The sequence below is a fragment of the Bos javanicus genome, chromosome 10 (assembly GCF_032452875.1).
Source record: "Bos javanicus breed banteng chromosome 10, ARS-OSU_banteng_1.0, whole genome shotgun sequence".
NCBI classification, from domain to species: Eukaryota; Metazoa; Chordata; class Mammalia; order Artiodactyla; family Bovidae; genus Bos; species Bos javanicus.
In genome coordinates, this window is record NC_083877.1 from 6,319,722 (window position 1) to 6,391,810 (window position 72,089).

Consider the following 72,089-nt stretch of genomic DNA (forward strand, 5'->3'; position numbering starts at 1 on the left):
GGAGAAAGCTGAGCACCAAAGAATTGATGCTTTTGAACTGTGGTGTTGGAGAAGACTCTTGAGAGTCCCTTGGACTGCAAGGAGATCCAAGCAGTCCATCCTAAAGGAGATCAGTCCTGGGTGTTCATTGGAAGGACTGATGCTAAAGCTGAAACTCCAATACTTTGGCCACCTGATGCAAAGAGCTGACTCATTGGAAACGACTCTGATGCTGGGAGGGATTGGAGGCAGGAGGAGAAGGGGACGACAGAGGATGAGATGGCTGGATGGCATCACCAACTCGATGGACATGAGTTTAGGTAAACTCCGGGAGTTGGTGATGGACAGGGAGGCCTGGCGTGCTGTGATTCATGGGGTCGCAAAGAGTCAGACGTGACTGACTGACTGAACTGAACTGAACTGGGTGACCTCTGACATGATGCTTCTAATCCTGGGAAGAGAAAGCAAATAAGTCAATGCCAGGCTAGACATGCCCTGAAGCTTGTTCAAGGAACTGGCCAAAGGGCTATGATGAAATAAAGAGCTGGAAGCAATGCCACCAATGAGGTGTCTCCAGGGCTGTGACTCCACTCAGAAGGAAACCTCCAGTCAGTGGGGCATGAATGCACAGTGAGTCCACATCAGTTGGATCCCTTGTACCGAAAATCATCATGGGGTAGGTTGTTTTGTATTCAACCACCGATTATTCAACTTTCATTAACAACCTACTATGTTCTCCCTGAATAATCAGGCACCTAATACTCAACAGCTATTCTGGGCACAGAAGAAACCTAATAAAAAGGCAGACATAAATATCAGACTCTAAGTGACGTACTCTCTAGTTAAGAATTTAGTGATAAATTAATAAATGGCAACCCACTCCAGTGTTCTTGCCTGGAGAATCCCAGGGACGGGGGAGCCTTGGTGGGCTGCCGTCTATGGGGTCGCACAGAGTCGGACATGACTGAAGCGACTTAGCAGCAGCAATAAATATGTAGTAGAGGTTTTCCTGAGGTGGTCCCTTTTTATACAAGTTATAAAAAATACTGATATCAAATAGCACCATGTCACTTTGAAAAGTATTGTTTTGGAAGGTAAATTAGTATATGATCACTCTACTGATAAGTAAAGGAGGATAAAAATTGAATTTATCAATCTGACAACTGTAACAGTTGCAGTTTAAGCAGAATGCTGGGGGAAAAAATCTGACTGGAGTAGGTTTAAAAAAAAAAAAAAGAATGGGTAAAGAAGCAATGGAGACTGTGAATCCAGACACTTTTTTGAAGAGTTTTGCTCTGAAGGAGAGTAAAACATTAGAACAAATATTGGTGGAGGTTGAGAGAGCTTATTGTTAGTATAGGAGAAATGGGCTTCCCTGATAGGTCAGTTGGCAAAGAATCTGCCTGCAATGCAGGAGACCCCAGTTCGATTCCTGGGTTGGGAAGATCCCCTGTAGAAGGAAAAGGCTACCCACTCCAGTATTCTGGCCTGGAGAATTCCATGGACTGTATTGTCCATGGAGTCGCAAAGTCAGACACGACTGAGCGACTTTCACTCACTCACTCAGTCACTCACTCACAGGAGAAACAGCAGCGTGTCTACTTGTTGAAGGATTGATCCAAGAAGGGAAATTCTGATGATGCAATGGGGAGTGAAGAGTGGAGCCAACTGCTGGAAAGCCATCATTGAGTGGAAGAGAGAAGTGGAGAGCTAGCATGGAATGTGGAGAGAATGCCAGGGATAAGAGAGAGGACAATTCATCTGTTGTACCAGGAAGAAAAAGAACAGATGATGGATAAAAGGATGGATGGATGGATAGGTGGATAGATAGAAGGTAGGTTGGTAGATGTACAGATAGACAGATGAGGTAGGTAAAAAGTCACATGGTTAAGTAGATGTGGTGAATGTTGTTAGAAATTTTCTTTGCATTGCTTCAATTTTCTCAACAAAATAAAAATCAGGCCCTTCTTTGGTGAGGAAGCTCATTAGAGGCTTAAGGAGAGAGAAGAAGATGCAACGTGGTATTGGGAGAGCAGGAGAATGAATAGACCCGAAAAGGACACAAAGATTGCTTGGTATCCCACAAAGCTGCTCGGGGTTTGTGGTCATCCCTGAATGAGAGGGCTGGCATGGTTAGCGGTATAATCTTCAGCCACATTTGCTGCTGGAGTGCAGACTTGAAATGGTGGAGAGCTGGATGCGACCAACTTTGCATTCTTGTCGTACAGCTACATTGCAATTGCAAGGGACTGAAGGTATGTGCAACACAGTGCTTAGACTGTCAGACCATGGAATATAAACTGGGCAGGGAGAAAAGCAAGGGACATGAGGAGGGATTGGACTGAAGGTTCTGGGGGGTCCAGATGTTGGACTTGAAGTACTCAAGCTAGAGAGACAGGAAGTAGCATTCAGAGAGTGGGCTAGCAGGAAATAGACGTATGGGTGAGAGCATAGTCACTGGTGATGACAACAGGGCATGCCCATGACAATAAGAAAATGAGGCAGCACAGGGGACAAGAGCATGGACGATGAGCAGGTGATACACGGAGGGGCCAGTGTATCGGAAGGATTGTCTGACTGACTGTCTAGTAGTTCATACCATGTACCAAGCACTTAAGGGACAAATTTCCTGTTTGGGAGTAGATCACAATCTTATGGGAAAGTGAGAGACGTAAAGAAGAATTTTTAACAAAGAAAATGTGATATCACATTATATATATCAGATTAGATCAGATCAGATCAGTCGCTCAGTCGTGTCCGACTCTTTGCGACCCCATGAATCACAGCACGCCAGGCCTCCCTGTCCATCACCAACTCCTGAAGTTCACTGAGACTCACGTCCATTGAGTCAGCGATGCCATCCAGCCATCTCATCCTCTGTCGTCCCCTTCTCCTCCTGCCCCCAATCCCTCCCAGCATCAGAGTCTTTTCCAATGAGTCAACTCTTCGCATGAGGTGGCCAAAGTACTGGAGTTTCAGCTTTAGCATCATTCCTTCCAAAGAAATCCCAGGGTTGATCTCCTTCAGAATGGACTGGTTGGATCTCCTTGCAGTCCAAGGGACTCTCAAGAGTCTTCTCCAACACCACAGTTCAAAAGCATCAATTCTTTGGCGCTCAGCCTTCTTCACAGTCCAACTCTCACATCCATACATGACCACAGGAAAAACCATAGCCTTGACTAGACGAACCTTTGTTGGCAAAGTAATGTCTCTGCTTTAACTATATATAATATCATGTTGTTATATATGTCAGCCAGAGAAAGACACATGCTGTATGATCTCACTTATATGTAGATTCTAAAACTCCCTGAACTCATAGCTACAGGGAGCAGAATGGTGGCTTCCAGAGGCAGGGGGTATAGAGTGGGTGAAATAGGTGAAATTGGTCAAAAGGTAAAGAAAAAAAGATAATAAAGTGATATGTTCTGGGTTCTCTTGGAAAAGTGGAAGATCCGGCAATAAGATCCGGCAGACCTCAGGCTGGGATAAGAAAACACAAGCAGAAAAGATCTTATCCCAAAGAATTCACTCAGTAAATGCTTGTCAAAGACAGAGAAAGGAGGAGGAAGAGAAGATGTTTCCTTGGCAGAACTACCAGAGTTTGATAACAAACAGAATTTAGGGAGCAGAAAATAAGTTAAAATGCTTCTGAGATATCATGCCTGGGCACTTGAATGGAATTGAGTTCAGTAAATGCTGAATGGAGACTGTTAGTTATGCTGATGTAATTCAGACATTTAGAGTGTTGAAATATCAAAGCTCAGTGTGTGAATTAATGGCTTTGTTGATGGATCCCATAGCTGGAAAATCCATTTCAAAATGCCTGGGCTGAGAGATACATTCAGAGTCTACTTAATATTCATTTCCACAAATGAATATTTGTGGTAGGAAAAGGTTGTACCCTAGAAAACCTTAAGTTTTCAAACTGGTTCACAAACATACAGAAAGTGTTAAGAGTTTGTTGGAAAATAATAAGAGAATTTCCTGGCATCCCTTCCAATCATCCTTACTTTGAATCTCTAGAGAAGGATATTTCTGTCTGAAAAAAGCAGGCTTTTCTGTTATTTCTCAGATACTAGGTGCTCAGAGAGAAACAGAGGAGTTAATTAACTTCAGTTTTATCAGGTGAAGACTGCCCCAGTGTCTTAGACTGAGGGATAAGAGGAAAAGCAAATTGCTTCAAAAAGTAAGCTCAGGTCAGAAGCAGAAGCATGCAGAGATTTGGGGGTTTGAAGTGAACACGAGGAATTCAATGTTTCCTGAGACCTTCACTCTGCAGAGAGTACTTGTAATTTAATGCAAGAGTGACAGTGAGTGGAACTGATGGGAAGAGCCATAGTATCTTATGACACCATCAGATGAAGTTAGCATGAATAGACTAAAGCTGAAGGCCAAGTTCAAATGCCAGTCCCTCATAACAATTCACCTATCATTTTCTAAACTGGTATTCCATTTCAAGTTTCTATTCTTTGTACCAGCTTGTTCCTTCTGCTTAGGAAGACCTTTCTGCTCTTCTTTAATTAATAAAGGAACTTCTTATGTTAAGGCTCATTTGCCCCCTAGCAGGATTAAAATTAGGAGCTACTTCTTTTGTGTACATCTCTATTCTAGAATCCATTTCACTCCGTGGGAATTATTTATTTGTGGATGTTTTCCTTACTCTAACTCAAGTATTTATTGAAAAAATAATTGAATGTTTACATTATACTAAATACTTTGGGAAGAAGTGAAAAATTCTGTCAATTTCCCAAATGATTTAGTAAGCACAATTTGGAGCAACTACCTACCTGACAAGAACTAATCAGATTTTCCAGTGAATTTTTCACTTTTAAAGCATCTGATTGACAAATGATAGCTATGGCTCCATGGAGCATTTTTCTTCTCTTTCCACATAGCTCAGTTGGAAAAGAATCCACCTGTAATGGGGAGACCTGGGTTTGATCTCTAGGTTGGGAAGATCCCCTGGAGGAGGGAAAGGCCACCCACTTCAGTATGCTGGCCTGGAGAATTTCATGGACTGTACAGTCCATGGGGTCACAAAGAGTAGGACACAACTAAGCAACTTAGACTTTCACTTTTCTTTCTCTTAAAAAAAAAAAAAATATATATATATATATATAGGCTTTTTAATAGATGTACACAAAACCTAAAGGACCCAGCTCTTTCTTGACCCTTAGGCCATGGTGAAGAGTCACCAATGAAAACTCCAAAGGATGCTTTCTTCTTATTCATTTCTGCAACTATACATCACTGCATTTGTAATGGGAAGAAGGATTTCAGCCAAGCTACTCAAATGGGGGGCTGCCTCTACCCATTCTTTTTGTCACTTCACAATTTATCAGGAAGGAGGACCCACTAACTTGATTGTTCAGAGTATGAAATATTAAGGGGCTGTGATTGCTAGTAATCAGACTTACATTTTCCTTCTTAACTATTTCAGGATAGTTAAGAAAACTCACACCCCTCTCTTCTGAGAAATGTTCTTGCTTTATTTTTTTTTATAAAATTCTAACACTTTGTTGAGACTAGTGTTTTGTTTTGTTTTGTTTTTGGCTGTACCATGCAGCATGTGTGATCTTAGTTCCTTGACCAGGAATCAAACCTGCACCCCCTGCAGTGGAAGCATGGAATCTTACCCACTGGACCATCAGGGAAGCCTGAGACTCTAATTTTATGTAGCACAGACCTCTATTTTGGGGAAAGAGTGATGATTTCTTTATCAAAAACTGGTAGCTTGCCTCTACTATTCTTCTACCATACTAAAGGATTTATCCAATGCAATTAGATAAGAAAAATCAATGCAAAGCACAAGAATGGGGAAATAAGTAAAACTATCCTTATTTTCAGATGATATAATAGTACACCTGGAAAATTCCAGATAACCAATGATTTATAAAAGCTAACTCAAGCAATAAAATAATTCAGTGAAATAGCAAAATAGAGTTGACATACAAAACTCAATAGCCTTTACTGAGAGGATTCTGAGAAGCTGGTACAGGAGGAAGCACCAAGCATCTGTCTGAATCACATTAACTGAATGTGATTGATAGAACTATTTTGGAACTCAGGAGCCTATTAAAGATTTGAAACTTCCAGGGAAATTTTTGAGCAGTAAATTGCAGTTAATTTCAGTCAATTTCAGCTCATAGCACAGTTCATACCTTCATGAACTACCCAGTTCATAGCCTTCAGCCCCATGGCAGGTAGCTATGACTGTGGGAGCCAGTGTGGGCAAAAGGACCCTGTCCTCCTAATAATATGGGGAATCCATGCTCTGATTGCTGATTGCTACTTTGGCACAGACATGCAGACAGAAAGGCAAGTGGCCATTGTTCCTGCCCCTTCCTCCTTGTTTCAAGCCCCTCTTCCTCTGCTTAAAGTGACTTCGAAGGTATATAAAGGGAAAGTGCTTTCCTCCCCTCCCCTCCCCACCTACTCCATTTTTCTCTATGTCCTCCTCTGGGGACCAGACAATGAATCCAGGGCATTCAAAAGTAACCACATATACGAAGGGTATTAGAAAATCACTGCATGCCCAGGAAAGGTGCAAGCTCAGAAAATAAGCTTAAGTCTATACCTAACACTTAATCTTGGCCCAGTGGCAGTTTACATCAATCACAAAAACAAAAGCACAACCAACCTTGGGGAGAGGTCAGAGGAAGGAACCTAATTCCCAGAGTTATTGCATTTATTTCAAATGGCCAGTTTTCAACAACACAAAACAAAAACAGACAAAAAAAACAAAAATCAAGCCAACAGAAATTGTCCCTGAAAAATACCTGATGGCAGATCTATAAATACAGTTATTTTAAAGAAGCTCAAAGAACTAAAGGAAGACACAGAGAAAATCAAGAAAAAGATGCATGACCAAAACAGAAGTATCAGTAAAGACATAGGAAACCTGACCTCCGCCCCAATAGAATGAAAATTGGAGCTGAAAAATACAATAACTGAAATGAAATATTCACTGATAGGACTCAAAAGCAGATTTTAGGAGATGGAAAAAAGAATCAGCAAAAAGTGAAGAAAGGACAATAAGAATTACCAAATCTGAGGAACAGAAAGTAAACAAGATTAAAAAAAAAAAAAAAAAAAAACAGGCAAAATCTAAAGGAACTATAAGGCAATATCAACCAGAATAACATGCGCATTGTGGGAGTCCCAGAAAAAGAAGAGAATATTTGAAGAAATAAGGGTCAACATGTCCCAAATTTAAGATATGAATATAAACATTTAAGAAACTAAAAACAAAAGCTCAGAGTAGGATGAACTCAAAGAGACCCAAAACAAAGATAAATTATAGACAATTAAAAGATAAAGACAAAGAGAGAATCTTGAAAGCAACAAGAAACAACTCATTATATACAAGGAATTCTCAATAAGATTGACAGCAGATTTCTCACCAGAAACTTTGAAGGCCAGAAAGACATATTCAAAGTGCTAAAAGAAATAAGAATCCTGTATCTATAGCAAAATTGTCCTTCAAAAGTTGGGAAGGAATTAAAATATTAATATTTTCTGATAAATACAAGCTGAGAGAGTTCATAACCAATAGATCTGCCCTGCAAAAAATGCTAAGGGGAGTCTTGCAAGTGGAAATGAAAACTAGCCAGTATCTTTGTTTCTTCTTATATGAAGAAAAAAATATTTTAATAAAAGTGAACACATGAGCAATTATAATTGCTATTATTATAACAAGTGTTTATAACTCTATCTTTTGTCTTCTACATAATTTAATACTGATACACTAAAAATTAATATTTTTAAAATTAATAGTATTAATGTACACAAACAATAAATAAGGTGACATGTAGTCAGAGAAAGCCCCATTTGAAATGTAACTAAGATTAAGTACTTGGGATCTAAATATAACAAGAAATTTATTACACACATACATACAGATTTAAAACTCCTGAAAAACACAATAGTCTTTACAGTGGGGCAGCAAATCCATGTGCAGAGTAACTATCCACTGCCTTTTATGATGGAATCTGTCCAATGTAATCAATCTTCCATAAGGTAAGGGACCCTAGGGAATGGTGACATAGCAAAGGCTCAGTTGACTTCTTCTGTGGGTAGATTTGGCGTTCTGTAGTATCTACAGCCAGATAAGCCTTGATAAGTGGAAGTCTTTGTCTTTGCCAAGCACATATGTCATCCCCATCACTGCCACCTTGACCATTTGGTGCATGAGTCCATTGGCCAATGACAGAGGTGGCTAGGGTAGGAGGCTGACTGATGTCCACAGAGCCTTCTCCTGAGGTCACCCTTTGGTAAGCATTCACACAACTTACAACTATCTTTGCATTCTGTGCCCATTAGAAGTTCATCCACATACTTCTCCATACTTGCCACTAACTTTCTAATCATGTCCCTTCCACGTTACCAACCATGTCACCAAACTTTTAGCCACAGCACCCAAGACAACATAGACCTAGATCTCCTGCCATGTCTCCTTTTATACAAAATTAACTATCAGACGCATTGTTCACATTTCTGTAAGATATTAAGACAATATCTCATGTTTCATAAAGGGGATTGCTCTTTACCACTGTTCCTCAAATCCACCCCAGAACAGAGCTATACCACCGTTCCTGTCTACTTTTGGGTGGTATCTTCACATCATGTTAGTCAATCATTTGTTTTCTTCTTTCTCAGAAAACTGGAACTCGCCATAGGGAACTTGCCATACGTTCTTAGGTAAAGACTGGTGATGAAGAGAAGGCAATGTAGCAAGAATAGAGGCTATGGGCATCTGAGCCTCTTTCTCGTGTACTTTATTTTTATTTGAACTTGGTCCCATATATATCATTTCACTTGATGTTGGATGTGAACACTGACAGTTTGATGATGCTCTGAACCCCAACTTTATGGCTTTATGAGTTAGATAATACTCGGTTCATAATGAGCACCTCAGTCCACATGGTGACATGGTCAAATATTCAGTCTCTGATAAGGCCTAGCAACAAGCCTGAAGCTGTTTCTCAAAAGAATAGTTATTCATGGAAGATACTGAGTCTTGGCTCAAAAATACTCAGGTCTGCATTATTCACCTATAGGGGTTTTCCAAAGGCTACCCTAACAGTATTTCTAATTGGACACTTTAAGGACCCTTGTGAGTCCCTTGGACTGCAAGGAGATCCCACCAGTCCATTCTGAAGGAGATCAGCCCTGGGATTTCTTTGGAAGGAATGATGCTAAAGCTGAAACTCCAGTACTTTGGCGACCTCATGTGAAGAGCTGACTCATTGGAAAAGACTCTGATGCTGGGAGGGACTGGGGGCAAGAGGAGAAGGGGACGACAGAGGATGAGATGGCTGGATGGCATCACTGACTCAATGGACGTGGGTCTCAGTGAACTTCAGGAGTTGGTGATGGACAGGGAGGCCTGGCGTGCTGTGATTCATGGGGTCGCAAAGAGTCGGACACGACTGAGCGACTGATCTGATCTGATCTGAAGGACCCTTATTTACACCAGGTCATATAGTTCAAGAGGCAGAGCAGCTTGTATGGCAGCTCATGCCAGCTGCAGAATTTTCTTTTGTTGGGATCCCTTTCAAGGCACTCAGTAAAGGGACTCAAATTACATACATGTTGCCTCCAAAATCCAAAGTATCCCCTTGGGCTTTGTATCGTTTGCTTGGTAGTAGGAAGGACCAGGTCAGCAACTTGTTCTTTAGAAGATGTATATTGACAGGTCCTGGACCACTAGAAACTTCACCAAGGTGGGAAGACTCTGAAGCTTCGTGGAATGTCTGTCCTATCCTCTTAGGTACAGGTGTCTCACTAATGCCTTTAAAGAAGCTGCTACTTCCAGCTCACCAGATCCAATCTGTGTAATGTTTTCACAATGTCCTGTAGAAGGAAAAGGTGATCAAAGTCTCTGAAGACTCCATTATAATTTAGGACTAGAGAGTTGATATATCCCTGAGTTAGGACAGTGAAGGTGTATTGCTGGCTTTGCTAAATGAAAGTAAACTGCCTCTGATGGTCTTTACCAACAGCTAATGAGGAAAAAACATTTGCCAATCAATAACTGTATACAAGGTGCCAGAAGAGGTAATGATTTGCTTCAGCAACAAAACCATATTTGGAACAGCAGCTGCAATTGGAGTCACCACTTAATTAATTTTGTAACGATTATCTGCCATTCTCTGATCTGTCTTCTATACTGAAGGTGAGTTGAATGAGGATATGGCAGGAATCCAGTCCTGCATCTTTCATGACCTCAATGGAGGCACTAATCTCTGTAATCCTTCCAGGATTTTGATAAATGTATCAATGAAGTTAGATATTTTCATTGGTAGACAGTCCTGTTGGCTTCCACTTGGCCTTTCCTACCACAACAGCCCTTGCTCTGTGGGTTGCATGACCCATGTAGGGATTCTACAAGTTACTCAGTGTGTATATGGCAACTCTGCACTTCAGAACAGGAAGTGAAGTGACCACATGGTGAGTGCTGGGGCTGGAATAGATCTGAGCCAAAACACCGTTGATCACCGATCTCTGGACTGGTGAAATACAGCTATGCTTGAGGTCTTCAACAATGTCAGTTCAGAGGAAATTTCAAATCATCATTGAAAAGCATAATTATTTCCCCTTCCTCAATTTAGAGTCACCCTGGTAAAGACTCACAGATTCCTTTGGGGAAGACCGGGGAGGAAGGTTAGGAATATACATTTTTGGTGGTGAAGCAGAGGCCTCTTCAAGGGGATTCAGGTTCCTCTTCATCCAAAGAGTTCTGTGTTTATACGTTGGCTCAAGTCTGGGAACTGACTGAAGGTTCATAATTTTCTGTTTTGATTCCTCAGAGTAGAGTCTCAGTCATTAAATCCAGAGCTTTTCTGCTTGTTCAGATCAAGTAAGACTTGGGTAGGCTGCCCATCTACTTTAGTTTCAGAGGTGCCATGGTCAACTAGTTGATATAGAAAATCTGTGATTCAGACTGCTCTGATTAGTGTTTTGGTTCTTCTGTCCGTAACTCTAGCCACGTCCAGTTGTCTATGGTGATTAAGTGCCACTTCTTGGTCCCTACCACGACCTGAGATCCTGTTATCCCTACTGCATTGGAGACCCCATTCTGTGGCAGTACCTCCTGTGGTAATTTCTGGCTTTCAGAAAAAGAGCAATCACAGAGAACTTCAAGGTTTCCAGGGTTCCCCTACATGAATCTTTTTCTCACATGGTGAGAAGTGTGTCCTCTGAACTCTCCTGGTGAGTATGAGTAAGTCTTCAGTGATAAACACATTCTTGTATTCCAATATTCCTAAGTTTTGGGGTAACTTCCTGTATAGTATAGCAAGGAAGTTCTCTCATTTTCAACTTCATTTAATCCATTTTCAACTTCATTTACTTAATATATTAAATAAATATTTAATCTATTTGGGAATCTATAGTTCAGTCAACCCACCAAGAAAAATATCAGAGCTGTTCCTAATCCCTCAAACTAAACACTGAATTTGTTATTAATGCCTAATATTGACTGACTCAACCTGATCCAATTTCATGTTCCTTCCACTTTGATCTTACACCCTCAAGATCTCACATGTTCCCCGGGTTTCCATCCATATAACTTGGCAAAGTCATAGCAATTATTTGGTATGAATCATACCTCATCATAGATCATACATTGTACCTCGCCCTTTGGGGGTCTGCTGGAACTTAAGCTTGGTTATAGATCTAGATACAAGGAGAGGTTGGGGGTGGGGATAGGTCCTGAGGAAAATCAGCTGTGCCCTACAAGATAACTACCTCAGATGTGGGGGAAGGTTGATCCTAACAATAAAGATGGTTCAACAGAATTTAGACGTTCAGGTTCCAGCTTCATTGGAATAAGTCCCCTGACTTTAATAAAAGAGCCCCTGTGAAATTGAGAATTTAATTTACATTGTAAATGAGCTGCTTACAGGACTAAATGTTAGATCTGGTTTTCAGAAATCCTGGCCAAGAGGGTTCAGGACAAAACTACATTCAGGACAGTCACAGAAACTTTGCACTTAGATATTAAACACTTGCCCATCCATTCTTACTCTATGCTTAGGGCTCAGTTGGGAATCCTGTTTGCAATAAAGAAGGTTGACAGGCAAGCTGTTGGCACTCCTATTTCCCAATAACTCACATTTACTTCTCACAAGTCTGGTATCATAGTCGATTCTCAGTATAGACAAATTCAACCCACTTACGGGATTCAGCCTGTAGATGATTCATCAGAGCCTGTAGGTGATGACTCACAGGACAGTCTCTGGGAGAGATGACAGGAAGTGGCTGTGAACTGCCCTTTCCATATGCTTGCGACATTTTCTGCTTTTGAAAATATTTTTGCATCAGTTGTATCTCTTGAATTTGATTCAAGAGAATCAAAACCCCACTAAAATCAAGTGTCCCTAAATTGAAAATTGAGACACAGCAGTTAAAAGGTGATGCCTGTTCTAAGTCACTGCATTTGGAGGTAGAGAAAACCATTTCAGAGTCTATTGTTATAGAATCCTTTGTGTCCAGGGAATACAGAAGGATTAGAAAGGTAAGGCTGTGCAGCTTGTACAAGGTTATAAAGCAAATGGGATTCGAGCCCTGGCCCCCAAATCCTGCCCCTGTGCCCTATGAACCACTTCATACATTGCACATACATCATACATTACACATTATACACTCCCACTCTGTCCCATCTGACCGTCGACCTTCACCCGAGTCACCAGTCTCCTAAAAGATGGGGCTCCACAAAAATTTCAGAAATAAGCAATGTAAGTAAATCCCAGGATAAGCTGCTGAGGATAGCCATTATAATACAGGCTAAGTCAGAGCAAGTGAAATAGCTTTCTTAAAAAAAAAATCCACATGCCCCTGGGAGAGATTTATTTGGGTAAAGTACAGTAATTGAGAATGTTAAATCTCTCTGTCTTAATAAATACAATATTTGTACATTAAAGATATCTCTGTATTAAATACCCGTGTTTCAAAGCATTCCATTATTTAGATGCTCTTTGATATTTATGAAGAGCTGATGTTCTAGAGGTCTGTCATTATTTCTGATTAGGTAAGACTCATAGTGTTCATTGGGCATTTTGACATTCGATAAGCCTGGTTGAGACTCGGTGACCAATCAGTTTGTTTAAAGATAATTTGGCCTGATTAGCATGTAACTGGCCAAGTGTTGAGTGAGAAAGAATTGTTTGGCTCTCATGAGAATGAGGTAAGTGTTCATCCAGAAGTTTTTGGTTAGAGGTGTTGGTCTCAGGCATGCACACCTATCTGATGCCAGAAAGGGCAACAGGATTCTTTTATGCCACAGTGATCAGTGTCTCCATTGAAAGCTCCATTTAAGATGAAAATGTGCAAGTCATGGGAGATTAAGGAGAAAAAAATATGAATATAAGCCCCAAGAACCTAAAATTATGCCAATAATGTCTTTCATTATCATCATTCTACATTATATGCCTTCAGTGCTTCAGGTAATAGTGTTTCTCTCTGGGGTCAACAGGGCCGGGGTTTCCATGGGGACTCACCTACTTTGTATAGAAACATGACTCTACCAGAGGAGAGGAAGGCTCTTGTTTTGACAGGATGATCAGCAACACCTACGAGATGTAGGCTTTTCAGAGCAGAGAATCCTGCGGGCCCTCATTTGGATGTTTCCTCCCTTGCCCATCCTGTTATGGAAAGAGGGCTGGTGAGACTTCACTGAGTCTCATCTGACAGACACAGAGTGAGTGTTTGTCTCCTCTGTACAGATGGCCTCGTTTGTCTGGTATATATTCCATGGAGAAAGAGACACTTTGGGGGTTGGGAGTACCACTTAGCATCATTTCTTTGATAGGCAATTTGCCAAACCGTAACAAAATTAAAAAGCAGAAGATTAAATTAAACCCAGGGGTTCCACTTTTAGTAACTGATCCTAGCTGGATAAGCAGACTTGTAAACAAACACACAGGCGATACAAATACTGTAGCATTGACTGAAATATAAGAAGTCTGGACCTAAATGTTCAACTTCAGAGACTGGTTAGGTAAAATCAATTCATTCATACTTTGGAATCCTATGAATTATAATTTATGTGTGAAATAGAATGATCTCCAAAGGATATTGCTTTGTTAAAAAAAAAAAAAAGAAGAAGGAAAAGAAAAACTGTATCACACTGTATTATACCTTCCAATTGGTAGAAGGTCACAGGTATGTATAGGACATCAACTAACAGAAAATGAGTATTCCTTATTTTATTGAAGTATAGGTGATTTACAATGTTCTGTTAGTTTCTGGTGTACAACAAAGTGACTCTGTTGTACTGAATATACTTTCCTGTGCTATACAGTAAGACCTTGTGTTTATCTATTTTATATATAGTATTTTGTTACCTGTATTATGTCTCATCACTTATTTTACCTTCAAAACGTAAGTATCAGTTCAGTCAGTTCTGTCGCTCAGTCATGTCCGACTCTTTGCGACCCCATGAATCGCAGCACGCCAGGCCTCCCTGTCCGTCACCAACTCCAGGAGTTCACTGACTCGTGTCCATTGAGTCGGTGGTGCCATCCTGCCATCTCATCCTCTGTCGTCCCCTTCTCCTCCTGCCCCCAATCCCTCCCAGCATCAGAGTCTTTTCCAATGAGTCAACTCTTCGCATGAGGTGGCCAAAGTACTGGAGTTTCAGCTTTAGCATCATTCCTTCCAAAGAAATCCCAGGGCTGATCTCCTTCAGAATGGACTGGTTGGATCTCCTTGCACTCCAAGGGATTCTCAAGAGTCTTCTCCAACACCACAGTTTAAAAGCATCAATTCTTTAGCGCTCAGCCTTCTTCACAGTCCAACTCTCACATTCATACATGACCACTGGAAAAATCATAGGCTTGACTAGACGGACCTTTGTTATCAAAGTAATGTCTCTGCTTTTGAATATGCTATCTAGGTTGGTCATAACTTTCCTTCCAAGGAGTAAGCGTCTTTTAACTTAATGGCTGCAGTCACCATCTGCAGTGATTTTGGAGCCCCCCAAAATTAAGTCTGACACTGTTTCCACTGTTTCCCCATCTATTTCACATGAAGTTATGGGACCAGATGCCATGATCTTCATTTTCTAAATGTTGAGCTTTAAGCCAGCTTTTTCACTCTCCTCTTTCACTTTCATCAAGAGGCTTTTTAGTTCCTCTTCACTTTCTGTCATAAGGGTGGTGTCATCTGCATATCTGAGGTTATTGATATTTCTCCCAGCAATCTTGATTCCAGCCTGTGCTTCTTCCAGCCCAGCGTTTCTCATGATGTACTCTGCATATAAGTTAAATAAGCAGGGTGACAATATACAGCCTTGACGTACTCCTTTTCCTATTTGGAACCAGTCTGTTGTTCCATGTCCAGTTCTAACTGTTGCTTCCTGACCTGCATACAGGTTTCTCAAGAGGCAGGTCAGGTGGTCTGGTATTCCCATCTCTTTCAGAATTTTCCACAGTTTATTGTGATCCACACAGTCAAAGGCTTTGGCATAGTCAATAAAGCAGAAATAGATGTTTTTCTGGAACTCTCTTGCTTTATCCATGATCCAGCAGATGTTGGCAATTTGATCTCTGGTTCCTCTGCCTTTTCTAAAACCAGCTTGAACATCTGGAAGTTCATGGTTCATGTATTGCTGAAGCCTTGCTTGGAGTATTTTGAGCATTACTTTACTAGAGTGTGAGATGAGTACAATTGTGCGGTATTTTGAGCATTCTTTAGCATTGCCTTTCTTTGGGATTGGAATGAAAACTGACCTTTTCCAGTCCTGTGGCCACTGCTCAGTTTTCCAAATTTGCTGGCATCTTGAGTGCAACACTTTCACAGCATCCTCTTTCAGGATTTGAAATAGCTCAATGGGAATTCCATCACCTCCACTAGCTTTGTTCATAGTGATGCTTTCTAAGGCCCACTTGACTTCACATTCCAGGATGTCTGGCTCTAGGTCAGTGATCACACCATCGTGATTATCTTGGTTGTGAAGATCTTTTTTGTACAGTTCTTCTGTGTATTCCTGCCACCTCTTCTTAATATCTTCTGCTTCTGTTAGGTCCATACCATTTCTGTCCTTTATCGAGCCCATCTTTGCATGAAATATTCCCTTGGTATCTCTAATTTTCTTGAAGAGATCTCTAGTCTTTCCCATTCTGTTGTTTTCCTCTATTTCTTTATTGGTCTCTGAGGAAGGCTTTCTTATCTCTTCTTGCTATTCTTTGGCACTCTGCATTCAGATGCTTATATCTTTCCTTTTCTCCTTTGCTTTTTGTTTCTCTTCTATTCACAGCTATTTGTAAGGCCTCCTCAGACAGCCAGTTTGCTTTTTTGCATTTATTTTCCATAAGGATGGTCTTGATCCCTGTCTCCTGTACAATGTCACGAACCTCTGTCCGTAGTTCATCAGGCACTCTATCTATCAGATCTAGTCCCTTAAATCTATTTCTCACTTCCACTGTATAATCATAAGGGATTGGATTTAGGTCATACCTGAATGGTCTAGTGGTTTTCCCTACTTTCTTCAATTTAAGTCTGAATTTGGCAATAAGGAGTTCATGATCTGAGCCACAGTCAGCTCCTGGTCTTGTTTTTGTTGGCTGTATAGAGCTTCTCCATCTTTGGCTGCAAAGAATATAATCAATCTGATTTCGGTGTTGACCATCTGGTGATGTCCATGTGTAGAGTCTTCTCTTGTGTTGTTGGAAGAGGGTGTTTGCTATGACCAGTGCATTCTCTTGACAAAACTCTATTAGTCTTTGCCCTGCTTCATTCTGTATTCCAAGGCCAAATTTGCCTGTTACTCCAGGTGTTTCTTGACTTCCTACTTTTGCATTCCAGTCCCCTATAATGAAAAGGACATCTTTTTTGGGTGTTAGTTCTAAAAGGTCTTGTAGGTCTTCATAGAACCGTTCAACTTCAGCTTCTTCAGTGTTACTGGTTGGGGCATAGACTTGGATTACTGTGATACTGAATGGTTTGCCTTGGAAACAAACAGAGATCATTCTGTCGTTTTTGAGATTGCATCCAAGTACTGCATTTCGGACTCTCTTATTGATCATGATGGCTACTCCATTTCTTCTAAGGGATTCCTGCCCACAGTAGTAGATATAATGGTCATCTGAGTTAAATTCATCCATTCTAGTCCATTTTAATTCACTGATTCCTAGAATGTCGACATCCTTTTTGACCACTTCCAATTTGCCTTGATTCATGGACTTGACATTCCAGGTTCCTATGCAATATTGCTCTTTACAGCATCAGACCTTGCTTCTATCACCAGTCACATCCACAACTGGGTATTGTTTTTGCTTTGGCTTCATCCCTTCATTCTTTTTGGAGTTATTTCTGCACTGATCTCCAGTAGCATATTGGGCCCCTATTATAGGGGAGTTATAGGGGAGTTCCTCTTTCAGTATCCTATCATTTTGCCTTTTCATACTGTTCATGGGGTTCTCAAGGCAAGAATACTGAAGTGGATTGCCATTCCCTTCTCCAGTGGACCACATTCTGTCAGACCTCTCCATCATGACCCACCCGTCTTGGGTGGCCCCATGGGCATGGCTTAGTTTCATTGAGTTAGACAAGGCTGTGGTCCCAGTGTGATTATATTGACTAGTTTTCTGTGATTATGGTTTCAGTGTGTCTGCCCTCTGATGCCCTCTTGCAACACCTACCATCTTACTTGGGTTTCTCTTACCTTGGACGTGGGGTATCTCTTCACGGCTGCTCCAGCAAAGCACAGCTGATGCTCCTTACCTTGGACGAGGGGTATCTCCTCACCACCACCCTCCTGACCTTGAACGTGGAATATATGTGTATAAGAATATACACGTGGAGTCTTGTGCATGTGTAGAATCTCGTTGGCAGAGCAACCCAAAACCTGAAGAAGGGAGTCAGGAGGAGAAACACTTTTGACTGGGTATGAAGCAGGGAGAAGCTGGGCTACAAGGCAACTGCAGCTGAGGCCAGAACTGATGGATCGTGGCAGAGATCAGGACCTACCATGGTCCATTCAGTTTATCTCAGAGTGAAGCAACTAGGGAGGCCTTTATATTCCAGTGTCAGCCAGTCATTTGGCATGAGTGTTCCTGCAGGGACCACCAGCCCACAGCCAAGGGCCACTCCACTGACAGATGAGGTCTGAATGGTCAACATCCACTCCAGCAGCTGCAGCCAGGCCACTGCCACCATCATTTAATTTGGCCTTGTCTTTCAGTGGATTATATGAATCCCAAACTAGTTTGTTTTTCTGCCGAGTTTGAGGGGTGGACAGGTCTAAACACCATAATATTGTTCCAGGAAGGCTAACAAGCTAGGCATGAGGGAGCAGAACATGGTTCCAACTCCAGTTCTGGTCACACCCAGCTGTGTGGCCTGAGTCACACAGCTGAACGTCTTTGGCCTCAGTGCTGTGACTAGAGCACAGAGAGACTGTGCTGGTTTACTGCCAGTTCCCAGCCCTCCCCGTTCACTGTGCTTCCCTAGAACAGTGCGTTATTCTGGGACAGTACACCACACTGACATCTATTGTGTTTTCAGAATGGTATCCATACATCTCTGCCCAAATAAATAAAAATCCTAATGCAACTGAGCCATTTATCAGAGCAACAAAGTCAGCTGTCAAGAGCATGGCCATGGGCTGTAATGTCATCTCAGCTGGCTGCTTTACCTGTCTGTTGGGTTCCTGGGAAATCTGGAAACTTCTAAGAAGTATCCCAATTGGTGGAGTGTTCATGAATAGCAGGACATCAACTAATAGAAAGTAAATATTTCTTTTTTGGGAATCAATGAAGTAAAATTTTATTTATTTTTAAATATTTTATATTGGACTACAGTTGATTTGATAACTCAGTTGGTAAAGAATTCACCTGCAACGCAGGAGACCCTGGTTTGATTCCTGGGTCAAGAAGATCCCCTGGAAAAATAAAATTTAAAAATTAAAAATAAATGAAAAAAAAAAAAGAAGAAGATCCCCTGGAGAAGGCATAGGCTACCCACTCCAGTATTCTGGCCTGGAGCATTCCATGGACTATTCCATGGGGTCGCAAAGAGTCAGACATGACTGAGCGACTTTCACTCTTTCACACATGTATCTGCTCTTTTTCAAATTCTTTTCCTACATAGCTTATTATAAAGGATTGAGCATAGTTCCCTGTGCTATATAGCAGGTCCTTATTGGTTATCTATTTTGTAAGTGACAGTGATTGCATGCCAATCCAAACCTCCTAATTTATCCCTCCTTCCACCTTTCCCCTTTGGTAACTATAAGTTTACTTTCTAAGTCTGTGTGCCTGTTTCTATCTTGTAAGTAAGTTCATTTGAATCATTTTTTAGATGCCATATATAGGTGATATAATATGATATTTGTCTCTGTCTGACTTACTTCACCTAGTATGATAATCTCTATGTCCTCCATGAATAGGACATCAACTAATGGAAAATAAATATTCCTTATTTTATTGAAGCATAGTTGCTTTATTATGTTGTGTTAGTTTATGGAGTGCAGCAAAGTGCTTCAGTTAAAAGTATATTTTTCATATATATATATATATATATATATATATATATATTCTCTTTCAATTCTTTTCCACTTTGATATAAGATACTGACTATAGTTCCCTTGCTATACAGTAGGATCTTGTTGTTTATTGATTTTCTAGATAGTAGTTTTTATCTACTAATCCCAACCTCCTAATTTCCCCCCTCCTGCCACTTTCCCCCTTTTGTAACTACAAATTTATTTTCTATTCCTCTTTAAGTAAGTTCATTTGATTTTGGAGCCAAATTGATTGTGTTGGCCAAATTATCTGTTTCTGGTCCAGTTAAAAGCAAGGATTTTCATCTCTTGCTGGTGAGTGAGGGTCAAGAGAAAATGGCACTAGCTTCAACTTGTCATTTTAGCCATTTTGGAAGGGGGAGAATATTTAGGGAGGGGGCAGGGAAGTCTCTGATGTAGACTGCAGCACAAAAGAGCATCAAGTTCACCTACCTCATTAAAAGTGACTCAAATGCATTCCATTTATGGCTGAGTAATATAAAGTAATATGGCTGAGTATATATGTATATATATCACAGCTTAGTTACCATTCACCTGACGATGGACATCTAGGTTACTTCCATGTCCCGGAAGTGAAAGTGAAGTTGCTCAGTCGTGTTCAACTCTTTGCTCTTCTGTCCATGGGACTTTCCAGGCAAGAGTACTAGAGTGGGTTGCCATTTCCTTCTCCAGGGGATCTTCCCAATCCAGGGATTGAACCTGGGTCTCCTGCATTGTAGGCAGATGCTTTACCATCTGAGCCACCAGGGAAGTCACATGAAAGTGACTTCCATGTCCTAGTTATTGTAAATAGTGTTGCTGTGAACACTGGGGTACATGTATCTTTTTCAATTATGGTTTCCTCAGGGTATATGTCCAGCAGTGGCATTGCTGGGTTATAAGACAGCTTTATTTTTAGTTCTTTAAGGAATTGCCACACTGTTCTCCATAGTGGCTGTATTAATTTACATTCCCACCAACAGTGAAAGAGGGTTGCCTTTTCTCCACCCCCTCTCCAGCATTTGTTGTTTGTACATTGTTTAATGATGGCCATTCTGACCGGTGTGAGACGATACCTCATTGTAGTTTGGATTTGCAGCCTTGAAATTAAAAGACGCTTACTCCTTGGAAGGAAAGTTATGACCAACCTAGATAGCATATTCAAAAGCAGAGACATTACTTTGCCAACAAAGGTCTGTCTAGTCAAGGCTCTGGTTTTTCCAGTGGTCATGTATGGATGTGAGAGTTGGACTGTGAAGAAAGCTGAGCACTGAAGAATTGATGCTTTTGAACTGTGGTGTTGGAGAAGACTCTTGAGAGTCCCTTGGACTGCAAGGAGATCCAACCAGTCCATTCCAAAGGAGATCAGTCCTGGGTGTTCTTTGAAAGGACTGATGCTAAAGCTGAAACTCCAATACTTTGGCCACCTCATGCAAAGAGTTGACTCACTGGAAAAGACTCTGATGCTGGGAGGGATTGGGGGCAGGAGGAGAATGGGATGTGTGACCCCATAGACGGCAGCCCACCAGGCTCCCCAGTCCCTGGGATTCTCCAGGCAAGAACACTGGAGTGGGGTGCCATCGCCTTCTCCGATGACAGGCTCTAGGTTCATCCACACCTTGACTCTACTGCTCCTGCTCCCAGGGCCTCTCTCCTTGTTGCCTCTGTAAGTAAAATAGACCAAAGGTCTTCTCTGCCTTGAGGCTGGCTTGGAGCAAGCAGAAACCCAGGCCTCGGCCACAGCAGACACCCGCTCAGTGACACTTTGTCTTTGCCACTGATGTCTATTTCTTTTGAAAGGCCCCAAGGCTGATGGGTCCTCTTTCTGGACCCACTAAGCTATGATTTCATAGCCCTGAGCTCCTGTGATTCCTTTGTGTCAAGGGTTTGCCTCAGCTGTCTTATTAAATATGGAAAACATCTGGCTTTTAGCAAAAATCCCCCCATCTGGAAAATACTGGTCAAGAGTCTAATTAAGTATGTCAATGACAAATTGTTCTCACAGAAGTATTTAGGACAAGTAGATAATTGGGATGTCTTGCGCTCTGCCTTGCCTTCTTGTTTACTTATCCCAGCAAGGATGGGGAGGCAGGCTTCCAAGCTGCCCCTGCCCCAGCCCAGCTAACCCCAGGCCACACTGCAGCAGGAATGTCAGCCCCTGGAGCAAGAAACTGCCCCCAGGTTGAGAAATGAGGGTGGACACTGCATTTGAAATCTCCTCTCTTAAAGCCACACAAACACACTCCACTATTGGAATCTCGACCTTGATGTTTTCTGTCAGGTCCACATCTTAATTGAAGATGAGGCTCAAAGGAGACTATTTCATTTCTTTCTTGGACTTTGCTCCTTCATTCTTCACAGAGCCCCAGACATCAGAGGAAATGCAGTCCCTGACCATCCCCTAGGTGATATTTCCAACTTCTAAAACATGAAGCTTAAAGCGCTTTCAATACTATACACCTCCCCTCAAGGGAGGGATTTTCTCCCTCCTTTATTAAGAAATTAATAAAGGGCTTTGAGAACCTTTCATCCCCATGAAGCTTCAGGAAGCCCGGCATCTCCTCATCCCGGATCCTGTCAACCACCTGAACCCAGATGGCTCCCATGCCATTAACATGAAGACGATGACAATGCGGAAGCCTGGGTTTGATGCCCCACCTTCTTGCTCCTTGGAAGAAAGCTATGACCAACCTAGACAGCATATTAAAAAGCAGAGACGTTACTTGGCCAACCAAGGTCCATCTAGTCAAAGCTATGGTTTTTCCAGTGGTCATGTATGGATATGAGAGTTGGACCACACAGAAGGCTGAGCACTGAAGAATTGATGCTTTTGAACTGTGGTGTTGGAGAAGACTCTTGAGAGTCCCTTGGACTACAAGGAGATCCAACCAGGTAATCCTAAAGGAAATCAGTCCTGAATATTCACTGGAAGTATTGATGCTGAAGCTGAAACTCCAATACATTGGCCACGTGATGCAAAGAGCCGACTCATTGGAGAAGACCCTGATGCTGGGAAAGATTGAGGGCAGGAAGAGAAGAGGGCGACAGAGGATGAAATGTTTGGATTGCATCACGGACTCAATGGACATGACTTCAGCAAATTCCAGGAGATGATGAAGAACAGGGAAGCATGGTGTGCTGCAGTCCATGGGGTCACAAAGAGTCAAACACAACTGATTGCCTGAACAACAACAAATCTATTGAAAATTGTACAAGCCCATATTCATTGTGAGCTGCTCTTATGTCTAAATTAAAATGTTCCTACTGGATAGCATGCATTTTCACTTGTTCTTTTTTGGATGAAGAATAATGCCTGTCCACTGCCTCCCAAAGATGGAGCCAAAGATGGAGAAGCTCTATACAGTCAGCAAAAACAACCAGGAGCTGACTGTGGCTCAGATCATGAACTCCTTATTGCCAAATTCAGATTTAAATTGAAGAAAGTAGGGAAAACGACTAGATCATTCAGGTATGACCTAAATCAAATCCCTTACAATTATACAGTAGAAGTGACAAATAGATTTCAGGGATTAGACCTCATAGACAGAATTGCTGAAGAACTATGGATGGAGGTTCGTGACATTGTACAGGAGGTAGGGATCAAGACCATCTCCAAGAAAAAGAAATGCAAAAAGGCAAAATGGTTGTCAAAGGAGGGCTTACAAATAGTTGAGAAAAGAAGAGAAACTAAAGGCAAAGGAGAAAGGAAAAGATATATGCATCTGAATGAAGATCTCCATAGAAGAGCAAGGATAGATAAAAAAGCCTTCCTCAGTGATCAGTGCAAAGAAATATAGGAAAACAATAGAATGGGAAAGACTAGAGATCTCTTTAAGAAAATTAGAAATACCAAGGGAACATCTCATGCAAAGATGGGCACAATAAAGGACAGAAATGATATGGATGTAACAGAAGCAAAAAATATTAAGAAGAGGCGGCAAGAATACACAGAAGAACTATACAAAAAAGATCTTCATGTCCCAGATAACTACGATGGTGTGGTCACTCAGCTAGAGCGAGACATCCTGGAATGCAAAGTCAAGTGAGTCTTAGGAAGCATCACTATGAACAAAGCTAGTGGAGGTGATGGAATTCCAGTTGAGCTATTTCACATCCTAAAAGATGATGCTATGAAAGTGCTGCACTCAATATGCCAGGAAATTTGAAAAACTCAGCAGTGGCCACAGAACTGGAAAAGGTCAATTTTCATTCCAATCCTGAGGAAAGGCAATGCCAAAGAACACATGTATACCTGTGGTGGATTCATTTTGATATTTGGCAAAACTAATACAATTTTGTAAAGTTTAAAAATAAAATAAAATTTAAAAATAAATAACTAAATAAAACCAAAAAAAAAAAAAAAAGAATGTTCAAACTATTACACAATTGCATTCATCTCACACGCTAGCAAAGTAATGCTCAAAATTCTCCAAGCCAGGCTCCAACAGTATGTGAACCATGAACTTCCAGATGTTCAAGATGGATTTAGAAAAGGCAAAGGAACCAGAGATCAAATTGCCAACATCCGCTGGATCATCAAAAAAGCAAGAGAGTTCCAGAAAAACATCTAATTCTACTTTATTGACTATGCCAAAGCCTTTGACTGTGTGGATCACAACAAACTGTGGAAAATTCTGAAAGAGATGGGAATACCAGACCACCTGACCTGCCTCCTGAGAAATCGGCATGCAAGTTAAGAAGCAACAGTTAGAATTGGACATAGAATAACAAACTGGTTCCAAATCAGGAAGAAGTACATCAAGACTGTATATTGTCACCCTGCTTATTTAACTTCTATGCAGAGTACATCATGAGAAACGCTGGGCTGGAAGAAGCACAAGCTGGAATCAAGACTGCCGGGAGAAATATCAATAACCTCAGATATGTAGATGACACCACCCTTATGGCAGAAAGTGAAGAGGAACTAAAAAGCCTCTTGAAGAAGGTGAAAGAGGAAAGTGAAAAAGCTGGCTTAAAACTCAGCATTCAGAAAACGAAGATCATGCCATCTGGTCCCATCACTTCATGGGAAATAGATGGTGAAACAATGGAAACAGTGAGAGACTATTTTGGGGGGCTCCAAAATCACTGTAGATGGTGATTGCAGCCATGAAATTAAAAGATGCTTCCTACTTGGAAGAAAAGCTATGCTCAACTTAGACAGCATATTAAAAAGCAGAGACATTACTTTGCCAACAAAGGTCCATCTAGTCAAGGCTATGGTTTTTCCAGTGGTCATGTATGGATGTGAGAGTTGGACTATAAAGAAAGCTGAGCACCAAAGAATTAATGCTTTTGAACTGTGGTGTTGGAGAAGACTCTTGAGAGTCCCTTGGACTGCAAGGAGATCCAACCAGTTAATCCTAAAGGAAATCAGTCCTGAATATTCATTGGAAGGACTGATGCTTAAGCTGATGCTTTGGCTTTGGCTACTACTTTGGCTACTGATGCAAAGAACTGACTCATTGGAAAAGACCCTGATGCTGGGAAAGACTGAAGGCAGGAGGAGAAGGGGACCACAGAGGATGAGATGATTGGGTGGCATCACCAACTCGATGGACATAAGTTTGAGCAGGCTCTGCGAGTTGGTGATGGACAGGGAAGCCTGTTGTGCTGCAGTCCATGGGGTCGCAAAGAGGCAGACATGACTGAGCGATTGAACTGACCTGAACTGAACTGAACCTGCTTCACTGAAGTACTGAAGTGTGATTGTCGTAGGCGTGTGTGCAGGCTTTAGTTGTGTCCTCCTCTCTGTGATCCTGAGGACAGTAGCTCGCCTGGCTCCTCTGTCCATGGGATTCTCCAGGCGAGAATCCTTGAGTGGGCAGCCATTTCCTCCTCCAGGGGAGCTTCCCAACACAGAGATCAAACATGCATCCCCTGTGACTCCTGCATTGCAGGTGGGTTTTTTACCACTGAGCCACCGGGGGAGGCCTGTAATTGGCATGTAAACAATGATGTGCTGTGCTGTACTTAGTCACTCAGTCGTGTCCGACTCTTTGCCACTCCATGGACTGTAGCCCACCAGGCTCCTCTGTCCATGCGGATTCTCCAGGCAAGTATACTGGAGTGGGTTACCATGCCCTACTCTAGGGGATCTTCCCAACCCAGAGCTCCAACTCAGGTCTCCCTCATTGCAGGCGGATTCTTTACTATCTGAGCCACCAGGGAAGCCCATAAATGATGATAGATTGAAGGAAAAGAGTAAAGCTCTATTTGATCAGCTGTGCCAGACATGTCCCACAGAACAGAGTGACTCAGAGACGGAGGAGTGAAGAGTATTTCTAAATACATGTTTGGGAAAACTGGGACTGATGGTACTATTAGCTCCACACACACTTCATCACTCACTCTCATCTCCATGACCTAAAGCAGATGGAATCTAAGATACCATGTTGCAGTAGAGAAAAGTATATTAAAAAAAGAACCATAGTGAATTTATTTCAAATAGTAAATGCTCAAGCACATGACAAAATGTATCATAAAAGGAAGGATGGTGGCAATTAGATGAATCAAAAATACTGAGTCCAGGGACTTCCCTGGTGTTCCAGGGGCTAAGACTCCACGCTCCCAGTGCAGGGGTGTGGGTTCGATCCCCGGTCAGGGAACTACATCCCACATGCCACCACTAAAGAGTCCACATGCTGCAAAGAAGGTGAATCCTAAAAAAAAATCCATGACTTAATGTAGGACTGTTGAAGGGACAGAGGAGACAGTTTTTCAACTGAAACAATCTGAATGACATAATAGAGGAGTTGTTGTTGGTGTTCAGTCGTTCGGTCTGTCTAGCAACACCATGGACTGCAGCACCCCAGGTTTCCCTGTCCTTCACCATCTCCTGTCCATTGAGTCGGTGACGCCATCCAAACACCTTGTCCTCTGTCGTCTCCTTCTCCTCCTGCCTTCAATCTTTCTCAGTATCAGAGTCTTTTCCAATGAGTCAGCTCTTTGCATCAGGTGGCCCAAGTGTTGGAACTTCAGCTTCAGCATCAGTCCCTCCAGTGAACACCCAGGATTGATCTCCTTTAGGATGGGCTGCTTGGATCTCCTTGCTGTCCAAGGGACTCTCAAGAGTCTTCTCCAACACCACAGTTCAAAAGCATCAATTCTTTGGCGCTCAGCTTTCTTCACAATCCAACTCTCACATCAATACATGACTACTGGAAAAACCATACCTTTGACTAGACGGACCTTTGTTGGCAAAGCTTTTTAATATGCTATCTAAGTTAGCTTTTCTTCCAAGTAGCAAGCATCTTTTAATTTCATGGCTGCAATCACCATCTGCAGTGATTTTGGAGCCCAAAAAAATAGTCTCTCACTGTTTCCACTGTTTCCCCATCAATTTCCCATGAAGTGATGGGACCAGATGCTATGATCTTAGTTTTCTGAATGCTGAGTTTTAAGCCAGCTTTTTCACTCTGCTCTTTCACCTTCATCAAGAGGCTTTTTAGTTCTTCTTTGCTTTCTGCCATAAGGGTGGTATCATCTGCATATCTGAGGTTATTGATATTTCTCCCAGCAATCTTGATTGCAGTTTGTGCTTCATCCAGCCCAGCATTTTGCATGATGTACTCTGCATATAAGTTAAATAAGCAGGGTGACAATATACAGCCTTGACGTATTTCTTTCCCGATTTGGAACCAGTTTGTTATTCTATGTCCAGTTCTAACTGTTGCTTCTTGACCTGCATGCAGATTTCTCAGGAGGCAGGTCAGGTGGTCTGGTATTCCTGTCTCTTTAAGAATTTTCCACAGTTTGTTGTGATCCACACAGTCAAAGGCTTTGGCGTAGTCAATAAAGCAAAAGTAGGTGCTTTTCTGGAACTCTTGGTTTTTTGATGATCCAATGGATGTTGGCAATTTGATCTCTGGTTCCTCTGCCTTTTCTAAATCTAGCTTGAACATCTCGAAGTTCACGGTTCATGTACTGTTGAATCCTGGCTTGGAGAATTTTGAGCTTTACTTTGTTAGCACGTAAGATGAGTGAATTGTGTGATAGTTTGAACATTCTTTGGCATTGCCCTTCTTTTCGATTGGAATGAAAACTGACCTTTTCTAGTCCTGTGGCCACTGCTGAGTTTTCCAAATTTGCTGGCATATTGAGTGCAGCACTTTCATAGCATCATCTTTGAGAATTTGAAATAGCTCAAGTGGAATTCCATCACCTCCACTAGCTTTATTCATATAACAAAGTATTATACAAGTATTATAGAACTATACATATTAGAGAACTGCAAATCTGTACGTATTCAAGAACCGCGAATCTATATGTATTAGAGAACTGTGGATCAGAATTATAATGTGGCATCACCTCAAACACATCAGAAAGGTCTGAATAGAAAATCTATACAATAAATGCTGGAGAGGGAATGCAGGCAAAGAATCCTCCTAGCTGTCGGTGGGAATGAAAGTCAGGAAATCCACGAAGGAGAACAGGACAAAGGGCCACGCAAATCTAGGCAGACAAGTGCCGTGGGGCCAGCAGCCCCACTCCTGGGCACAGATCCAGAGAAAACCATAGTTTTAAAAGACAGGGGCACACCAGTGCTCATGGCAGCACTGTGTGCAAAAGCCAAGACGTGGATGAAGCCTAAGTGGGTGAGGACAGATGGATGGCACACAGGATGGGGTACAGGCACACAGAGCCGTATTGCTCAGCCATAAAGAGGGTGACATCACTCCACATCCAGCAACAAGGAAGGAAGTAGAGACGCTCACACTAAGTGACAACAAAGGAAGACAAGTATCAAATCATAGCTCTTGGAGGCGGATGCTAAAAATGGATACAAATGAACTTCTTGACCAAACACAAACGATCTTACAACATAGCAAAGCACATTCTGGTTACCAAAAGAGAAAGGTGGCAGGCAAAGGAAATGAGAAGATGGAGATGAACATACACACAAGACTCTTTGTAAAATAATCTACAAGAGCCCACTATAGGACGGGACCCCTAATCAACACTGCATAATAAACTATATGGGAAAGGAACCCAGAAAAGGACATGTACACAACTCTGCATAATTGAGTCATGTTGCTGTTCACCTGAAACACACACACCCCCTGCAACACTGTGAGTCACCTCTACACCAATGCAAAATGCAAACCACAAAAAGAGCACGCCGACTCTATTCCCTTCCGGCCTCAGTAATTTGGCCTGCTGCCACATCCCCCAAGCCTTGGGTCCCTTGGATGGACTGTCTTGGGGCTGAGGGAGCTGGGGAGGACGTGCCAGCCAATGAGCCCTGCCCCAAGGACCTGGTGAGCCTGTTCCCCTCTGCACCGGCCCACAACCTCCAGATCCTGGCGGGCCCTCCTGCAGTGAAACTACACCCACAGCACCCAAAGGATGTGGAGTCTGGGCTGGAAGAGCTCTGGAAAGCCCCTGGGCTCCATGTCTCTAGGTGATGGGGTTCCCACCTCCAGCTTCCTCCTTAGGGTCACCCCATCTATGATGAAAGCACCCTCCGCAGAGTGGTGTTGCAGGAATTGGGACGTGTCCAGGGGATAGGGGTAAGGAGGACGAAGGAATGGGATGCAAGCCTTGGGTGTTTCTTCTGGCACATTCCACTCTAATTGACAATCAGGAACAGGACTTGCCCTAAGGCTCTGGTTCCTCCAGTAACCAGGGTAGGGGCGTAAAGACACGCTGCCGCCTTGTGGCCATTTCCCATAACAACAACTTTGAAAGCTTTGCTCCTGGGCACTTGATATTCACAAAGCCTGTGGGCTGTAAGTAAAAAACACCTGCCCTCAAGAAATGTCCTAGGGGAGGTCAACAGAAAAATATCAAAAACAGAGCAGGTGTCAAGAAGACAATTTGAATAAGTTTAACTTACACTGTTTTTTTAAAAATCACATGTAAAGATGTCAACATCGCTCAACATGAGAGAAATGCAAATGAAAACTTCAAGGAGGTATAACCTTACACCAGTCAGAATGGCCATAGATGGAAACTCTACAAACAATAAATGCTGGAGAGGGTGTACAGCATAGGGAACCCGCCTACACTGATGCTGGGAATGGAAATTGGGAGCAGCCACTGGAGGACACCAGGCAGGTTCCTTAGCATTAAAATGAGAATGAAATTCGGATGCTCCCTAACATCATACACAAAAATAAACTCCAAATAGATTAAAGATCTAAATAAAAGGACAGATACTATGAAACTCTTGAGGGAAAGAGCATGCGCCTTGACATCAAATGCAGCAAGTTCTTTTGTGATCCACCTTGTAGAATCGTGAAAATAAAACAAAAATAAACAAATGGGACCTAATAAACATTAAATGCATCTGCACAGCAAAGGAAAGCACCAGTGAAAGAAAAAGACAATCCTCAGAATGGAAAAAAAGTCTTGCAAACAAAGATACCTACAGGGAATTTCTCTTCAATACAGACAAACCACTAGCACAGCTCAATATCAAAAAACAAACAACCCAATAAAAAATCAGCCAAAGAATAAATGCACATTTCTCCAAAGAAGTTATAGAGATGGCCATAAAGCACATGAAACGATGCTCAGCACCACTAGTTCTTAGAGACAGGCAAATCAAATGTACGATGAGGTGTCACCTCACATTGATCAGAATGGCCACAGTGAAAACCCTACAACAATAAAGTCTGCAGATGTGTGGAAAAAAGGGGGGGAGTGTTGGGGGAGTGTCAGTCAGTGCACCCACTAGGGGGAACACTATGGAGGTTCTTAAAAAACAAAACATAGAAGACCCCAGTGACCCAGCAGTCCCACACCTAGACAGAGATCCAGAGGAAACCAAGGTTTAAAAAGACACCTGCACCCAGTGATCAGGGCAGCACTAGGTACAATAACCAAGACACGGAAGCAACCTAATGTACAAGGACAGATGAATGAAGGCGGAAAATGGGGTACATGTACACAACGCAATATCACTCAGACAAAAAGGAGGACGAGTTAATGCCACTTCCAGTTACTGGGAAGAAACTAGAGATAATCACACTAAGTGACGTGAGATACAGAATGACAAGTATAGCTTATTACTTCCTGTGGAATCTAAATATGGACACAAATAAACTTCTTTACAAAAGAGAAACAAGCTCATAGACTTAGAAAAGAAACTCAAGTTTACCAAAAAAGAAAGGCGGAGGGACAGGGAGTAATTAGCTGCTTCAGATCAATATATACACCTTAAAACAGATGCTAAAGGGCTCATAATAGTCCCAAGTCTGAGAGGGCTGTAAATGACACCTGCCTTCAAGAAATGTCCTAGGATAAATCATCGGAAAAAAATTCCAAACCAGGCCAACTTTCAAGGAGCCAGATTGAAGAGGCAAATTGCTCTCACACGATGTAAAATAATAATAAAAGCACATGGAAAGATAGTCCACATCAGCAATTATTAAATCAATGCCAGACAAAACTACGAGGCATCACCTGATCTACAAAGAATAATTACTGCAGAAAATGTACAGCCAGTAAGATCTTCCTACGGTCTTGGTGGGAATGTAAATGGTGAAGCCATGATGGAAAACAGCATGGAGTTTCCTAGAAACACTAGACATAGAGGTATCATATGATCCTGCAATCCCACTCCTCGCTTAGGGCCAGAGAAAGTGAAAGTGAAAGTGAAGTTGCTCAGTCGTGTCCAACTCTTTGCTACCCCATAGAGTGTAGCGTATCAGGCTCCTCTGTCCATGAGATTTTCCAGGCAATAGTACTGGAGTGGATTGCCATTTCCTTCTCCAGGGGATCTTCCCATCCCAGGGCTCGAACCTGGGTCTCCCACATTGTAGACAGACGCTTTACCCCTCCAGACCCTGCACCTGGGGTCACAATCCACAGTCTCCCGGGTGACCCCCCCAAGGCCCTACACCTAGGGTCACATGTCCACAGTCTCTAGGGTGACCCCTCCGTCCCAGGCCCTGCTGCTACAGTCACATGTCCACAGTCTCTAGGGCGACCCCTCCGTCCCAGGCCCTGCTGCTACAGTCACATGTCCACAGTCTCTAGGGTGACCCTCCGTCCCAGGCCCTGCTGCTACAGTCACATGTCCACAGTCTCTAGGGTGACCCTCCGTCCCAGGCCCTGCTGCTACAGTCACATGTCCACAGTCTCTAGGGTGACCCCTCCGTCCCAGGCCCTGCTGCTACAGTCACATGTCCACAGTCTCTAGGGCGACCCCCTCCCAGATCCTGCACCTTTGGTGGCAAGACCCTTGGTTAGGACACCAGGTCTCTGCTGGTTGGGCCCCTACAGTGGAAAGGAGTGAGTTCCTGTAAGCTCCTGGCCTGACAGATAGAGGTGTCAGTCTCCCTCCCTCAACTTGTCCCAGAGAAGTCCTCCTCTTTCCCTTAGGTTCTCTGTGATAGTAACTGTTCTTATAGCTGCCATGGTAATGTTGAACACACTACCTTGGTGCTGGCAGTCTCGGTCTTTTGTTGTCCTGCTGAGGTGCTGCAAAAACACACCAGACTCTGGGCTGGAGACGAGGGGCAGGTCTAGTCTCTGCTGAGCATGGACGCTCTGCTGGAAGGAGAGCACAGCAGCAACCTCACCTGCTGCCCATTGGCTTTTTGCCTGATCCATGTGCCCTGCAATCAATTGCCCAGATAAACCTGCTCCCTTCTTGCCAGACTCCTGGTGAATTGGAATAATTACCAGGTAGCTCACCTGAGGAGTCTCCAGGAGCCCCAGGCATGGGGAACCTCACAGTGGTAAAGAGGGAATAGACACAGGCCTGTGTAAAATGATACTGTAAAGCATTAATTCTTAAACACAAGTGAAGCTCACATGTATTCTTCCCTTTTTCTTAGTTTTGTGTATATGGTCTCCCTCTGCACATGATTCTGACCCATGCAGACGGGGTGAGGCTCACACAGCCCCCAGACCCCCTCCACCTGGGGCCACACGTCTCCTCGGTCAGAACACCATGGTTGTGGTTGGCAGAACCCCAATATGTAAACAAGCCAGGTCCATCTACTCAAAGTTATGGTTTGTCCAGTAGTCATGTATGGAGGTGACAGTTGGACCATATTGAGCACCAAAGAACTGATGCTTTCAAACTGTGGTGCTGGAGAAGACTCTTGAGAGAACTTGGACAGCAAGGAGATCAAAGCAGTCAATCCTAAAGGAAATCAACTGTAAATGTTCATTGGAAGGACTGATGCTGAAGCTGAAGCTCCAATACTTTGGCCACCTGATGCAAAGAGCTGACTCATTGGAAAAGACCCTGATGCTGGGAAAGATTGAAGGCAGGAGAAGGGGACAACAGAGGATGAGATGGCTGGATGGCTTCACCGACTCAATGGGCATGAGTTTGAGCAAGCACCAGGAGATAGTGGAGGACAGAGAAGCCTGGCATGCTGCAGTCCAGGGGTCACAAAGAGTTGGACACGACTGAGCGACTGAACAGCCACAACCAGGTAGCCTACCTGTGGAGTCTCAACGACCCCTCATCTAAACACAATCAGTGTAGACAGCACTTGGAGAGGTCTGAATCTACCATGTAGACAGAACTTGGTCAGGTTCAAAGTAGCTTAGGGCTGCGCCCCCAGGAGGCACGGTCACACCCCCGGGGTCTCTCATCGCTGGACAGGGGCTCACCTGCACGTGGGAACTAGGATGTACCTTTCTTGAAGAAGAGATCATCCCTGGGCTCCACACTTCACCCACGTCAGGAAACGGAACAAAAGCTTAATCACTAAACATCTCAAGGGGCAGAACAAAGCTGTGAGCGGGTTCTGCGCCACGTGGCAGTCAGGGCCGGGGAGAACCAGGAGCCTCTAGCGCAGCCTGGGGTGCCGCGGGGACAGATCGGAAGTGCCCCGGCTGCAGTGTCCCAGGCCTCCAGCAGGAGGCGCTGCCCCAGACACCCAGGAAGAACAGTCCTGCAGGGTCCAGCGGAAACAGCGGGTCTGTCCATCCTGATGATCAGTTAGGGGGTGGAGCGCGCTCAGGTCCTGCTTCTCCACAGGGTGGTGGGGAGAGGGGCCAACACCTCCTAGGCTCCGGCTCAGATGACTTCGTGCCGGGGCTGACGCTCGCCCACAGGCACCACGCTGCATCCGAGCGGGAATGCGGGAAGAGGTGGGACATAGACGCCACCAGAGCAGAGAAGCACGGGGAGCTCCCACTTACACCCGTCTGCCCGCCTCGGGCCCCAAGCCCCCAGCCCTCGACCCACCACCAGCCCCTCCACCCTCCCACACACATACGCGCTGCACACCTACATACACCATGCACCCGAACAGCACGTCAGCAAACAGTCACACACACACACACCCATAGCACACACAGGGGCAATAAAATGAATATCCTAAAGCATTTGTTCCTAAATACAGGCGAAGCTCACATACATTCTCCCCTTCTTCTGAGCTTTGATGGATTTCAAAATAAAAAAGTTTACAAAGTAGGTAATGGTGAATGACTTTTGGATCATGGGACTTTCAGAAGCTATTCCACAAATATGAAAAAACATGAGAGATGAATGTAGATATTTCACGTGTCCCTTGGCAGAAGAACAGACAAGCAGACCACAGTCCATCCACACAATGAATGTTGTCCAGCCTGAAAGGAAGGCAGTTCTGACACAGCCTACAGCGTGGATGAAGTCTGAAGGCATTATGCTCAGTTACATAAGCCAGACACGGAAGAACAAATGTTTGAGTCCACTCATATAGGGTCCCAGAGCAGTCAGCTCCATAGACACAGAAAGCAGGATTGTAGGTGCCAGTGGCTGAGGGAGGGGAATGGGGACTGAGTGTCTCCTGGGGACTGTCTCAGTTTTGCAAGATAGAAGTAGCGACTGAGCAACAAGAATGCACACAAGCATGCACTGCAGCAGCATTTACAACAGCTGAGACATGGAAGTAACCAAAATGTACATGGACAGATGAATGAGTAAAGAAGTCATATATGCACAGAATGGAATATGATTCAGCCATGAAAAAATGATAATGCCATTTACAGGGAAAATCTAGAACAATCAAAGATTAATCTAGAATAATCATAGTGAATGAAGTACTTCAGAAGGAGAAACTGATATCAACGAGCTATTTTATAAAAGCGAAATATACACACAGTCTTAGGAAACACACATGGTTACAGGAGAGTTGTGGATGGAAGGGATAAATTAGGAGGTTGGGATTAATTTATACTCACAAATGCATATAGAATATAGACTCAAACGGACCTACTTTAGGTCCTACTAAAGTACTTTAGGTACTTTAGGTACTACACGCTATAATAACGTGTGTGTGAAAAAACAAAGATGAATCAGTATGTGTATGGGGATCACTGGTGAAGAATCTTCACACCTACAAACACAACATAGTGAGCCAGCTGTCCTCCCAAAGAAGTAAACATTAAGTTTAAAAAAAAAAAAAAAAAACCACGGATTAATAAGACACAGGTTTCTGGCATGTGCCAGAAGAAGCCAAGTACTGGGAGTAACGCTATGGCTCTGGTTATTCTAGAACAGGAGTAGGGCCCGAGAAATCCTGTCTCCTTGTGAACACTCAGGGTGCTGGTGAGATGTAAATGCCAAGAATCTCTGTGGAAAGGAGTACGGAACTGCCTTTGATAATCTTTGGAAGACAAACCTTGATTCCAGCCCAGGTCTCAGGAGGACTTAGACCAAGCCCTGCTCAGTGCTCCCTCCTCGTCAGCACCAAGAAGGGCTGGAGGGGCCTGGACAGCAGCTCCACCCAAGGCCGGCAGACAGCCTCGCTGAGGGACATGCAGTCACGGCTCTGCCTCGGCAGGCGGTTAACGAGGCTCCCCGCCCAGGGCAAAGGGCTCCTTAACTCCAAATTCATTTTGCACAGAGTAGAGGAAAGAATCAGACATAAACTATAAACTAAATCAAGTATCTTTATTTTTTAATTTAAATATAAAAAGTGAAGGTTAGTGCTCCCTTCGGCAGCACATATACTAAAATTGGAACGATGCAGAGAAGATTAGAGTGGCCATGAGCAAGGGTGGCATGCAAATTTGTGAAGCGTTCCATGTTTAAAAATAAAAAAAGTGAAGGATAAAAGCAGTAAAAATGACATTTTAAGTGAATAAACTACAAACTAAATCAACTATATATTCTGACTTACATATAAAAAAGAGGAGGAGGGTGGAAGCAACACAAATTACTGTTAAATGAGCAGCCTTGCTATGTGGGTACCACCCAAGTTCTCCAGTAAATTCCACCGCTAGACTCGGCTGCAGACACCATCCGGGAACCAGAGCTGCTCTTTCCATCACACCCGGAGGAGCCTTCTTTGTCTCCAGGGCATGTACAGAACCCAAGTCTGTGCCTTCAGGCACCTCTTCTGCCAGGCTCCAAGCAGAAGGCTCCACTTGAGTTGTGTTCTTCATCTTCTCCTGCAGGTTAATGGTGGTAAAATGAGGCAAAGGAAGTGCCTAGAACTTGAGCACGTCCCCTTTCTGCAACTGTTTGATTTTCTTCTCTTTCTGTAAGTGACTTTTTTGAATCAAAAGAGAAAGGACATATTTCCACAGTTCTCCTCACCGGGAGTTTGGGCTTAACAGGTACTGTCATGGGGCAATCGTTGAGCAACTCATCCTCATCTTCTTGGGTGGGTTGGGGGTTCTCTTCCGAGCAAAGGCAGGTGACCTGGGGACAGTAACTGGAATTTCTTTCTAACGGGGAACATCCACAACACCTAACAAGACGCAATAAGGGCAAGGCTTCGCATAAATTTAAAGTGTTTATCTTCCAATACCCTCTTTGCTTTTTGCTGATTGATTCTTTTCTCCGTTTCAAAATCAAAGACAAAATCAAAAGCATGGCCGGTGGCTTCTCTGGCTGGTTTCTTAGGAAAAATGCACCCACTATAAAGAACTCCAGAATCCAGTTTCCGCATTTTAAATTTGTAGAGCCCTGCTTCTACAGGATTACATTTCTTGGATTTTGCATTGGTTTCCAACACCTCCACCACCTCTTGCATTTTTATTCTCTTCTCAGTACTTTTTAGGATCTTCTGTATATGGGAAAAAGAACCTGAAAAAGAATAGGTATGCATTTATACATGACTTCATTAAGTTCTTGTGCACCTTATACAAACACAACTTTGGAAATCAACTGTATTCCAGTGTAAGATCAAAATGAAATTGCACAGAAATAAAAAGAAAAAAGAAAGAAAGGTGCATGAAGAAATGCTGCCACCTTGTGGCCGCTTTCCATAACAACAAAGTGGAAAGCTGTGCTGATGGGCACTTAATATTCAGAAGGCCCGTGGGGTCATGAGTTAAACAATTCCTGCCTTCAAGGACTGTTCTAGGAGTGTTCATCAAAACACAGGGCAGACATTCAAAAGTCAATTGCTAGATGTTTCACTCATACCCTTAAAAAACACACACAGGAAATGCTGTCAACCTTGCTAAATATTAAAGAAATCCAAATCAAAACTACAATGAGGTATCAACACGACTGGTCAGAATGGCCATTGTCAAACACTCTACAAAGAACCAAGGCTGGAGAGTGTGTGGAGAAATGAGAACCCTCCTCCATCTACGCTGGAATGACAATTCGGAACAGCCACTATGGGGACAGTGTGTGTGCGTGCAAAGTCACTTCAGTCATGTCCGACTCTCTTCGACCCCGTGGACTGTAGCCCGCCAGGCTCCTCTGTCCATGGGATTACACAGAGCTTTGTAACGCAGGGCAGGTAGTCTGAATATCAAAAGAGGCAACCCACTCCAGTGTTCTTGCCTGGAGAATCCCAGGCTCCTCTGTCCATGGGATTACACAGAGCTTTGTAACACAGGGCAGGTAGTCTGAATATCAAAACCAGATATCCTGAGTCAAGGAATTCAGTGCTCTTCTGTGTATGGGAAGATGCCCCAGTCCTGGCTCACTGAAATCGTTCCTTTCATATGCACCTCCCCTGTATGGGCCAGCATCCTGTTTTCACATCCTGAGCTTCCTTTCCTCAGGGTTCACCTTAGAGTGTCTGCAGTCTGACGGCTGCTAGAGAGCAGATATTCTTCTCCTTGCTGAGTTCCTGAGGGCTCACCGGCTCACACTGGAGGGCTGCAATTGCAGATGACTATCACATCTAGCGGGAGAAGGCAATGGCACCCACTCCAGTACTCTTGCCTGGAAAATCCCATGGATGGAGGAGCCTGGTGGGCCGCAGTCCATGGGGTCGCTAAGAGTCAGACAAGACTCAGCGACTTCACTTTCACTTTTCACTTTCCTGCATTGGAGAAGGCAATGGCAACCCACTCCAGTGTTCTTGCCTGGAGAATCCCAGGGACGGGGGAGCCTGGTGGGCTGCCGTCTATGGGGTAGCAAAGAGTCGGACACAACTGAAGCGACTTAGCAGCAGCAGCAGCAGCATCACATCTAGCCAGGAGCGGCCGAGAAGAGCTACCCCACGTCCGAGGTCGGGGCCGCGGCCAAGATGGACTGGTTGGATCTCCTTGCAGTCCAAGGGACTCTCAAGAGTCTTCTCCAACACCACAGTTCAAAAGCATCAATCCTTCAGCGCTCAGCTTTCTTCACAGTCCAACTCTCACATCCATACATGACCACTGGAAAAACCATAGCCTTGACTAGACGAACCTTTTTGGCAAAGTAATGTCTCTGCTTTTGAATATGCTATCTGGGTTGGTCATAACTTTCCTTCCCAGGAGTAAGCATCTTTTAATTTCATGGCTGCAATCACCATCTGTAGTGATTTTGGAGCCCCCCAAAAATAAAGTCTGACACGGTTTCCACTGTTTCTCCATCTATTTCCCATGAAGTGATGGGACCAGATGCCATGATCTTCATTTTCTGAATGTTGAGCTTTTAAGCCAACTTTTTCACTCTCCTCTTTCACTTTCATCCAGAGGCTTTTTAGTTCCTCTTCACTTTCTGCTATCAGGGTGGTGTCATCTGCATATCTGAGGTTATTGATATTTCTCCCAGCAATCTTGATTCCAGCTTGTGCTTCATCCAGCCCAGCGTTTCTCATGATGTACTCTGCATAGAAGTTAAATAAGCAGGGTGACAATATACAGCGTTGACGTACTCCTTTTCCTATTTGGAACCAGTCTGTTGTTCCATGTCCAGTTCTAACTGTTGCTTCCTGACCGGCATATAGGTTTCTCAAGAGGCAGGTCAGGTGGTCTGGTATTCCCGTCTCTTTCAGAATTTTCCACAGTTTGTTGTGATCCACACAGTCAAAGGCTTTGGCATAGTCAATAAAGCAGAAATAGATGTTTTTCTGGAACTCTCTTGCTTTTACCATGATTCAGCGGATGTTGGCAATTTGATCTCTGGTTCCTCTGCCTTTTCTAAAACCAGCTTGAACATCTGGAAGTTCACGGTTCATGTATTGCTGAAGCCTGGCTTGGAGAATTTTGAGCATGACTTTACTAGTGTGTGAGATGAGTACAATTGTGTGGTAGTTTGAGCATTGTTTGGCATTGCCTTTATTTGGGATTGGAATGAAAACTGACCTTTTCCAGTCCTGTGGCCACTGCTGAGTTTTCCAAATTTGCTGGCATATTGAGTGCAGCACTTTCACAGCATCATCTTTCAGGATTTGAAATAGCTCAACTGGAATTCCATCACCTCCACTGGCTTTGTTCATAGTGATGCTTTCTGAGGCCCACAGATAACTAGGGTATTCTTTTAGGCGATGGAGAGCCCTGGGGCTCTTCCTTCCCGGGGTCTGGTTTTCCAGTTGGTATGTCGTTTCCATAGATACTGGGCATATAGCTCAAAGTCCACAGTCCAGCCCAAGATGGAGTCCTGCTTTCAAGATGGAGCCTGTTCTGTTTCCTCCTTCAATATGTCTAGCTATACATGAGTCAAGCACCTGGAAAGACACCCCCCCACACTCGTTACTGTGCTCAGTTGCACAGTCATGTCGGACTCTTAGAAATCCCTTGGAGTGTAGCCTGCCAGTCTCCTCTGTCCATGGAATTTTCCAGGAAAGAATACTGGAGTGGGTTGCCACTTCCTCCTTCAGGGGATCTTCCTGACTCAGGGATCAGATCTACATCTCTTGCATCTTCTGTATTGCAGTCGGATTCTTTACTGCTGAGCCACACCAGGGAAGACCCACTCACTATTAAATCAATGCAAATCAAATCTACACTGAGGAATTCCCTCCCACCGCTCAGGATGGCCATCACCACAAAGATTTCCAAAGAATAAATGGTGCAGAGGACGTTGGGGAAATGGAATCCTCCTGCACTCTGAACGGGGATGCACAAGGGTTCAGCCACCAGGGGAAACAGTACGGAGGTTCCTGAGAAAAGGAAACAGAGGAGCCATGGGATCCTGCAGCCCCACTTCTGGGCTCATATCTGGAGGACATCACGATTCGAAATGACACGTGCACCCCTGTTTTCAGGGAAGCACTGTTTACAATAGCCAAGACATAAGGTCCACCAAAATGGCCAGCAAAAGGAACATGAGTGGTCCATCTATACACTGGAATACTCCTCAGGCTCTGGGAGTGGAATCAGGATGGGAGAAGGTGGGCCTCTGACCAGCAGCTGGTTGGAAGAAGGGAGACCAGCCCTGAGGGTGGGGTTCCCTGAAGTCTGCAGACCCCAGTGCCCTGATGGGCTTCATCCCCAGTGGGGACGTGGGCAGGGCCTGAGCCCCTGTGATGCAGCCACAGCAGCACTGGGCTCAGAAGTCTCCTGAGGGTGTCTCAAACTCTGACACTGTGTTTCACAAAGGAACAAGAGAATGAAGCTGTGCTCCTGAGCGCCAGTCCTTCCAGCTCTGAGTTGCTTCCAGCAGGACCACTATCATCTGCATGGGGTTAGCTGTGACCCACCTGCCCCCTCCTGGCCTTTCCTTTTCCTCCCATTGAGGATTCCAATGACATTTCCAGCCTGGAGCCCTCTCCAGGCCAGATGCACCTGTCCATCCACTGCCTCCCCATCTCGCCCTGGGGGCTAACAGACCCTTGGAGGACTGCGATCCTGCTGCTGCCCACGCCCAGGAGGCAGCCCCACCTTCCCCAGCTGCTGAGCCCAGACACCCGGTGTAACTGAGCAGGAGCCTGTGGGGCCTTCCCAGGACAGACCCCGTCCCAGATCCTCTGCTGTAGCTCCTCTCTGAAGTATGGAGGTAACGGTTTCTGATGCACACTCCCTGAGTTGTTTTACAGATGCCAAAACCTCCCGAATGGAAGATGTTAACTACTGATGATCATGAACACATAGCCCTCTGATGAGCGTCTCTGGCGGGTATGGGGTTTGATTCTAAACTCTATTTTTCCCCTCCTACAGTCTTGTTGGGGCTTCTCCTTCGCCTTTGGACATGGCGTACCTTGTTTTGGTGGGATCCAACATTCTCCTGTTGATGGTTGTTCAGCAGCGAGTTGCAATTTTGGAGTTCTCGCAGGAGAAGATGAGTGTACGCCCTACTTCGCCATCTTGTTGTTGGTTGGCCTATTGTTCGCCAAAGAGACTTGTTCTAGTCTTCCAAGACAATAAATTCTTTTTTTTTTTTAATCTTTTGTTTGAAAAAAATCAGTTTTTCTGGTATAGTGAAGGACAGGGAAACCTGGCATGCTGCAGTCCACGGGGTTGCAAAGAGTCAGACTGAGTGACTGACAACAACAACAAAGGATTATCTGCTTCCTTCCTTTCTTCCTGCCTGCCTGCCGTGTATGCACAGATATCTGTATCTCTGAGAGATAATCCACAATGATTATCTCCTTCCTTCCTCATTTACTGAGGCTCTGACACTTTGCCCACCTGATGAGAAAAACTGACTCATTAGAAAAGACCTTGATGCTGGGAAAGACTGAAGGCAGGAGGAGAAGGGGAGGACATAGGATGAGATGGTGGGATGGCATCAGCAACTCGATGGACTCGATGGAGTTTGAGCAAGCTCTGGGAGTTGGTGATGGACAAGGAAGCCTGGCATACTGCAGTCCATAGGGTCGCAAAGAGTCTCGTACATGACTGAGCGACTGAACTGAACTGAACTTTCTCATATACACAGAAAGCTCAGCACTCTGATTGAAAATCTATGGCAAAAAAAAAAAAAAAAAAGAGTAGAGATACTCCATAGATACCTAATACCCCAATTAGGTGGCTATACACAGACCACAATCCCTACATTGTATTTTGTCTATACCGCATGATGTTAAAGAAAAGGAAAGAAAAGCAGTCCTGGAAGCTGAGCAGGCTTGGGTCCTACTGCTGGGTTGGGGTGGGGTTGACACAGCCTGGCCCCGGTGCCCTTCACTGACCTTTTTTTGTTTGTTTTTTTTTTATTTTTAGTTCTACCAGTTTATTGCTGCCACCCATCTCCCTCCACCCTGATGCATACGTGCTCAGTCATGTAACCCCATGGATTGCAGCCCGCCAGGCTCCTCTGTCCATGGACTTTTCCAGGCAAGAATACCGGAGCGGGTTGCCATTTCCTTCTCCATTCATTGACCCTTTTTAAAAACCCATTGTCTGCTATGTTCTGGTTACGACCAGAGTCCCATGTGACATCAAAGCCTGGGGGAATTTGAAGGCAAGATTTAGCTAGCTTCAACCTCTCCTGGGGTTCCCAGCTCAAGCCTCTTACCTGAGAGTGCAGCCTCCTAGCTCCTCAGCACACTCAACAGGGTGCAGTGGGCAGGAAGGGATTAGTCTGGACAGAGTGTTTCTCTGATGCTTTAAGGGGGAAAAGTAGTGAGACTCAAGCCATAAGTGTTTGTTCAGGCACATTCCACTCTATTTCACAGTGGTAGGAAGCATACTTTCCCTAAGGCTCTGGCTGCAGCAGGAAACAGAATTTTTTTTTTCCCCTAGATTTTAAAGTCATTCAGTCATGTCCGACTGCTTGTGACCCCATGGACTATACAGTCCATGGAATTCTCTAGGCCAGAATACTAGTAGAGTGGGTAGCCTTTCCCTTCTTTGGGGGAGCTTCCTAACCCAGGGATCAAACCCAGGTCTCCGGCATTGCAGGTGGATTCTTTACCAGCTAAGCCACAAAGGAAGCCCAAGAATACTGGAGTGGGTAGCCTATCCCTTTTCCAGGGGATATTCCCGACCCAGGAATCGAACTGGGGTCTCCTGCACTGCAGGCAGATTCTTTGCCAACTGAGCTACCAGGGAACAGAGGTGGGCATGGAAAAGTGCTGCCACATTGTGGGAATTCTCTGTAACTACAATATGACCACCTGTGCTCACTGCCACCTCTTAATTCATAAGGCCTGCGGTTTTCTTCCCCACTCCAGTACTCTTGCCTGGAAAATCCCATGGACGGAGGAGCCTGGTGGGCTGCAGTCCATGGGGTCGCTAAAAGTCGGACATGACTGAGCGACTTCACTTTCACTTTTCACTTGCATGCACTGGAGAAGGAAATGGCAACCTACTCCAGTGTTCTTGCCTGGAGAATCCCAGGGATGGGGGAGCCTGGTGGGCTGCCGTCTATGGGGTCACACAGAGTCGGACACGACTGAAGTGACTTAGCAGCAGCAGCGGTTTTCTTAATGACAACTCCTCTCAGGTAATATCCTGGGATGGGAATTGCAGAAAAATATTCCAAATATTCCTGACTTTCAGGAAGCATTGCCAAAGGTAAATTTTCCTCAAATCTCTGCCACAGGACAAGATGCTCAGTTCAGTTCAGTTCAGTCACTCAGTCGTGTCCAATTCTTTGCCACCCCATGGACTGCAGCACGCCAGGATTCCCTGTCCCTCACTAACTCCCAGAGCTTACTCAAATTCATGTCCATCGAGTCTGTGATGCCATCCAACCATCTCATCCTCTGTCATCCCTTCTCCTCCCACCTTAATCTTTCCCAGCATCAGGGTCTTTTCCAGTGAGTTGGTTCTTCATTCATCATGTGGCCAGAGTATTGGAGTTTCAGCTCTAGCATCAGTCCTTCCAATGAATATTCGGGACTGATTTTCTTTAGGATTGACTAGTTGGATCTCCTTGCAGTCCAAGGGACTCTCAAGAGTCTTCTCCAACAGCAAAGTTCAAAAGCATAAATTCTTCAGCACTCAGCTTTCTTTATAGTCCAACTCTCACATCCATACATGACTACTGGAAAACAATAGCTTTGACTAGATGGACCTTTGTTGGCAAAGTAATGTCTCTGCTTTTTAATATGCTGTTTTTAATATGCTGTCTAGGTTGGTCATAGCTTTTCTTCCAAGGAGCAAGTGTCTTTAAATTTCATGGCTGCAGTCACCATCTGCAGAGCCCAAAAAAATAAAGTCTGTCACTGTTTTCATTGTTTCCCCATCTATTTGCCATGAAGTGATGTGACCAGATGCCATGATATTAGTTTTCTGAATGTTGAGTTTTAAGCCAGCTTTTTCACTCTCCTTTTTCACTTCCATCAAGAGGCTCTTTAGTTCTTCTTCACTTTCTGACATAAAAGTGGTGTCATCTACATATCTGAGGTTATTGATATTTCTCCCAGCAATCTTGATTCCAGCTTGTGCTTCATCCAGCCTGGCATTTGGCATGATGTATTCTGCATATAAGTTAAATAAGCAAGGTGACAATATACAGCCTTGATGTACTCCTTTCCCAATTTGGAACCAGTCTGTTGTTTCATGTCCAGTTCTAACTGTTGCTTCCTGACCTGCATACAGATTTCTCAGGAGGCAGGTTAGGTGGTCTGGTATTCCCATCTCTTTCAGAATTTTCCACAGTTTATTGTGATCCACACAGTCAAAGGCTTTGGCGTAGTCAATAAAGCAAAAGTAGATGTTTTTCTGGAACTCTCTTGCTTTTTTGATGATCCAGCGGACGTTGGCAATTTGATCTCTGGTTCCTCTGCCTTTTCTAAATCCAGCTTGAACATCTGGAAGTTCACAGTCCACGTACTGTTGAAGCCTGGCTTGGAGAATTTTGAGCATTACTTGCAGCATCCGTAATTGCTGTAGGAATGTCAGCAAAATGACAGTGAGATATCAAAACCCATCAGTCACAATGGACATCCTCACAAGCCTGCAAACAATACAGGGGTGAGGGGGGCTGGAGACAAAAGAAGCCCCCTATGCTATCTGTGGCAGCAGCCAGTGTAACTCCAAATGACTGAAAAAAAAACTATCAAGGGGAACAAAGCCTACAATTTGCATTCCCACACGGGGGCCTATATGTATCCCAAGAAAACCATCAATGAAAGGCACATGCACCCCAAGGAACACTACTGCAGCAGTACACCCAGCAGCCAAGACACACCACCAGCAAAATCTCCACCGAGAGTGTCAAGCTCAAGCAAGATGTGGCACCTATGTACAGTGGACTGGGTCTCACTCACAGGAAGCTGCCACTGACATTGGGGAATTATGACCCTGGTAACCGCAGGGGTGGTCCTTGGAGGATCACACACGAAGGGCAGTCGGTCAGGCAGATGAAGACTGTAGTATGTGATGTACCTTCCAGGCAAAGTAAAAATGACACAGAAGGCAACAAATTTACAATCCAAAAAGAGATTCTGAGAATTCAAAGTCAAACAAAGGATTCCAGGGGAAAAAAAAAAAGTGCAGGGCCTAGAATGAATTAGGATTTCCAGACTAACACAAACATAGAAACCTGAATCTGTAATAGATAACCCACAAGGATTATCCTCTTCCTTTCTTCCTTCCTTCCACATATACACAAAAATCTGTATTGCTAACTATACACAGAAATCTGTATCTCTAAGAGATAATCTACAACAATTCTTTTGTTCCTTTCTCTGTTGTATACACATAAAAGTGTATCTGAGATAAATAATTCACAAGGAACTGATGCTCAGCACTCTGTTCAACCTTCTATGGCAGAAATTCCAAGAAAAGGATATCCCATGGATAAATAACACCTGAATTGGGCGGCCGTACACTGAGGCCAACTTTGCAGATCCGCTATACTCCAGGATAACGTCAGCACCCTGACTTGGGCTGCTATCCCATTCCTGGAGTCTGGGCAGCCTTGGGTCCCATGGCTGCCCCGGGGTAGTGTCAGCATGCCAGGCTAGGTGCCCTTAGTTGAGCTCCCTCTTAAACCTGTACTGTCCTCTCTGGGACCAGAGTGCCTGATGCACCCGAAAGATGGTGCCCTGACCCTCTGGCTTCAAGGACCTTTGGGGAAAGTCACCTACCCTGAGTTCCAGCTCAAGCCTCCTTCCTGCCAGTGCATCCTTCTAGGCACCGGAGCACCCTCAGTTGGATGCTATGGCTAGTGTTGAAATGTGCCTGCAAACAAGGCGTGAAACTTAAGGGGAGGAAATAGTGAGACAAAGCCCAGGCACACTCCACTCTATTTCACAGCTGGAAGCTGACTTTCCCGAAGGCTCTGGTTGCTGCAGTAACCAAAGCTGGGCGTGAAGAACTGCTGCTGATTTGGGGACGTTTCCAGTAACTACAACTTCACCACCACAGCTTACTTCAGTTTAGTAGCTCAGTCAACTCTGCGACCCCATGGACTGCAGCATGCCAAGACATCCCCGCTTGGGTGGCAGCTACCAGGGCACAGTGGGCTGTGGGCCTTTGGGACACACCAGAGAGTAACCCTGGCCGGAGTTCCTCAACTGTTCCCACAGCCACTTGCCTGTTTGCAGAGGGTTTGAGGAGAAAGAAATGAGAAAACCCGAGAGGAAACCTTGGAGGAAACAGTGAGTACCAGAGGTCTCTGTGTTACCAAAGTAAGCAGAATAAACCAAAACTAGCCAGCCAGAAAGTCACATTAACATGACTTTCCAGTCCCATCAAACCAGTGACCTTTCTCCAAAGTGCCTTATAAACGTGAGTTTCCCTTCACAGGGAGAACACCCCTAATTGGAGTCAAAGCTCCCAGATTGGACAAGGTCAAAAAATGCCCCAGTAGGACCCTGATGACAAGCTGTTCTGGGGAAAAGGTTATTTGAACACTTAATTAATAAAGGAAAGAAGTTTCTATCACAGAATCAATCAATTTGTTCCCCACTGTCAAAGTTATCCAGGGCTCCTATAAGGGAAATTAGAATTGGATGTCTCAATCAAGGGAGCCCTCGGGCCTGCTCATTATCAGGGTGTTCCTCACCTTTGTACAGCGCTTCTGACTGCCAGATTGCTTAATTATAAGCAGTTGCTCTTCTGATCTTAACAAATCTAATATACACCCCAAAGATCTTCCCTTCTGGATAGGTGAAATATTTCCCATGTTTATAAGCTTCATAACACCAAAACACAAAAGACGTAGACAAAGTCCAATGAAAACAGCACAAACAGATTCATTACCGCATCAGTGTATACAGACAAATCGACTTTCTCATCAGGTAAATAAGTTACCCTACAAAACAAATGAACTAATTCCAACTAGGCTACCCACCCCCACAAGAACTAGCTCCCCAATGACCTGGTTCCAAGTAAGCCAATTCCCAAATCAGGTAAACAAATTTACCCTACAAAACAAACGAGCTAATTCCAACTAGGGTGGACTTGCCCCAAGAGAACCAGTTCCCAAATGAGCCGGTTCAGGGTAGAGTCCAATAACACTTTGCCTCTCCAGTACGGTACCCCAAACAAATTTGAAGGAGGAAACAGAACAGGCTCTATCTTGAAAGCAGGACTCCATCTTGGGCCGGACTGTGGACTTTGAGCTATATGCCCAGTATCTATGGAAACAACATACCAACTGGAAAACCAGGCCCCTGGAAGGAAGAGCCCCAGGACTCTCCGTCACCTAAAAGAATACCCTAATTATCTGTGTAACCGAATAGAATCATACATTCTATTATGCTTTGGGGTACAACTGCAAGCCTATTGATAATTGTCCACTGTTAACTACCTAGGCTTAAGGCTTATGAATCACGGGTTAACTTTGATTGTATCTTTCTTTTTCCTTCATTCAGACTAGTTTCAGGGAATTTGGGGGAGGTGGGTTTGGGCACGTCGCTTAGGGTATATAAGGTTTTCACAAAAACTGGTCAGGGTCCTTGGCTAAGAGGAGATTCTGCTTTGGGCCCGGAGGGTAATAAAATGCACTCCACTATCTGCATTGTCCTTCTGAGTGAGTTTGTTTCTCAGAACGCTTGGCTACAATGAATTGACTTGTCCCATAAAGGAAAAGCATAAATTGATAAGAGAAAATGTTCTCAGTGTGCACACTGGAGTGACTTGCCCTCCAAAACTGAGCCTATGGGCTCCTAACACAAAAGGGCACACAAAACAAGCAAACTGGCTATTGGATTGGGTAGACGTACCCTACAAATGAAATCGAGTCCATCAACTCTTGGAAGTTTGTCAGTTCCTTGTTTCAACTGCCAAGCACAGGGGGGCAGTCGGTGCCACTACAGTGAATCTTGAAGAAAATATCCTCAGGACAAATGATCCCAGTACTCCCAGATCAGGGCCAGCTAGCCACCAGCAGCAAGGCACCTGCCTGGCTAAGCCAAATTATTACTGAGTCCAAGCTTGCTCTGCTCACGACATACCAGGCCAGAGATGAGGGGATGAGACAAGGAAGAGACTTTATTCAAAGCCAACTGATCAAGATGACGGCAGGCTATTGCTGCTGTTAAGTAGCTTCAGTCGGGTCCGACTCTGTGTGACCCCATAGACAGCAGCTCACCAGGTTCCCCGTCCCTGGGATTCTCCAGGCAAGAACACTAGAGTGGGTTGCCATTTCCTTCTCCAATGCACGAAAGTGAAAAATGAAAGTGAAGTCGCTCAGTCGTGTCTGACCCTCAGCGACCCCGTGGACTGCAGCCTTCCAGGCTCATCCGTCCATTGGATTTTCCAGGCAAGAGTACTGGAGGCTAGTGCCTTAAAATAACCATCTTGTCAAGGCCTGGCTGCCAGGTTCTTTTACAGATCAGAGATGCATTGGGGAGTGGGGTTGGGGTGGGGGAGGTGAGGAAACAAAGTGAAACTATTCAATTCTTGCGAATGTCCCTAGAAAGGAGCAAGCCTCAGGCAGTTGCACTCCCTTACAGCCTTCACAGTTGGCTCAGTCTCCCTCAGGCAGGCCATCATGTACATTTGACTGGAAAAGGTCAGTTTTCATTCCAATCCCTAAGAAAGGCAATGCCAAAGAATGCTCAAATTATGGCACAATTGCACTCATCTCACACGCTACTATAGTAATGCTCAAAATTCTCCAAGCCAGGCTTCAGCAATACTTGAACCGTGAACTTCCAGATGTTCAAGCTGGTTTTAGAAAAGGCAGAGGAACCAGAGATCAAATTGCCAACATCTACTGGATCATCAAAAAAGCAAGAGAGTTCCAGAAAAACATCTATTTCTGCTTTATTGACTATGTGGATCACAATAAACTGTGGAAAATTCTGAAAGAGATGGGAATACCAGACCACCTGACCTGCCTCTTGAGAAACCTATATGCAGGTCAGGAAGCAACAGTTAGAACCGGACATGGAAAAACAGACTGGTTCCAAATAGGAAAAGGAGTCCGTCAAGGCTGTATATTGTCACCCTGCTTATTTAACTCATATGCAGAGTACATCATGAGAAATGCTGGGCTGGATGAAGCACAAGCTGGAATCAAGATTGCTGGGAGAAACATCAATAACCTCAGATATGCAGATGACACCACCCTGATAGCAGAAAGTGAAGAAGAACCAAAGGGCCTCTTGATAAAAGTGAAAGAGGAGAGTGAAAAAGCTGGCTTAAAGCTCAACATTCAGAAAACTTAAGATCATGGCATCCGGTCCCATCACTTCATGGCAAATAGATGGAGAAACAGTGGAAACAGTGGCAAACTTTTTATTTTGGGGGGGCTCCAAAATCACTGCAGATGGTAATTGCAGCCATGATATTTAAAGACGCTTACTCCTTGGAAGAAAAGTTATGACCAGCCTAGACAGCATATTAAAAAGCAGAGACATTACTTTGCCAACAAAGATCCATCTAGTCAAGGTTATGGTTTTTCCAGTGATCGTGTATGGATGTGAGAGTTGGACTATAAAGAAAGCTGAGTGCTGAAGAATTGATACTTTTGAGCTGTGGTGTTGGAGAAGACTCTTGAGAGTCCCTTGGACAGCAAAGAGATCCTAGCAGTCCATCCTAATGGAGATCAGTCCTGGTTGTTCATTGGAAGGACTTATGCTGAAGCTGAAACTCCAATACTTTGACCACCTGATGGGAAGAGCTGACTCATTTGAAAAGACCCTGATGCTGGGAAAGATTGAGGGCAGGAGGAGAAGGGGACAACAGAGGATGAGATGGTTGGATGGCATCACCAACTCAATGGACATGAGTTTGGGTAAACTCCAGGAGTTGGTGATTGACAGGGGGACCTGTTGTGCTGCAGTCCATTGGATCACAAAGAGTCAGACATGACTGAGCGACTGAACTGAACTGATAATAACAAAAAATAGATAAAGTCTCAGAAGCAGGTTCAGTGTAAATTTAAAGTTAACCCTTCTCCATTACACTCTGTCCAGGTTGGTGATTGTCCTTTGAATTATGTCTTTTTCATAATGTATAATTCTCTGGTTGCAGGTCAGGAGGCATCTGATCTTTATCCAAAGATAGATTAGTGAGATAAGTTTTAGGAACAAACTTAGAGTGTCCCTTGAGAGCTCAAGTAAATTTTTTAACAATATAACACAAGAGCAAAGAACTAACTGGGAAGTGAGCTTTGGTAAACACAAACCTTAATTCACAAAACTGGAAGTTAATATTTAGTGAAACAAAAAAATTTTTTCATTGTGGGGGCATCAATCTTGCAGCCTGAGAAAACTTTATTCCATGGAATAAAAATGAGGTTCGTCAGGGGGCCTGGAAAAGCCAAGTGTCCCTGACTGTTTGATTTCAACAAGTTATTCATTTAGCCAAAATAACTGTTAGGGGAAGAACAATGACGGAAACCGCCCACAATGATGGAAACTGCCCTCAATGATGGAAACCGCCAGGCATCATCTAACCATATAACCATCTGCATGAATTGTTTTATGACAGGAGGTCCTTGTAAGGAACACAGAACTAATAAGCCACCACCAACCAGAAGAGCTCAGGAATGCTCAAAAGGTGACACCACATGTCCAGCCACCTCCCAGAATCCTCCTCACTGACATCTACCTTGGCTGAGCAATGACTGCACAGCCAAGAAGGACTCTGAGTCAGAATGTTTGGCCAAAGACAATGTGGAAACTAATCCTATCACCATAAAACTCGAGACCGCAAGCCACCTGGCAGAGCAGTCCTCCTGGGTTCCCTTACCCTGCTGCTCTCCACCCAAGCACCCCTTGCCATTAAAGTCTCTCGCTTTGTCAGCACGGGTGTCTCCTGAGACAATTCACTTCTGAATGTTAGACAAGAGCCTCATTTGGGTCCTGGAAAGGGTCGGGTCGCCTTCCTGCAACAAAACCACGGAAGATGTCAAAGGGAGTACATCTTAGTAAAACTTCTACTACGGACGAAATTCTTTTCTTGGATTCCACTTTCCACAAAACTTCTTTTTACTTTCTGTATCTTTTTCCATTCAGAAACAGTCACCTGTAAGCCAAACTTACAACTCCTGTCCCTACCTTCCCCCATTTTTTGTTTTTTTGGCTTTAAATCCAAGGCAAGGAGGGCTTTGTGCTTCAAGGACATGATAAGAGTTAACTTCACGTTTTTTTTTTGTTTGTTTGTTTTTTAAGGCAAGTTTTTAAAAAGCCACCTGGTCTTACTTGCATATGCAAAAATAAGTGATTTTGTAATTTCAAAAGAAATTTTGTCTTAGCCAATTTTCTCCAGAGTCTAAAGAATATTGTGGCCACACTGTCTTTTCTCTTTCAGTGTTCTTAATATTGATATTACCTTTCAGAAGTAGAGATACTTCATATTTAATATGTACACAGACATAAAGAGGTAGACTAGAATTTTCCTTGTTGTTGCTCAGTCACTCAGTCATGCCCAACTCTTTGTGACCCCATGAACTGCAGCACGCCAGGCTTCCCTGTTCTTCACCATCTCCTGGAGCTTGCTCAAACTCATGTCCATTAGGTCGGTGATGCCGTCCAACCATCTCATCCTCTGTCATCCCCTTCTCCTCCTGACTTCAACCTTTCCCAGCATCAGGGTCTTCTCTACTGAGTCAGCTCTTCTTTGCCAAAGAATGCTCAAACTGCCGCACAATTACACTCATCTCACATGCTAGTAAAGTAATGCTCAAAATTCTCCAAGCCAGGCTTCAAACAATAGGTGAACCATGAACTTCCAGATGTTCAAGCTGGTTTTAGAAAAGGCAGAGGAACCAGAGATCAAATTGCCAACATTCATTGTATCATCAAAAAAGCAAGAGAGTTCCAGAAAAACATCTATTTCTGCTTTATTGACTATGCCAAAGCCTCTGACTGTGTGCATCACAATAAACTGTGGAGAATTCTGAAAGACATGGGAATATCAGACCACCTGACCTGCCTCTTGAGAAATCTGTATGCAGGTCAGGAAGTGACAGTTAGAACTGAACATGGAACAACAGACTGGTTCCAAATAGGAAAAGGAATACGTCAAGGCTATATATTGTCACCCTGCTTATTTAACTTATATGCAGAGTACATCATGAGAAACGCTCAGCTCGATGAAGTACAAGCTAGAATCAAGATTGCTGGGAGAAATATCAATAACCTCAGATATGCAGATGACACCACCCTTATGGCAGAAAGTGAAGAGGAACTAAAGAGCCTCTTGATGAAAGTGAAAGAGGAGAGTGAAAAAGTTGGCTTAAAGCTCAACATTCAGAAAATGAAGATCATGGCATCTGGTCCCATCACTTCATGGTAAATAGATGGAGAAACAGTGGAAACAGAGGCAGACTCTATTTTGGGGGGGCTCCAAAATCACTGCAGATGGTGACTGCAGCCATGAAATAAAAAGACCCTTACTCCTTGGAAGAAAAGTTATGACCAACCTAGGTCATATTAAATAGCATATTAAATAGCTAGCTAGATAGCATATTAAAAAGCAGAGACAATACTTTGCCAACCAAGTTCCATCTAGTCAAGGCTATGGTTTTTCCAGTAGTCATGTATGGATGTGAGAGTTGGACTCTAAAGAAAGCTGAGCGCTGAAGAATTGATGCTTTTGAACTGTGGTGTTGGAGAAGACTCTTGAGAGTCCCTTGGACTGCAAGGAGATGCAAGCAGTCCATCCTAAAGGAAATCAGTCCTGAATGTTCATTGGAAGGAATGATGTTGAAGCTGAAACTCCAATACTTTGGCCACCTGATTTGAAGGGCTGATTCATTGGAAAAGACCCTGATGCTGGGAAAGATTGAAGGCAGGAAGAGAAGAGGACCACAGAGGATGAGATGGTTGGATGGCATCACCAACTCAATGGACATGAGTTTGAGTAAACTCCAGGAGTTGGTGATGGACAGGGAGGCCTGGCATGCTGCTGCAGTCCATGGCATCGCAAAGAGTCAGACATGACTGAGCAACTGAACTGAACTGAACTGTGCTCTGGGAAAAACCCAGGAAAACTGGCCTTCAGATAGTCAGATGTTTTGGGGTAAATATTTTATGATCCCAAATTCTTGCATCTTCTCATACCTAGAGAAACACTAACATCATGAACCAGTGTTGATCCTGGTTCTCCTAGTAGCCCCTGAGCAGCTTTTCTACTTCTGTTAATCTTTGGGCCATGTACCTTTAACTTCTTGTTAAGTTTGTTTCTTTTAGAATACAACTAATCTCCAAGTGGTAGTATGACAAGAATATTCTCTGACCAACACCAGACGATGCTGAAACAAGTCACTTTATCATTCCACGGACTCTCATCTCCCTCTGTAAATGCACCCTGACAGAGAGCAGGCAAAGAGAACCCAGAGCCCCACAGCACCCCTGTACAGCCTGAGAAGTCAGAGCGGTCATCACCACTTTTCCTTTGATACTGGGTTCCCAAATGCCTGAGAAGGGAAATAGGAAGATAGTTAGACATGAGCCAGGGTATCAAAAGGGGCCAGAGAATTGGCCCTAAAAATAAAGAGGGAAGATTGTGGTGACCCAAGCAGATAAAACCAGGGAGGGTCTTAGAATGCAGGAACAGAAAAACCAGACTCTTATCATCCTTCCCCCCACCCCCCATATTGTAACTATTAACAGATTTCGGGTCCTCCTGAGCAGTATAACCTGTCTCTCCTCCTACCCCTTACAGGGAGAAGGTATTTGACTTACTCTTCCCCACATATGTGCCTCATCCAATCAGCAAATGACTGAAAGACCCCCATCCCATTCCTTGTACCCTGGGTATAAAAGTGTACTAAGGAGCCCTGTTCAACATCAGTTCTCCCTTGAGCTAGCATCTCCCATCATGCCAGATTTTTTTTTTTATTTCCCTCTCATGTCTGGAAATTCTTTTCCAACCCATGCCTGGACCATGACACATTTTGTGTATTATTGGATTTGATTAGCTAATATTTTGTTGAGGATTTTTGCATGTATGTTTGTCAAAGCTGTTGGCCTGTAATTTTCTTATTTTGTTGTGTCTTTGTCTGGTTTTGGTGTCAGGATGATGGTGGCTTTGTGAGATGAATTTAGGAGTATTCCCTCTTTAGTGCCTTGGAAGAGTTTCAGAAGGATAGATAGAAGTCCTCTGTGTGCCTGGTAGAATACCCCTGTGAACTAGACTGGGTTAGACTTTTCTTTGCTGAGAGTTTATTCTGTTTTGTTTTTTTAATTACAGATTGAGATACTCTTCTGGTTGTCAGGTCAAATGGTCTAATTCTTCTCGACTCAGTCTTTGCAGTCTGTAAGTTTCTAGAAATTTTTTCATTTTCTAAGTTGTCCAATTTGTTGGCCTATTCAAAGAATATTATTTTTTTTCAGATTTTCATGGTATCTGTTATGTATCTTTTCATTTCTCATTTTATTTGGGTTCTTTCTCTTTTTTATGAATCTGGCTAAAAATGGATAAATTTAACTTTTAAAATAGTTCATGGTTTCTTTGATCTCTTATTTTCTCTCTGATCTTCATTTCTTTTGTTCATCTTGTGCTATGTTTTTTTCTTTTGCTAATTCTTTTATTTGGTAGGTTAAGTTGTTTGAGTATTTTTTTATTTTATTTCTTGAAGGTCTATATTGCTATGAACTTCCCTCTTGGAACTAATTTGTCAGAGTCCAGTAAATTATATAGAGTTATGTTTTCATTTTCACTTGTCTGAGGTATTTCAGTTCCTTTTTGATCTCACTGTTGACACACTGATTCTTTCCAGAAGCATGCTTAGTCTCTACATGTTTGTTCTTTTTCAGTTTGTTTCTTCCGTTGATTAACAGTCAGGAAAATGCTTAATGTAAGTTTTATCCCCTTATATTTGTTGAGGTTTATTTCTTGACCTAGTAGATCTATCCTGGAAAATATTCCATGTGCACTTCCAAAAAACTGAAATTCTGCTTTGTTAGATGGTATGACCTATGGGTATCAAGTAAGTCCAACTGATGTATTGTGTCATTTAAGACTATGATTGACTTATTATTTTTTTTTACTATCTTATCTGTCTTTCTTTTTAATGTCACTGGGCTGTTAGGCTCCTCCTGTTATCAATCTCTGTCTTCATGTCTATTAATATTTGCTTTATGCATGTTGTTGATGTTTAATTTTTAAGTGTGTCTGACTCTTTGCCACCCCAGGGACTGTAGCCTGCCAGGCTTCTCCATCCATGGGATTTCCCAGGCAAGAATACTGGAGTGGGTTGCCATTTCCTCCTCCAGGGGATCTTCTCAGCTCAGGGATTGAACCCACATCTCCTGCATTGGCAGACAGATTCTTTACCACCTAGCCACTAGGGAAGCCCTTTTTTATATGTTAGGTGATCTTATATTAGATGTGTCTATGTTAACAAACACTCTCTTCTTGCACTGACCCTTCAACAATTATATAATTCTCTTTTTGCCTTTTTGTCCTTTGATTTAAAGTCTGTTTTGTCTGACAGGAGTATTGCTACTCCTGCTTTCTTGCATGAAATCTTTCTCTATCCTCTCAGTTTCTGTCTCTGTGTATCCTTCACCATGAAATGAGTCTCTTATAGGCAGCCTATTGAAGGGTCTTGTTTTTTTAATTTAGTCAGACACCCTATGTCTTTTTGCTTTTCAAAGCTATTTTTAGCCACTGGAGAGCATATGCTTATTTACTGACAGCAATTCAGTGTACATAAAATGACTAAATTCCACAACTCTTGCTAATTGTAAGTAACAGCAGAATGTTGAATAATGTTGATTCCAATTGCAAATGCTTTGATGCATATTTTAAATAGGATTGGCTTACCTATAAATAAAATATTGCTACTGAAGGTAAAAGAACATTATTAACCCAGGCTTCCTGCATTGCAGGTGGATTCTTTACCATCTGAGTCACCAGGGAAGCCCAAAGAATATAAAACAGTATCAAAGTTTCAGCTTCCCAGGTGGTGCTAGTGGTAAGGAACCTACCTGCCAATTCAGGAGACCTGAGAGATGTGGGTCTGATCCCTGGGTCGGGAAGATCCCCTGGAGAAGGGAATGGCAAACCACTCCAGTATTCTTGGCTGGAGAATCCCATGGACAGAGGAGCCTGGTGGGCTACAGTCCATAAGGTTGCAAAGAGTTGGACATGACTGAAGCGACTTAACACACAATATCAAAGTTAAAGTATGATTTGGGTATTTGGGGGCAGTTTTCTTTGTAATTTAATTTTTCATATTCAGATAGAGTTTATTGTCAATGTTATGTTAGTTCAGGTACACAGCAAAGCAGCTCAGGTATACATCCACATATATCCATCTGTTTCAGATTTGTTCCTCATATAGATAATCACAGAATATTGAGTTGAGTTCCCTGTGCTATACAGTAGGTCTTTGTTGATTATCTATTTTATATATAATAGTATATATGTTTGTTAATTTCAAACTCCTAATTTATCCCTCCCCTGCGTGCCTTGCCCATTTGGGAACCATTAGTTTATTTCCAAAATCTGTGGAAAATCCCATGGACAGAGGAGCCTGGTGGGCTACAGTTCATGGGGTTGCAAAGAATCAGACACAACTTAGCAACTAAACAAGAAAAACAATTACAACCTTATTTACTCCTAAATGATATTTTCAGAGGAAGTAAGAAGCTATAGTTCAGTTAATTTTCTAAACACACAGTGGATTTTGACACAACTAATTATTCACTTAAGTGGGCAGTAAATTTTCTAGTTGCCATTGGACAAAAATCAAAGCATATTTTAAAATACACAAAAATCTGTCTGTGTTTAAAGGACTGCCCTTTTAAGGAAATTTAACATTTTATTTATCTTAATAGTATGTCAGAAGCATTTATTTTAAAACTATGATTTCTAAGATTTTATACATAATTATATACATGTATGCAGAGGAGATCCAATCAGTCCATTCTGAAGGAGATCAGCCCTGGGATTTCTTTGGAAGGAATGATGCTAAAGCTGAAACTCCAGTACTTTGGCCACCTCATGTGCGAAGAGTTGACTCATTGGAAAAGACTCTGATGCTGGGAGGGATTGGGGGCAGGAGGAGAAGGGGACGACAGAGGATGAGATGGCTGGATGGCATCACTGACTCGATGGACATGAGTCTGAGTGAATTCCGGGAGTTGGTGATGGACAGGGAGGCCTGGCGTGCTGTGATTCATGGGGTCTCAAAGAGTCAGACACGACTGAGTGACTGAACTGACCTGAACTGAACTTATGCAGAAGAGATTAGATAGATAATAAATAGATGAAAGATAGACATGATAAATAGATGATAGGCAGAGACAGAGGAGGAGAGAGTGAGGGCGGATTGGGGGACAGGAAGAGAGAACTGGCAACCCCAAGGCTTGGCTGTGCTGTAAGCTGCAGAGAACAGTATGTCAGTGATCTGTAAAGCTCCTGTATTCTCAGTTTTAAGTAGTAAACTAACTTTGTAGTTGTTTCCAACTCTTCTGCTGTATTTCCTTAGACACACATTTTTAGGCTACAATGGACTTACTAATGGACTAAATCCCATTTCAGCTCACACCTGCCGCCAGCCTGAAGCACCAGCCCATGCACACATTGAGAGCTGTCGACCTCCCCTCCTTTGACTGCACATTGGTGTACACCTGCCATCTGGGGTTCTTCCTCTCAGGTGGACCTGAGCACAGCACATGTAAAGCAGACATGAAATGAACAGGGAAGGCCCCTGTCTATAAAAGTAAGTCCCTGGTGAGAAGTGAGAGTGGGTCCCTGCAGAGCAGGTGAGTGTCAGTTGCCCACCAGGCTCATGTCAAGGTGGAAGACCCCCAGGTAGTGACCTCTTAGAGGCGCTGTCCATCACCCTACCCCAGCTCAAATCCATGCGTGCTGTGTGTGAGCTCTGTGTGAGAATATGTGTGCAGTCTGTTGGGTGCAGAGGCGGCGCAGGCTAATGAGAGGTGCAGATCTCACTGTTTGCAAGTCACATTTTAAGTCAAAGAGAAGCCCACTATGAGTTAAAAGGACAATAAAATGCAGTATGTCTTTGGAAAATGTGTTTTATAATGAAAATGGGCAAATATCACCAGTGTTGGTGAATATATAACATAAGTCTGTTACTTTTGAGACCACAGCTGTTAGTGGTAGGATATAAGTTTATGTGTCCCTGCCATTGGTTCTGCTTTTTAAACTTACAAAAATGATGAATGCCAGAATGATGCACTAATGACTCACAAAGTTGTGTATTTACAAATAAAAAGAACACCGAGTCAGAGCTGACAGCATGACATCTTCAGCTTCACCACCAAACCATGCTTAGACCTGATAGCTAGGCAGCAGAAATAGACATGACAGAGTGTGACACAGTCCGTGCCTTTAGCGGTAGCTTCTTGAAGCTTCTTTTAGTTCTCATGTTTGAAAGAAACAGTTCTCCTTCTGTGAGTTAGAATTCCACAGGAAACACATCTCTGCCCTCAGGATTCTCCCTGAAACCTACTTCTGCCCTCAGAATTCCAACAGACACCATCTTTCTACCCCTCAGGATCCCTGGGAAACCAGTACGGCCCAAGGGGAAGCCTCGGAAACAGCCTTCACCTGGGGGGAATCCCCGAGAGATCACCACGTGTCCATGGGGAATCCGCTGGACACCACTTTCTCCTGGTGGGGAATCCCTGGGAAGCCCTGTCCTTCTGGTGGGGAAAGCCTTAGATAAAACCTTGTGCCCTCAGAATTCCTCAGGACATCCCTGTCTGTCAGTGGGGAATCCCCTGGACACCACCAACTGTCCTCAGAATATCCCGGGAAATCTCCTTTATCAGTGGGGAATCCCCTGGACACATCTTCTGTCCTCAGAATATCCTGAAAAAAAAAAACCCCTTCAGTCAGTGGGAATCCCCTGAACAACACCTTCTGTCCTTACAATATCCCGGGAAATCACCTTCTCTCGGGGCAAGCCCCTGGACACCACCTACTGTCTTCAGATTATCCTGGGAAATCCCCTTCTGTCCGAGGGGAATCCCCCAGACACCACATTCTGCAATCAGAATGTCCCAGGAAACCCCATTCTGTCAGTGGGGAGACCCGTGGACATCAAATTCTTATCAGAGAATGTCCCAGAAAACCTCCTTCTGTCAGTGGGGAATCCCCCGGGCACCAACTTCTGTCCTCAGAATATCCCAGGAACTCCCTTGTGTCAGGGGGAAATCCCCCGGACACTGTATTCTGACCACAAAACATCCCAGGAAACCCCTTCTGTCAGTGGGGAATCTTCCAGACACAATCTTCTGCCCTCAGTAACCCTGGGAAATCCCGTTCTATCAGGGGGGAATCCCCCAGACACCACCTTCAGTCCTCAGAATATCCCAGGAAACCCTCTTCTGTCAGTGGGGAATGCCCTGGACATCACCTTCTGTCCTCAGTAACCCTGGGAAATCCCCTTCGATCAAGGGGAATCCCCCAGACACCACCTTCTGTCCTCAGAAGATCTCAGGAAACTCCCTTCAGATGCTGGGGAATCCACCGAACTCTACCTTCTGCCTTCAGAATTTACCAGGTAATTCCCTTCTGTCAGTGGGGAGTCCTCTGGACACCATCTTCTCTGCTCAAATTCCCAAGGAAATCACTTCTGTCAGTGGGGAACCCCCCCAGACACCACCTTCTGTCCTTAGAATATCCCGGCAAATCCCCTTCTGTCAGTGGGGAGTCCCCTGGACATCACCTTCTATCCTAAGAATATCCCAGGAAGCTCCCTTCTGTTGATAGGGAATCCCCCGGAAACTACCGTCTGCCCTCAGAATTTCCCAGGAAACCCACTTCTGTCAGTGGGGAGTCCCCTGAACACCATCTTCTCTGCTCAGATTCCCAAGGAAATCCCTTCTGTCAGTGGGGAATCCCCCAGATACCACATTAGGTCCTCAGAATATCCCAGAAAACCCCCTTTGGTCAGTGGGGAAGCCCCCAGACACCACCTTCTATCCTCAGAATATCCTGGGACACCCTTTTCTGTGAGTGCGGAATCCCCCAGAAACCACCTTCTGTCCTCAGAATATACCAGGAAAATCCTTCTGTCAGTGTGGAATCCCCAAGACACCACCTTTTTTCCTCAGAATATGCCAGGAAACCCCCTTTTGTCAGTGGGGACTCCCCAGGACACCACCTTGAATCCTCAGAATATCCCAGGAGACTCCCTTCTGTTAATGGGGAATCCCCTGGACACCACCTTCTGTCCTCAGTATATCCCCCAAATCCCCTTCTGTCAGTGGGGGATCCCCTGGACATCACCTTCCCTCCTCAGTAACACTGGGAAATCCCCTTCTATCAAGGGGAATCCCCAGGACACCATGTTCTGTGCTCAGAATATCCCGGGAAACCCCCTGTTGTTAGTGGGGACTCGCCAGGACACAACCTTCAGTCCTCAGAATATCTCAGGAAACCCCCTTCAGTTGATGGGGAATCCGCCGGACACTACCTTCTGCCCTAAGATTTTCCCAGGAAAGTCTCCTCTGTCAGTGGGGAGTCCTCTGGACACCATCTTCTCTGCTCAGATTCCCAAGGAAATCACTTCTGTCACTGGGGACTCCCCAGAACACCACCTTCAGTCCACAGAATATCCTAGGAAACCCCCTGTAGTTGATGGGGAATCCGCCAGACACTACCTTCTGCCCTCAGAATTTCCCAGGAAATTCCCTTCTGTCAGTGGGAAGTCCTCTGGACACCCTCTTCTCTGCTCAGATTCCCAAGGAAATCACTTCTGTCAGTGGGGAGTCCCGTGGACACCAACTTCTAAGCTCAGAATATCCCGGGAAACCCCCGTCTGTGGATGGGGAATCCCCTGGAAACTACCTTCTGCCCTCAGTATTTCCCAGGAAACCCGCTTCTATCAGTGGGGAATCCCCCGGACACAACATTCGGGCCTCAGAATATCCCGGGAAATCCCCTTCTGTCAGTGGGGAATCCCCTGGACATCACCATCTGCTGGTCTGGAATCCATCGCAAACTCCGTTATCCGTCAGGAATTCCTGGAAATCTTCTTTCATGGAGAATATCCCCGAAACCCGCTTCTACTCCTCAGGAATCCCCAGGAATCCTCATTCTGCCCCTCAAGAATGCTCCTGGGAACCCCCTTGTTACACTCAGAATCCTCTGTAAACCCCTTTTTGTCGGCGGGGAATCCCCCGGAAACCTATCCGCGGGGAATTCCTTGGTAACCCTCTTTTGCCCCAAGGAGTCCCCATAAACCCCTTTCTCTCTGTCAGGATTTCTCTGGAATCCTCCGACTCTGTTAGAATTCCCCAGAAACAACCCTCTGTGTGTCTGAATCCCCTCAGAAATCTCTCTGTGGAATTCATATTAGGAATTATATACTTAACTTTTCTCTTGGCCCTTTCTCACAGAAATAGTTGAACACATACTTTTAAAAAGTGATAATCTGTAGTTTGATACAAAACTATGAAAGCAAAGAGATTATGAGTTAAATCTAAGTTGATTTAAATTTTGCAGGGGAAGTATTTTGATGTTGTTCACTACTACCTCATGAGTTCATTGATCGTGTAAACTACCTTTCTCTTGTGGGTAGGAGATCCCACAAAGGAGTGAGAAAGGATATATGCACCCTTCTTTAGAAGGCTGTCTGTTATAACACACTGAATTCACAAGTTATATCCAAATTGATTTCCACTAAGAAACTCAGATTTCCCTCAAAAGCAAAGGATATTCTACTGTGGATGTATGGGTTTAAAGTAGGGATGTATATGATATTCCTATTTTGTGCATTCAAGAAATCTGGAGAAATAAACATTGCTTCAGTTTGACATTTTTTCAAACTTATTAAAAATGTTTTTTGAAAGTGATAATTTGTATCTTTTTACTTGTAGGTAAAGGAATGAGAGAAGCTTATGAAACAGTTACTAAAACTCCAGGTTTGTATACCAGAACAGTTACAGATTTAAATAAAATAAGATCTGTTCTCTACTATGCTCTGTGCAGCCAAATAAACAAATTTCTGATTCCTTTACTCCATGAAAAAGTTAATGTTTCAGTTATTTAAAACGCCAAGCCCACACATGTTCCTGTTTCTCTTATAACTGTGTTTTAGTAATGGAATAAGAATGCTTTAGTTAAAAGGAAAACCTGTTTTGTTTTATTAAAAGGTGCCTTGGACACTTTGCAGGCAGAAGTGGACATCAGATGTTGACCCAGAACGTAGTATACTAGAAAACATATAAACAGGGTTGTGTGTCTTTCCTCCGCACGAGAAAGCTACAGTAAACAAGATATCATGACAGCATCAGCTGTGCATTCCAGCAGTTCAAATGTGGGGCTATATCCTTCCCCAAGTATCTCCAGCCTCAGACATCCTCTGCCTCCAAGATATTAATTCTCATTTTCTGTTGTGTGTGGTACCTTGCTTAATGCACACTGTAGCAAACGGGAAAGGCACGGGTTTATTTCCTAATGAAGATGTTCATTACTCCAAATCACCTGGCCTGTTGTATCTGTTATAAATTTACAGAATATTTAAACAAGACAGTGTGTCCCCAAATTATAATGTAAGCCAAACTTTAAAAAAAAATAGAACAGAAAACACTTAGATGAGTTACGTTTTCTGGTGTTTACTTTATTCAGGTGTTCACACTGGTTTCTTAGACATAAACTCTGTTCCAGGATCAAATGCAGAGAGAGTATATGAAATACTATAGTTCAGTCACAGGTGCTGGGTTTTGCATTTAATTCTTAGATGAGGCAAAAAGTTCCAACATGGTTAAAGGAATTCATGAATTGTACACCATAAAGTACCTACTTTAAAATTTTAAAATTAAGACCTACCATAAACTTTTTTCTGGACTATTCTATGTAAATATTATTTAAAAATCAAATACAGAAATCAGTGCTCTATCCAGGCAACATTTTCTTCCATGGAAGGAAATACAATGGGTGGTGGTGGTGATGTGTTTGTTTTGTTTGCTGGTTTTGTCATGGGCAGTGAAAAGTCTGCAGGCTTTTTTAAAATTTATTTTTAACTGAAGCATAATTGCTTTGGTTTCTACCAAATATCAATATGAATCAGCCACAGAGCTGCAGACCACGTCAGTGTGCCCATCCTCTCTTAAGGGAAGCAGGATGAAATGGGCTTCTGTGTTTAGGGGCACAGTCTCACACCTCCACTGTGGTGGTTACCTTATGCTGCAAACCACCAGCAACAGGTCAGAGGACAGGGACCCAAAAAGATCCTCCATGTCCCCAGTGGTCACAGCTGAGCACAGCTAAGCCACCCTGCAGACCTGCTGGTGTGGCTCCCACCGCCCAGCCTGGCTGGCCCACCTGACCCTCCAGTGAAAGGACCTCGACAGGCAAACGTCCCCTAGGGCTGGAAAGAAAAGCACAACCAGGGACACTGTGCTTTGTCCTCATCACGTTGTGGCCATAAGTGCATTTGAGACGTAACATGAACTCACCCTTGAAAAGAAATCACATGAAAAGAGGTCAGTTCCGCTAAATATGAGAAATGCAAATTGAAACCACAGGAAGGAATCGCCTCACAGCACTCAGAATGGCCGTTGTCAGAAACTTGACAAACACTAACTGATGGAGAAGGCGTGGAGAAGAGGGAATAGCCTCTCCAGTGCTGGCAACAGACATTGATAAGAGACACTGTGAAGGATCGTGAGAGGCTTATTAAAACAAAGAAAACAGGAATGAGGTTAGAACACGCTCTAACACCATACATGAAATGAACTCCAAATCATAAGTATCTAAAGGTCAGAAGGGATTCTATGAAAGAAGGAAAACATAGGCAGGAAATGTGAGGATGGATATAAACTTCAAGGTCTTTTGGGGTTTGGATAACTTCATTGCAAGGTCTTTTGGAATTCATCTCCTAGCGCAATGAGAAATAAACCCAAACCAGGAAAACACGACCTACTTCAATTTCAAAGCAGGTGTCCAAAAAAGTAAATCTTCAGGAATGAAGAAGGCAACCCGGAAGGCAAAGAAATATTTGAAAAACCAAGATACACACAAGCAGTTCATCTGTAAAACCAACACAAAGCTCACAATTCATTAATATTTCAATAAAGTGGATTCCATAAAAATATTGCATCCCTATGCTGTATCACAACCCACATAGTTGTATTAATCAACTGCACTTCAATTACAAAAAAATATGGGATGTATAGCTACAAACACAAAACTAGAAGGAAAAAGGAACAAAATGAAAACGGGAAATGTTATACAATACAAAAAGCAATTGAAAAATCACTTTGGATGAGATTATGAAAAATCACACAATAGATGGGCCGTTTGAATCTTTGTTTCAGAAACAACTAACTAGTCAAAAGAAGACAATGTATCTACCAGCAAGATAAATAAGGACAAGAAAGCCTTATTTAATGGGAAAGTCACATTTTACCAAGCCCACGTTCTGATAATACATCATAAGATACATTAAAAATTTGATGATATTTCAAAAACAATTCAAAAGGTGTTAACTCTGAAGATGTATTTCCCATATTTTTATCTGTGCCACAAGCTTCCGGGCTGCAGCATAGAAAATCTGGGCCTCAATGTCCATGCTGAAATAGGGAGAAGTTCTTATTTCAGGCCAGCAACACTGCACCCCAAGTTCCTGGGCTGAAATGAAGAAAAGCTCCTATCATCTCAGGCTGGCAACTGTGTGCCCCAAGTTCCTGGGCTGAAATAGGGAAAAGTTCCTATTATTTCAGGGTGGCAACTCTGTGCTTCAAGTTCCTGGGCTGCAACAGGGAAAAGTTCCTATTTTAGCCCAGAAACTCTGCACTACAGGTTCCCGGGCTGAAATAGGAAAAAGTTAGTATGTCAGGTCGACAACTCTGCTGGCTGAAAGGTGAACAAAAATCTCTTTCACATTATACTGTTCCTGAGAATTTTTTCAGGAGAATTTATTTACATATTCTCATCTAAGGCAAGGTTGTCAGAAACACAAAGAAAACTGCCACAGGAAATCACACTTAATTTCCATCTAAAATAAGACAAATGGAGTTATCTATTAAACAGAAAGAGACTCACAAATCCAGAAACTAAGGATGCCTGTGGGGATTTGGTTGTGGGTGTTGCCAGATTGAAGTAGAAATTAAGAAATAAAATTCACTATGTACATGTAAGAAAAATAATAGGATATCATATGCAGCAGAGAGAACTATAACCCAGATTTTTGCAATATGTTTAGATGGTATATATTCCATGAAAATATTGACTCACTCTCTTGTATCCCAAAGCAAATAGAATAATGTGAATCAACTGTACCTCAACTGAAAAAGAGAGTGGATGGATGGCTACAAACACCAGAAATAATCAAGAATGAAAGTTCACAAAATAAAAATGGGAGAAGTTTAGGAATAGAAACTCCCATCAAGAAATTATTTTGGATGGGAGTACTAAAAATCTCCATTGGTTCACTCACTAGAAGTAATACTATGGAGGATCTTTAGAAAACAAAACACGGAAGTGCATGAGGAAACAGCAATTATGTGCCTGGCATACAGTCAGGGAAAAGAAACGTGTTCCAAGACAAGGGTACCCATGCCATCCCTGCCAGACGGGTTTCCAAAGAAAGTACACTGGGGCAAAACTAAGGGTACAAGGACACAGAAACAAATAAAGACAATGGGTTCCATATACACTATGGTATATGCATCAGCCACAGGGAAGAATGAAACGATGCCACGTTCAGGCGCAGGCAAGAAGGTAGAGATGATCATAGCAAGTGCGGTAAGAGAGACATGGAGTGAAAAAGATCACAGCAAGTGCGGTAAGAGAGACATGGAGTGAAAAATAGAATATGATGTCACGTGTAGGTGGAATCTAAAAATGGATTCATAGGAGCTCTTTGAGCCAAGAAAAACAGTTCACAGACCTAGAAAAACTCATCTCACTTACTGTTCAGATCAGATCAGATCAGTCACTCAGTCGTGTCCGACTCTTTGCGACCCCATGAATCGCAGCACGCCAGTCCTCCCTGTCCATCACCAACTCCCGGAGTTCACTCAGACTCACGTCCATCGAGTCAGTGATGCCATCCAGCCATCTCATCCTCTGTCGTCCCCTTCTCCTCCTGCCCCCAATCCCTCCCAGCATCAGTCTTCTCCAATGAGTCAACTCTTCTCATGAGGTGGCCAAAGTACTGGAGTTTCAGCTTCAGCATCATTTGTTCCAAAGAAATCCCAGGGCTGATCTCCTTCAGAATGGACTGGTTGGATCTCCTTGCACTCCAAGGGACTCTCAAGAGTCTTCTCCAACACCACAGTTCAAAAGCATCAATTCTTCAGTGCTCAGCCTTCTTCACAGTCCAACTCTCACATCCATACATGACCACAGGAAAAACCATAGCCTTGACTAGACGAACCTTTGCTGGCAAAGTAATGTCTCTGCTTTTGAATATGCTATCTAGGTTGGTCATAACTTTCCTTCCAAGGAGTAAGTGTCTTTTAATTTCATGGCTGCAGTCACCATCTGCAGTGATTTTGGAGCCCAGAAAAATAAAGTCTGACACTGTTTCCACTGTTTCCCCATCTATTTCCCATGAAGTGATGGGACCGGCTGCCATGATCTTCGTCTTCTGAATGTTGAGCCTTAAGCCAACCTTTTCACTCTCCTCTTTCACTTTCATCAAGAGGCTTTTGAGTTCCTCTTCACTTTCTGCCATAAGGGTGGTGTCATCTGCATATCTGAGGTTATTGATATTTCTCCCGGCAATCTTGATTCCAGCTTGTGTTTCTTCCAGTCCAGCATTTCTCATGATGTACTCTGCATATAAGTTAAATAAACAGAGAGAAGAAAGGTGTTGGGTACTTAGAAATAAGCTAATTCTCTAATGTACACATTCCTATTTAGAAAATAAGCCACAAGGACCTACTGGATAACACTAGGAATAATACTCCAGTTTTTGTCATAATCTATACAGAAACATTCAGAAAGCGAAGATCATGGCATCTGGCCCCATCACATCATGGGAAATAGATGGGGAAACAGTGGAAACAGTGTCAGACTTTATTTTTTGGGCTCCAAAATCACTGCAGATGGTGATTGCAGCTATGAAATTAAAAAACACTTACTCCTTGGAAGGAAAGTTATGACCAACCTAGATAGCATATTGAAAAGCAGAGACATTACTTTGCCAACAAAAGTCTGTCTAGTCAAGGCTCTGGTTTTTCCAGTGGTCATGTATGGATGTGAGAGTTGGACTGTGAAGAAAGCTGAGCACCGAAGAATTGATGCTTTTGAACTGTGGTGTTGGAGAACTCTTGAGAGACTCTTGGACTGCAAGGAGTACATTCTAAAGGAGATCAGCCCTGGGATTTCTTTGGAAGGAATGATGCTAAGGCTGAAACTCCAGTACTTTGGCCACCTCATGCGGAGAGTTGACTCATTGGAAAAGACTCTGATGCTGGGAGGGATTGGGGGCAGGAGGAAAAGGGTACTACAGAGGATAAGAAGGCTGGATGACATCACTGACTCAATGGACATGAGTTTGAGTGAACTCTGGGAGTTTGTGATGGACAGGGAGGCCTGGTGTGCTGCAATTCATGGGGTCGCAAAGAGTCAGACATAACTGAGCGACTGAACTGATTCAGGAACAGTCCCTGAAATACAGCATATGCACATCAATGTGTGAGTGAATCAAGTGACTATGAATTTAAAAAATTTTAAAAAACCCACTGCCTTGTAATTCACCTATATACTCAAGTTCAAATAACTGGATAAACACAATAAATATAGAAACATATGCTGAGTCTATTTCCCTCATCCCATGGTTACCTTGACTAATCTCTTGGTAATTCTGGATTATCTCAGTAATCTCTGGAGACTGGGCAGGCTTGGGTCCCAAGGCTGGATTGTTTTGGGGCTCAGGGACCTGGGAGGATATGGTAGGCAGTGTAACCCCACGATGTTTGTGGAGTGCCTCTTGCCCTCTGCAGAATCCCTCAATCTCTAGGTACTGGTGATGTAAATGAAGAGATTTGAATTAATGTAGACACACATATATGTATCCAATAGATGACCCAGAACGACCTACTGAATAGCAGGTGGAAGTTTACTGAACACACTGTAATCACCTAGATGGTAACAGGAACTTGAAAGAGAATAGATAAACATATCAAGTTCCTATACACTTGAAATACACATTAAATCAGAAATCACTTCTATTCCAATAAATAATCACACAGAAATCAGAAATTACTTCTATTCCAATAAAAAAATCACACAGGCAGTGGGGGGAATCTTGTGGGATGAGTAATTCTGCCTTGTGGCCATTTTCTGTAACAACAGCCTGAAAAGCTGTGCTGATGGGCATTGGATATTCTCAAGGCCAAAGGTCTGAAAGTAAAAAACAGCTGATCTCAACAAACGTCCAAGGGGTGGTCATCAGAAAAGAATTTAAAACAGGGTTGAGTTACAGGAAGCTGTATCAAGAGGTAACATGAACTCACCCTTGAAAAGGAATCACATGAAAAAAGGTCAGTTCCACTAAATATGAGAAATGCAAATTGAAACCGCAGGAAGGAATCGCCTCACAGCACTCAGAATGGCCGGTGTCAGAAACTTGACAAACACTAACTGATGGAGAAGGCATGGAGAAGAGGGAATAGCCTCCCCAGTGCTGGCAACAGACATTGATAAGAGACACTGTAAAGGAACGTGAGAGGCTTATTAAAACAAAGAAAACAGGAATGAGGTTAGAACACACTCTAACACCATACACGAAATGAACTCCAAATCATAAGTATTAAAGGTCAGGAGGGATTCTATGAAAGTCTTAAGGAAAACATAGGCAGGAAATGCGAAGATGGATATAAACTTCAAGGTCTTTTTGGGTTTGGATGACTTCATTGCGAGGTCTTTTGGAATCCATCTCCTAGCGCAATGAGAAATAAACCCAAACCAGGAAAATGCAACCTACTTCAATTTCAAAGCAGGTGTTCAAAAAAGTAAACCTTCAGGATTGAAGAAGGCAACCCGGAATGCAAAGAAATATTTGCAAACCAAGTTATACACAAGCAATTCATCACTAAAACCAACAAAAGCTCACAATTCGTTAATATTTTAATAAAGTGGATTCCGTAAAAATATTGCAAAAAATCCCCTATGCTGTATCACAATACACATAGTTGTGTTAATCAACTGTACTTCATTACAAAAAAATATGGGGTATATAGCTACAAACACAAAAGAAAATAGAAGAAAAAAGGAACAAAGCGAAAATAGGAAATGTTATACAATACAAGAAACAATTGAGAAATTACTTTGGATGAGATTATTAAAAATCATACAAACTAGATGGACCATTTCAACCTCTGCTTCAAAAAGAATTAACCAGTCAAAAGAGGCCAATGAATCTACCAGCAAGATAAATAAGGACAAGAAAGCCATGGGAAAGTCACATTTTACCAAGCCCACGCTCAGACAATGAGTGCCATCATAAGATACATAAAAATTTTGATGATTTTTTTCAAAAGGTGTTAATTCTGAAGATGTATTTCCCTAACATTTATCTGCATGCCAAGGTTCTGGGCTGAACTATGGAAATGCTGGGCCCCAAATTTCTGGGCAGAAATAGGGAAAAGATCCTGTTACAGGCGGGGAACTCTGTGCCCCTGGTTTCCAGGCTGAAATAGGGGGACAAGTTCTTATTTCAGGCAGGGAACATGGTGCCCCAGGGTCCGGGGCTGAAATAGAGGGGGACGTTCCCATTTCAGTTGGTGTACTCGATGCCCCAGGTTCCCGGGCTGAAACAGGGGTGAAAGTTCATAACTTAGGTGGGGAACTGGGTGCCCTAGTCTCCCAGGCTGAAATAGGGGGACAAGTTCCTATTTTAGGCAGGGAACACAGTGCCCCAGGTTTCCAGGTTGAAATCAGGGGATAAGGTTCTATTTCATGTGGGGAACTGGGTTCCCCTAGGTTCCTGGGCTGAAATAGGGGGGAGAGTTCCTAATTGAGGCAGGGAACTCAGTACCCCTGCTTCCCAGGCTGAAATAGGGGGGAAAGTTCCAATCTCAGGCAGGAAACTCTGCCCCAGGTTCCCAGGCTGAAACAGGAAAGATTCCTCTTTCAGGCCAGCAACTCTGCACCCCATGTTCCCAGGGTGAAACAGAGAAATCAAATCCCACCTGTCAGACTGGCCATCCTCACAAGTCTACAAACAATAGATGCAGGAGACAGCTGGCAGGTGAGGTAACCCCACTACATGGTCAGTGGAAATGGACATATATTTCCTTTCTGTAATGACAGAAATACAGATTAAAACCACAATGCTATATTTGTTCACATTCACTAAACGATTATAATCAAGATCAAAATATAAACAGCAATGTAGAAAATCGGAAACATTACACTTTGCTTGTGGATATGGAAAATAGTACAGACGATATGTATAATAGTTTGGCATTTTCTCAGAAAGATAAAAATATATGTACTGTTTACTTCACCAACTCCACTCTTGGATATACATGGTAATGAACTGAAAACAGCTGTTCAAACAACAAATGATACACAAACATTCATAGCAACATTATTCACAATAGCCCAAAGGTAGAACCCATTCAACTGTCCATCAGTGGGTGAATGAATATGCAAAATAGGGTCCATGCAAAAACTTCAACAATATTCTACTATACAAGAGATACAGTGAAATGGTGTAGCCACTCTGCAAGACATGACAGAAATTCCTCAAAAACTAGCAAAGGAAATTAACATATAATATGTCAACTCCAATTCAGGTAATGTACCTAAAAGGTTTGAAAAAATGGGCTGAAAAAAATAAACTCATATTTCTACACTCGTATTCTGGCTAACAACTAGAAGGAATCCAAGTGTCCATGGACAGACAATTCCATAAACAAACTGTGGTACACACACAATGGAATATAAGTCAGCCTTTAAAAGTAGGTAATTCTGACAATGCTACAATGTGGATGAACCTTATAGTCATTAAGTTAAGTGAAACAAACAAGACCAAAAAAGGACAAACATTCTGTGATTCCACTAGCATGAGATAGTGGAATCATCTCAAAGCAAGTCAAATTCAAAGATAGAAAAAGCAGAAAATGATTCCCAGAGGGTGAAAAGGGTTGATGTTTCATGGACGCAGTTTCACTTGGGGAAACCGACTTCCTATGACATCTCCAAAAATTCTTATATAAATATTTGGAAACCATATGCAATCAAATTAAAGTAGAAAGAAACTTTACAACTTACACCAAGTTCACTCAAACTTCTCAACAGATAAAATGCAAAGCTGTGTCTACAGTACCTCAGTTTTGCTTATGAACTTTAACAAAAAAAAACTAGAGTCTATCCAAAAAAGGATATAAAACTTATAAAATGACCTTTAAAAATTAAAAATTTAAACTCTATAAGAGACCTTATTCAGAAAACCTAAACACAAGCTTCAAAAAGAGAAATAAATTTACAAAATACATATCTGATAAAGGGTTGTACTCAAACAATACCAAAAAATCTGGAACAAACAACCCTAGCCAAAGAAAACATATAGAGAGTAAATAAATATATCAAAAATACTCAAAAATCATATATCATTAGAAAATTAGAAATTAAAACTACAGTGAAGTAGCACTGCACACTTATCAGAACCAGTAAACTTAAAAAAAAAAAAAAGGAAGAAAGAAAGAAAGAAACCCAGGACTTTTCTGGTGGCTCAGTGGTAAAGAATGCACCTGACCATGCAAGAGACTCAAGTTCCATCCCTTATCTGGGAAGATCCCACGTGCCACAGAGTAACTGAGCTGTTTTTTTCCAAAGCTAAAAAGATAAATAAGGACAAGAAAACCAAGGGAAAGTCACATTTCACAAAGCCCATTCTCTGATAATGAGTACCATCAGCAGATACCTAAAAGGTTTGAAATATCTTCTGAAATGCCACCCAGCAAGAGAAAGGCAGCACCCCTGGCATCCCCCATGGCCCAGTAAGACTCCACCCTCCACTGCAGGGGGCACAGGTTCGATGCCTGGTCAGGGACCTAAGATCCTGCATGCCCTGAGGCCAAAAAAGAATAACTGATTTAGATGTGGAATTTGACTTAAGAGGTATAAGAGAATTTTTTTTATATAAATTCAAAAATTATTTTGAATCATTTAAAATATCTTAACACCCACCACCGCAACATTGTGTTGCCTTAGGACAATTTATTTCTGCTTCAGCCTGCTGTGTGTGTGCCTGTGTGTGCTCAGTTGCTCAGTCATGTCCTACTCTGTGACCCCCTGGACTGTGGCCTGCCAGGCTCCTCTGTCCATGGGATTTTCCCCAGGAAGAATACTC

At 43.3% G+C, this 72,089-nt stretch overlaps 2 non-coding genes across 2 annotated transcripts; one reads left to right on the plus strand and one right to left on the minus strand.

The window, feature by feature from the left end:
• Positions 1–20,185: 20,185 nt before the first annotated feature.
• On the minus strand, positions 20,186–20,257 carry TRNAC-ACA (transfer RNA cysteine (anticodon ACA)). Its single transcript has one exon. It is a non-coding gene; the product is annotated as a tRNA-Cys (tRNA).
• A 15,111-nt stretch (positions 20,258–35,368) lies between these two features.
• LOC133256275 (U6 spliceosomal RNA) lies at positions 35,369–35,474 on the plus strand. Its single transcript, XR_009739152.1, has one exon. It is a non-coding gene; the product is annotated as a U6 spliceosomal RNA (small nuclear RNA).
• Positions 35,475–72,089: the final 36,615 nt, after the last annotated feature.